This window comes from Megalops cyprinoides, chromosome 19 (assembly GCF_013368585.1).
Source record: "Megalops cyprinoides isolate fMegCyp1 chromosome 19, fMegCyp1.pri, whole genome shotgun sequence".
NCBI lineage: Eukaryota > Metazoa > Chordata > Actinopteri > Elopiformes > Megalopidae > Megalops > Megalops cyprinoides.
In genome coordinates, this window is record NC_050601.1 from 16,851,388 (window position 1) to 16,903,755 (window position 52,368).

Genomic DNA, 52,368 nt, shown 5'->3' on the forward strand with positions numbered 1-52,368 from the left:
TGATACAAGTCCACTTTGGGGCACACTTTTTAAACGCTAATTGAGAAATTACATCAAAAGAGGAACGTTTCAACTTGACATTTCACTTGTGTCCGTTTTATATCAGCGGTAGAAATGCTTTGATTGCTCGTGTATTCGTTGCAAAACACAAGGTGTAATGTGATTTAACGGAAAACCTTTTGTTGGCGACGCTGCAGTTTGAGACTCGGGTCGCTTTGTATCACGACCACTGCCCCTCGTCGCTAGTGAAAACAACTTCAAACTTCAATGTAGCTATCCAGCTAACTTAGCTAATAGACTTTTCCATTTAACGCCTCTCCGCAGTAAAAGACAGGCATGAATCTTAGCCAATGGACAGGCCAGCCGTACCGCACCGTCAAATCACACAGCTAGACAGGAGGGTGATTCCGGTTCAAGGCTGGTTGATCTGTGAAGGTAAGTGAACATGGGTTTTGCATTTTTACACTTAAAAACTGGTGTTCGTTTTGGGTAACGTTACAAGTGTAAAACGAACGAGCTTTCAAGAAACAACGGGCGGAGAATCAAAGAAAGACTTCGCTTGTCTGTTACAGCTTTAGCAAATAACATTACGTAGAACTGCAAACTGAATCGATAGCCTAGCTAGGTAGCTGGCTACTTTGCTGTGTCTGGTTGCAGTCAACAGGCCAAAATAGTGGTTCGATTTGGTTAGCTAACGTTAGCTACCTGACGTTTTAGTATGACAGATCAGGTACAGGTAATTGATTATTGTCACTAAATTAATGTTTAAATGTGGTTATTACATTACATGTAAAAATGTTAGGGACAATTGTGTACTGTCCAGCTACCGAACTGGTACATCATATCTCACGATGCAATGAGAGACAATTTTGCATGGTTAGCTAGCTGACTGTAACTCTCATTATTCTAGCTAAACGAACGAAACATTCTAGGAAAGGTTGTAAACTACCTAGCAAGCTAATAATGCAAAGGCCAACATGCTACGTATCCATATATTGCATAGCATAATTGAAGCTAGTTAGTTATATTGATCATTTACAGTAGATGGCTAGGCGGCTTGCTAACGTGAGTGCAGCTACTCAGCGCAAGCAAGAATTAGTCCTTTTCACTTTAGCATAGTTGCTAAATAGCTAGATAATGTTAGTCAATTTCGACGTAATTCATTTCGATGATAGTTCGGCTTTTGCATGATATAGCTCTTCACGATGTAACGTTAGCCAACATAAGTAAATATACAATTGTTTTAACGAGATAAGGTAAAGGGCCAACATTTTAGGTCTATTTATAAAATATACAACGTTATTTTGGTAGTTAGTTAGCTAGAGTAGATGTCTGGCTAGCAAGATAGTTAAATTGGCCGTGTTGCCTCTCTCAAAATGAACACCAAATTTACTGACTAGGTTTGCGTGAAAATGCAGCTAAAACTACAATATCAGGTCATTCTAGCTAATAACAAGTTTCCATTGGAGCAAAGTTTTAAAAACCCATATTCAAGCGAAGGAAAACAACGATAAAAACAGCAGGCAAAAATATTTTGTCATTTAGTTACTTTTTTTTAAAAAAATTGATAACCACATTCATTATTGTGCAATATTTTGATAGGCAGGGGTCGATATGTACCTTTATGTAAGGAAATACATTTCATTTCGAATATTTCATTTCACAGTATTACAATACGTGGGTATTGGTTTTAAGAGAAATCCCAGTGGTAGAAAATTTGGCATAGAATTAACTCGCACCTCACATCTAGATAAAATGACAATGAATAACTTGACCACATTTTTTAGGGAATGTCTGCAGTAGTATACAGTAACTGTGACACGACTGGGTCATTACAGTGTCTCGGTATGCATTTTGTAAGCAAATTTTATTCCGTTTTCTCAGGTGTGATGGAGTTAATTCCCCCGGATTAACCGAATTTCAGCGCGGGACATGGACACCCTATTTCACAGGTAACTGTCGTCTACACATACAGTATGTGCACGTACAGTAAATTACAATAGCTATTTTAAAAGATTATACCTAACAGCCGAATAAGAAAACTTGCAAATGTGTATATTTTGGAATGGAATGTGAGGGAATCGATATGATGTTTTGCCTAGTGTTTGATTTTCAATACGAAGTTTCAACTCTCATGAGAACTGACAAGTACTGACAAAAACACCAGATGGGGCTATTGCCCAAGTTAAAACGGACGTTTTACAGTAGCGCTAAATACGGAAGGCTTAAGTGCACTTGTCACCATCTTTTGTTTTTCATTGTAGTGGCGAATTGCATGCATGAATTCTTGCAGCCTACCAATCTTGTTAACTAAATCTAATGATAGCTGTGACCATCTTTCATAAATGTAACAGAAACCCCACACATCGTAGTCCAGTCTCCATCATAGAGAGATTAAAAGTAGCGTTAACTCATAACGGTGTATTTTCCAACTCGACATTGGTGTTCTCTGTGTGTGATGAAATAATTGTTTTAATCAGTTTTAAGCGTGTTCATATATTTCACCAGTGGTGTGAGGTGGATATCAAATGCAAGGACAGCGCCGTGTCACACAAAGCGGGAGATTGTGGGCGTGTTTTTGCAAGCGTCCCATCCGTTGGCACTGACAAAGTGGCTGTCGAAGAGACTCGAGGGTTTTTTTGCTAAGAGTGTTTCAAGTTATTTTTGGCTGCGATGTTTTCCAGCAAACCCTTTCCTGTTGTTCAAATACAAAAGACGCGACTGAACGATATATATATTTTTATAATTGGTGTGTTAATGGGAGAGGCTGGGCTTCCGTAGAAAAACCATCCCTTTGTGAGAGTGTGGGTTGATCTTGAGCCTTTAGCGACACCCAGACGGAGTCTGCCACTGCACCCTCCCCGCCCAAGAACTTCTTGGTCTTCATTGGTCTTCCTGTAATGGCAACAGTTTAGCACTGCGGTAATGGTGTCGAGCTCCCTCTACTGGCTGAGAGCTTAATTTGTTTCCACTGACACATCTTTTATTAGTTGGGCAGGAAGCGAACAGGGATATAGCTAGTGCTTTCCAAGCTAGAAAAAGATATCTCTTCGTTATAAATTGAGCAGTGGATACCATTCTCTGGTAATTCTTTCTTATATCCATTTAATTCGTGACTTCCATGACATGGTGTTGCTGGGAAATAAAGGGTAGCTGGTGCTGTTTGTATCATGTGTACTCTCCTATTAAAAATGGTTCTTTGTCCGGCATGAACGTAAAGGAAATGTGGGGAGATGGCTCGAGCGTACGTGTACAAAATGTTAAGATTCAGGTGGAGCCGCCATGGCGGTCTGTAATAACACAGTTGCATTGATTGCAATGGCTTGATGGTAGGCTCTCTCTTGCGCCGTCAAGCTTTCTCTCTGTGTCAGCCCTTCACTCTAGCGGCGAGTATGAGGAATGTCTCCCGCCGCGGCTCTACTACTCTCCGGTTCTATGTTTGTCAGACTTGAAATCCGAGGGAGAGGAGTGAGCCGCCATTTTCCGAACGTCGCTCTCCCAGAAACAACAAAAAAATAACCCAGATAAAACGGGAGAATATAGCCAGATCTGGTCAAGAGCGGGTTTTGGAAAAGGAGAAGACAAATATAATTCAAACTAGAGCTTACACGCAGATCGGAAAGGATAGTTTTTCGGTTTGTATATTTAACTCGGGTTTCTTGCTCGTTGTTTCGCCCATTTCGTGATTCCGGGAGCAACACGGGTTTGCAGAAACGAGAGGCTCTTCTGAAACGGGTGCGCGTCGGAAGGGGGATTGCCCATGTACTAGTTATTCTACCTATTTTTTGGTTTATTGCTTAAATTCCCATTTAAACTGTGGAGATTTGTTGTCTAAATTCCCCCGGACTCTGCTCCTCATCACGTGGTAGGTTCCTCCTTTTTCTTTGTTAACGTTACTTAAAAGTCTGCATTAAAAAGGAACTTTAAATTTAAAGTAAATAAATCGAATTAAAACTATGGAAGACTTTATTTTGTTGGCTTCACGCGCATTTGCAACTATAGTGGCACGAAGGTTTGTTTTCGCTTGGCTGATTTATTGTGGCTAAAATATTAGCTAGCTTGCACGCTAACGGGTTAGCTAACCTAGCCAAGTTCGCTAATGTTTCAAAATAACCAGCTAACAAGCCTTAGCTAGCTAACCCATCTAGGGGGGTGACAGTGCTTGGTCAGTGAAGTTTGTTAGGATTAAAAACGGTAGCTAGCGAGCTATATTATTTTGTTAAGAGGTTACTAGTTAGCTCGTAGCTATCTTGCTAACCCTGGTCAGTTCAGTGTCTAGAGCAAGCTAGCTAACGTAAACGTTAGTGTTCGAGTGGGCTTGCTTGCTGGCCAGCCATAGCAAGCATATTTTCAAAAACCATTGTCCTTGAAAATAGCTAGCTAGCTAGCCAGTCACCTAGATATTGAAAGGCAACGTTGAATGTATGTCACGGTCACATGTAGTTAGCAAGTGAACGGAGCAAGGAACCACATTACGTTTTCCTCAGTAGATACCTAGTGAAGATTATTGATTTAGCAAGATGGCTAGTTAATGTAGCTATCATTAGCCAGCTAGCTGTATGATTGCATCTTTGGATTTTAAAGTTGATACTAAGGCAGCGAGCAATGTATTTTATCACTGTATCTTGAGATATGGTTTCACTTGCAAAAGATATCGGAAAACAGTGTTTTTATATATTGCTCATTTGCACGGAACCCACATTTTAGCTAGCTAGCTAACCATATTCAGATATATCTAGCTAGCTACCAACCGTAGTTTTGGGAAACATCTATTGTGTATCAAGCTTGTTAGTAAATTTTGTCGAGGTCGACATAATGGCGCAGTCAGTTTCAGGCGCCACGTTTTCCCTAAAATTATTTAAACAAAAATAATTTTATCTTTTCAGCAAACCTGTGAATTCTGAGTTCTGTGTTGCAGCCTTTACGCTTAACATTCAAGAAGGGGGATCCTTGATCTCCACATATTCGTTTCGTCCGCCCCCGAAGAATTTTCTTTCTTTTTTCAGAGTACCTAACTGTATTTCGTTTACTTCACCCACAGTTGTTCCAGCATTGAAAGTTTTAAAATTTCAACTTTTTTTCAGAGGCAGCATTAAGCAAATCTGGTTTGCTTTATGACGAGGGAATGGAAAATTTCTATACCTAACTGGGTGAATTACATAACCACAGTTGAAGTTTTCACTTGGCGGCGTTCGCTGGGCCGCCCTCTACGAGGATGTTTAGATGCATGTTGATTTTCTGTTTGCTAATAGTGATCAAGACTCGCATTCGTTCGCGTGTGCTGCTTTTGAACGCCGCGCATCGTGATGGAAGTCTGCCAGCGTATCGAATATGTAGAAATGCGATCTGATTGTGAGGTAGGGGTAGTGCTTTTTGTCACGGATTGTTCAGGTGCACGTTCGCGTGTTAGTAATTGCGGAAAGTGCATTACGTTGCATATCCTTGCATCAGACATCTCTTGCAAATTGTCCTGGAGGTGGTTCAAAACGGTATTGTCACAGGAGAATCGAAGTCACCTCCCGCCCGTGCTCACGTAGTGGCCAAGTTATTGCAAAGCCTTTGACTGAATTTTAGGAGGGATCAGAATCTGGGCTGCATGTGGCAGGCTGAATACAAAATCACATGTAGAACATGTAAAATGTGACGGCAGGTCACACATTTGCCTCCCCAGTGTTGCCAAAGGGAAGCTTAGTAGTTAAGGCAAATTTGTGAATATAGTTAGTAGTGGGATTCTGATTATCTGCCAGTCCTGCTCTTATTGGTGTGTAGGCAAGGCAGTCATTTTCCCAGACTCCTGGATTTGACTGATTTTGGGTAATTGTGATGCCGTAGATGGTCTGGTCTGAGTGCCACAGGTGAGGCGTGATAAACCCCGGGAGGCGCTGCATAGCGACCAGCATTTGAATGCAGAGTGCTGTCCCTCAGACAGCTCCTCAGCCCAGATCACTTGTGTGGAAAAACGTTTGTCCCCAACCCCTACCTCTGTGGAATGTGTCTCGTTAATCCCAGGCCTTTGGCCATGCAGCGGAGCAAAAGGCAAGGTCAGCGGTCAGAAGAAAATGAGGATAATGTTATGCAGGTAGTTCACTCTGGCTCAGTGGAGATGTTTGTATTTGGTGACTGAAAATGTGTGTACACTGCAAAGCTCTGGGGGCGTTTGCTTTGATACTCTTTCCATTGATCAGCGTTGAGATTCTTTTTTTTGGGGGGGGGGGGGGGGGTGTTGGTAAATCCAGGAAGTCTGCATGACTGTTACATTGCATTTTTTATCAGTGGTGTACATGATGTTTATTTGCATTTGAGGTTTTATAGTTTCACTTTTGAGAGGTGTTTGTGCTTCTTTCACCACAGAGGGCCAGAGGTGGCCAGATTGCTGTCCTCACTGAAGCACATTTATGTTAAATTCTAGTTTGTTGTGCACGGTGCATGTTTTTTTATAAAAATAGGTTATCAGGCAAGTACATTAATCACACATATACAGGTCATAATGGTTTTCCACTACCTTAGCCTGCTTTCCGGTGACTAGCCATACATTTATGATTCCCATTCTGATTTTACTCAGTATTACAGTGTGGCTATCTGTTGATGTAGTCTCACTTGCAGTTCAACTGTTGCTGACCCCTGAGCATCTAGGGTTGAACTTTTCTGGTACTGCCTAGCTCTGCCCACGTTGAGTTTAACGAATAAGTGATCTTCAGCCAGTTTTGCACCTTTATCTGCTCGCTAATGATTGAGTTAGAAATCCTGATGTTTGTGCTTTTGTTGATCTTATTTTGGAGTGAGCTAGTGATTGCTTGTAAAGATGCTTATTGTATGTGAATCCAGGGTTTAGTAAAACATGTATTTTCTACAACAAACTATTGAGATTATGTGACAACAATGGCTTTAATTATGGTATTTTACATGGGATAAACATCTTCCCTTCTGCTTGACTCTCCAGCCTGTGTGGTGTCAGCCTGGCTTGGCTGTTTTAATAGCAGAGACCCCGCATGCCAAGCCTTAGTGAGTTTACACACGACTCTTACTTGTCCTCTTTCAGCTTCCTCTTCTCGCTGGCGCTGAAGCCTTCTTCTGGGGCTCCTGGGAAGGGTGTGTTCTCAGCAGGCCACCCCGTTGGGTACAGACAAATAAAGCTACCCAAAATGGGTTAAAAAATGGTACTGGGATGGGTACAGAAATGCATCCAGAATCTTCAGTGGATCAGAAAGGGGGCAAAGGATGCACACATTGTGAACTGGTCCTGGGTAGTTCAGGGCAGATTGGGGCAGCGCCCCTTGGCTGTTTGTCCCTCATGTGGGAGTGGCACGGAGGGCAGGGCGGCGGCTGCAGTTGTCAGGATGGGGCAGACGGTCACCTGTCAGCGCTGTCAGCATGAGTTGCTTGCTGCTGTAGCCATAATAAAGCTCTGTATTACAGCTTTGTATCCAGTCTCATTCAGAAAAGGGTTTTATTTCCCCGCCCTCTCCTCCCTCCCACACAGTTTGATCAATTTGTCCAACAGAAGTACAAATAAATTGGATGAGAGTAGTCAGACCGTGGATTATTGTGGCGTGTGTACGAGTCATTATTATGAAATCGGTTTGTTGCTTCTTTAAGGGGAAACTGAACAAATTGGCCCAGATGGGAATACCTTAGACAGCTGTGAGAAATCCTAGCCTTTGAGGTTTTGAAAGAAGAATGTCGAGCTTCCTTTATTTCTGTTAAGATCAGAATGGCTTATTTTTTTTCCCTACAGATTCCATGAAAAGAAATGTGTGATTAGACTTCAAAGATGGATTCGAAAGGCACGGTGTTTACAAAACCAGGTGCAGGGTGGCACATTAGCTCAGTGTGAGAGCAGCGAGCCTTGGGCTACGAGCTAACCCGATGTCTAAAGTCTAACATGTGCCTCGCTGGCCTAATGGCCCACAGGCCCAATTAAAAGTACACACACATACAGCAAGGTGTTATCTATTATCTGTGCCATGCGAGAACTTTGAGCCGCTCACGATAAGCGCTGTGCGTCAAAAATCCTCTCCGTATCGCATTTGGTGATGCATCTGACATGAGCGGGGCACGGGCCGCCCTCGCAGATGGCATCATCGCAGGCTGTGACTCTGAGCTGGCATCTGCGGTGTGGCAGAAGCAGAGCGCTGCGATTCAGTCAGCTCTCTGACGCTCTCCACAAATGCTCTGGCTTTTCATTCACCCCGGTGGGGGCTCGGCCCAGCTCCCCCGAGAGCGGTACGTTGGGGGACCTGTCTCGTGCCGTAATTTAGAACGGGCACCTTCCTCTGCATTGCAGCTGGATCCATTTCAGGCCTTAGGAGAGCGCCCTTTTTACACACATGTAGTGGTGAAGCCATTCAGAGAAGTGCATAGCTAGAAATGCAACCGGATGCCCGCGCCGCGTGGAAAGATAAGGTGACCCGTAAGGAGCAGCACCTGCAGGTGGGCTGTCCTCTCAGCCTGCAGCTGGGAAGACCGCAAGGGGCTCAGACTGCTTTGCAGCGAGGGTTTTATTTCCACCCCAGCTGGTTTTTGCGCGCAGTTCAGAGGCGTTAGAAGCTTCGCGCTCATGACAAGCGACTGTAGATCTTCTATTTTGGGCACTTTCTGCGCCGCGCACGCAGGTGGAGGAAGAGGCTAGAAAGGAGTCGTACGGAGAGAATCTGTTGTGCGGATGGAGGAATTTTATCTCGTGCCGTGTCTGGGAGCTGAGTGAAAATTTCATGATGCTAGTGGTGTAGCAGTGTATGGGGCTGCCCCACCTTACCCCATCTCGCAAACATGACCTCGCTTCTTCCTGAGGCTTCCTGGCTTAAGGGGGTTATGAAGGACTAGGCGACGTTCCAGTTTTAAGTGGAGGGCTCGAGTTTTAAAACGTTCATCTGTTAAGGGAATGTTGGCGAGAGGCTTGTGGATTTCTTTTCCTCCTTCCATCACCCTTGAAGTGTGTTTCCTCTGACTAATCCTTTGAAAGCTTGCAGGTTTAGCTTGTTCTTTCCCCCCCATAATATTAGCTTCGCGTTTCTCTGCCTTGTCCTCTGTTTTTGTTTGACAGTCTCTTAATTGCTCCTACCCTTGGCAGGTTGGTAGTAAATAGTGTATTAACACCAGACAGTCTGCAGGGGGCCAGTTTCAAACTCTTATCTAAGCAAGGGAACAGCAAAACCTGTGACTCCTCCCTGAGGAAGGATTGTGTGAATGTGCTTTTTTTTTCCCCCTTCTCCTGTTATCTGATGCATCATGTAAGCACTGGTGTAGCGCACATGTATTGGTTTTCCTGAGCCCGCCTCCACCTGTCCTCCCCGAGCAGCGGGGCAGGTAAAACATGCGCACTCAGTCGAGGAATTGAAAACGAAAGAGTCAGCGCCTGTTCCCTCCGCTTCCTGTGTGGTCAGAGATGAGGAGCCTATCTGAATTAGAATCTGTCTGAAAACGGGGCCGACAACGTGACGGCGTGAACGTGAGCGTCAGAGCTTTTACACAAGTCCTGCAGCCAGTAACGCGACTCGATAGCCTGCGAATGTTTCACGCTGCCTTGGTAAGGGCTCCGCTGGTTTTATCTGTCAGCGTTGCGTTGAAACCGAGGACTGAGATGATGGCTGCACAAGCCTCACGCTGACATTAGACCGCCAGACCTTTAAGCGCCGCCTTTATTTTTCTTGAGTTTTTTTATGACCAAGAATGGCGACGGTGAAAAATTTATATGCCATCTCACTAACTGGTCGTAATATAAGCAGGAACACACGCACGGTGGGTTGGGTTTTAAAGTGTGCGCTGCCTTTTTATGCATGCGCGCTGCAGTTGAACCAAAAGGTTTTGTCAGACCGCAGGCGGGTTTCCTTTGTAAACAGTTAGTTTCTGCTGCGTGAGTGGTGTGTCGGAGGAGGCAAAAGCAAACCTGTGCTGTGTTTTTCACACATCGTCTGTAAGAAAGCGGAAGTGGCGGCGTGAGTTTGTCTCAGTGTGCTGGCCTTGCGTGGCAACACTGATGGCGGGGTTTTTTTGTTTCTCCAGCGCTCAAGGTGTCAAGCTCTGATTGAGATGGCTTCACACACCCCTTTACATTCTATTATGTTACGTTACATTACATAACAGCATTTGCCAAATGACGGTGTAATCCACAGCGACTTACATAGGTTACAGTTTTACCCATTTATACAGCTGGATATTGTGGGTGAAGTGCATTGCCCAAGGGTACAACAGCAGTACCCCACAGGGGAATTGAACCAGCAACCTTTTGGTTACTAGCCCTGTCCCTTACCCCTACAGCACAATGCCGCCCCAGACCTGATGTAGTGGCTCTGGAGATGCTGGCAAGGTCAGGCACCATGTGTCCCCCTCTTCTGGTAGCAGACAAAAGTACTGTGCATTGTGCTGGGGATGAGAGTGGCTGTACTTACACCCCTCCCCCCTGCCCTGCACATGCACACACTTAGCACACCTGGATGAAGTGGTAGCAAGCGTATCCCTCCCCCGCTCTCACATGCTCTCACGCTACTGTGTAATGACCGAATGTAGTTTCCTCGAGCTGTTCAGAGGGACGCAGCATGGCAGCGGTGCGTTGGGGAAGGCCTGGCGGTGGCGGAGGTGGGTGGCAGGAGTGCAGGCCTCGCCTGACTGAACTGAGTTTGAACCCGCTGCCAGGCAGCGATGCAGGAGGCCCGCGCCTCCCACTCGCCCGGGCTTCCATGGGAAGACGCTGCAGCGTCTGCGCTGTGAAACGCTGAATGGCATCTGCTGCGCTTTGATGAAATCTCAATTTGGGAAAGTGCCACAGCACTAGAAAGGGAACCGGGTGAGCTTGGATGTTAAAAGTGGTAGGGGCGAATTCTCAGTCAAAGTTTCAAATTTTGTTTGAAACTTGTTGGTTGTTTTTAAGGGTCTAGTTCATAGTTTGTGTGGGAAAACATTGCTCATAGAGCAGATGTGCTCCTGGGATGCCTTTTGACATTTTTTTCCCCAGGCCTGTTCATGCCTCTTATTGTCTTAACTTTGATCAAGATGACGGTGCATCTCCTCTGAGCTTCAGACTCATGACAGTATGATCATGTGTCCTAATCAAACTCATAGACCTCAGTTGAGTGATAGCGTCTGTGGCCGTTCCATATTAATACGATCATCAGACTGTGTGTATTTGCACGTCGTCACAGTCTGACATGTCCCTCCTCTCGAGTGCTTTTCCCTTCCCGGAAGCGCAGGACTGAGCCTCGTAAAACAACAAACATGTTTTAGGAAACGCTTCCAGGAATAGTTAAAAACAGTCCCCAGGTTCTCTCTTTGTGTTGGTACAGTGCTGGCTATCTGCTTCCTCCCTTCCAAAAATGTGAATGGGCTGATTGATGACTTTGATTTGATATTGTGACAGAATGATGTCTCGTCCAGGGAGGGGATCGTTCATATGCTGTCCCACATCCTCAGTCTCCATTTTCATCCTCTCCTTGCCTAAGCAGTGATGTGAAATGTAGTTTGTGTCCTTTGGAAAACCTTTGGGGAGAGGGTGTGTCTTCCTATTCTCACAAATCACCATTCATGAAAGCTGCCTTTCAGGTTGCCTGTCAGGAATGAGAATTGGGAGAACGTATTTGTCCCTTTACTGGCACAGTTGAAGATTATGGCAGTGTGTAACTTTAGTCTTAATCTTGCATCCCTTACACCTAGTTCATTCGACAGTTTAATTCAGTAGAAGTGTGGCTTTGTTCATTTGGAGCTATACATGAAACCTCTGGCAGTGTTGTGATCAGGATTCGAACAATCACAGACAAACAACTAGACAAGGGATGCTTTTGGACTGTTTGGAGCTGAACTGGGCACGGCTGTGGCCTCAGTCTACCAAAAAAAGTGTGTTTTAGGAAAGTAAACACATACTGGATCTATTGGAAACAAACTAGCCCAAACAGAGGAAGTGACGTCTCTGTATTTGCTCTCGCTGCCCCCGCCTTGTGCGTTACAGATGTTGCTTTCCAAAAAGCAGAGCGTCTCGGCTGTGCGTCATTCCGTGCGGTCTCGTACTAGCGCTCTTAATTGGCGATGGCTCTTAACAGCACGCGGGGAAAGCAGGACCTTGACGAGTCGGCTGTTTACTTTCCACGGTGCCTGTGTGTTCTCCAGAGAACATCTGCTGCAGGTTAACGGCAAGCGCGGCGAGAGCGATTGGGGGGGGGGGGGGGGGGGGATGACCAGGAGTGAAACCAGGAGAATTCCGGTCTACATGTAGCTGCGAGTGAACTAAACAAATACTTCAATTTGCAAGTGAATTCAAGTTCAGTTTTCCAGTTTCTGGACCAAAGCAAACCTGAGCCAGAAATGTTTGTTTTGACACGTTTTCTATGCCAGGATGTGAATCATTTGCGAATGTGCCTGGTGGGAAAGTGCCCTTATGTTGGTCCTCAAAGGGCACTTTGTGTTGAATTTGTTCCTGTAGCTAAGAGATTCTGCTGCTATACAACTGTCTTTTGAAGTCCTTACTGTGCATTTAACAGTTCATAAAAAGAAAATGAGTTCTGTAATATTTTTGAGAAATATGTGGATGTCATATTCCAAATACACAAATTTGAATCACTAACTTATGAAAATGTCACAGTAGCCCATTTCCAGTCTGTGCAGCTACGCGGGTGCTGCTGACAAAAAACTACTTATGCTTACAATTTATGGTATGTTGGATGACTTTCATTTTAGCTAGTTTTCATTCCAGGGGATTGATATACAGTGGTGCTTTGGACCTGCAGTTTAATTAGCACATGCATTACTTGAGATTAAGATGGAGATTGTATATTTTCTTTCCTTTTAAAGCCAAAGTGAATTGTTGGTTGGTGAGAAACGGGTAGACCATAGAAATGCCTCCTAGTTGTTTCCTTCAGCACCACCTTCTGTAGCCCTCCCTCTCTGCCTCTGATGAGCTAAAGGCTCACAGTGAAGCTAAGGGCTTCGCTCCAGTGAGGTTCTGACCTACATTAGTGATGTCAGCTGTCATTTCCTCTCTCCTGTGGGTGTATACACAGGGAGACCCCAGTCGCCTCTCTGTAGTCTGCCTCCAACATCGGCACTCTATGAAACTGTTGGTCGGTCCCCATGTGTTTGATCGTTATTAGCCTGCATCCTAAACCATGCTCTCCATCACTCCCTGACTCCTTTACATGCTCCCAGATGGGGTTTATTGGCGTGGTTATCGGCTGTAGCTTAGCCACCTCTAAGACCAGGGCATAACGAGGTTTGGAACATTGCCCAAAAACCCTTAGCTGCCCTTCAGTCATCATTCAGTAGACCGCGATTCTTTAGATGTGTGGCTGGGTCAGCTAGTGCTGGCGTGACTGACATCGGGTCTGTTGCTTTTGAAGTGTGTTGTGTGTTGAAGTGGTGTAGCTGATAGCCGTGTCTGTGTCTCCCTGCAGGCTGTCCTCCTCTGGCGGGGCAGTAGGTGGGTGGTGTGGAGCAGGCCGCCGCGCCCGCCTCTCTGCACTGCATGGCTGCGATGGCGCCCGCTCTTACCGACGCGCCAGCCGAAGCTCACCACATCCGCTTCAAACTGGCTCCCCCGTCCTCCACCCTCTCCCCGGGCAGCGTGGAAAACAACAGCAACGCCAGCAACATCCTCATCTCCAACGGCACCGCCAAGCGCAAGGCCCTCGTCTCCGCCGGCGAAGAGTGCTCCCGGGACTGCCGGGCCGGCGGCAAGAAGAAAGAGGACGCCCCGCCCCTCCCGGAAGCGGCGCCCGCCCACCTGGGCAAGCTGCAGCCGCTAGTGGCCTCCTATCTGTGCTCTGATGTGACTTCGGTCGCCTCCACCAAGGAGACCCTCAAGCTGCAAGGCGTCCTGATTAAGCAGTCGGTCCTCAAGAGCCACGGCATCTTGCCCGGCTCTTACTTCAATAGCGGCGACTTCCTCCCCAGGAAGCACCAGTCTGTGGAGCTGTGCGAAGAGCAGCTCAAGAGCATCATGAGCGGCGGCGGTCAGCACGTCGCCCCGGCCCCCCAAGCCCCTGTGAACGGGCTGGCCAAGAAACTGGGCAAACCCGGCCCCGACAGGGACTGCGTGGCCTCGGTCAACGGAGACACCTTCGCCGTGAGCCAGGGCCCGCAGGAGGACAGTTCTTCTGCTCTCAGGGGGGACGCGCCTGGAAGCATTCTGCTCAGAGGGGGACCGGAGCACCAGGGACAGCAGCCGGCTGGGATTTCTCGTGACTCGACGGACCCTACCGAGCGGCCGGTTCCCCCCGCGTCCGCCGCGGTCCCGCCGCAGGAGTACCCGGAGGCGGAGTCCTCCGACCCCCTGCCCTCGCCCGCGGCCAGCAGGAACGGCCCCGGCTGGAGCGGGCGGGGCACCCCCTCCCTCTCCCCGGACGACGAGGTCCGCGAGCGCGCCCTGCTGAGCCAGAGCCGGCAGGGCGAGATCGAGGGCCGTCTGCGGCGTCTGCGCAAGCGGCTGCAGGTGGTGCAGGCCAAGCAGGTGGAGCGGCACGTGCAGCAGCAGCTGGGCAGCCTGCTGCAGACCACCCTCCGCAGGCTGCCCGGCCAGGCGGCGCTCTCCCGCAGGGCGGAGGGGGCCCCGCGGCGGTCCGAGCACGACGTGGGCCGCTTCCTGCGCAGCGGCTCGGTGCCCTCGGAGCTGGAGCGCCTGTCGCTCAGCGGCACCGCCAACCTGCGCGCCGCCGAGACGGCCTTCGACTCGGACGCCACCGAGAGCAGCTCCGGCGGCGAGACGGACGCGGAGGAGGAGGAGCTGGCCAGAGCCGACCTGGAGCAGCGCCACATCTCACTGTGAGTACCGCACCGCGCACGCGGCCTATCAGGGGCTGAGCTGATGAACCAGGCAGTGTGGCTATTGGTCAGGGGCGACCTCTGGTGTTTCAGGAGAACCGGCCTGCCAGCTTGTAGGTTCAAGTTGAGTATATTACAAGCTACTAAAGCTGAAGTTGAATCCGTTCTCTTTCATCCAGAGCAGTTTGGGGAAAGGCTGTGTGTACTGGGGCCTGCTGCGAGAATGAGGCTTGCCCCTTTCTTAGTTAGGCCATAGGCAACGCGGTAATTGTTTGATCATGAAAGTTGCGGTAGAAGAAAGCTGTGTGTACCCAGGTCTTCATCTTGAAATGCAGTGAGTCACGTCTTAAGGGATAAGCTTAGTCTAATGCACTTATCAGACAAACCACTGTTTACCCTCATGTGGGAGATGCATTTCGTAAACAAAACCATTTCTGAAGCAAAGCAATTTGTCCCTTTTTTTGAATTTATATTACGGGTTTATAATTCTGAATGGGATTTAAGATGAAACGTCTTCAGTTGCATGGATGTTCGTAAATGAAAATGGTCCCAAGGTCACGTGGTTTTCACGCTTCTGTATGATATCCAACTTCCTTGTTTGACTGTAAACATGAGGTCATACCATCCTAGTTGTGTAAAGTCTGTTGTCATGGTGATGAACCACATTGTGAGTGAAGAACGATTATTGGACCTTTAGCTGGATTGCATCCAGTATGATAACTGGGCTGATGCAAATTATTTTTTGCAGTTTTTATTTTGCTTGTGTGTTGGATTACACGCGAGGCTTGCATAAATCCACCGTTTTCCTAGGTACACGTTGATGTATAATGCTATTAGCAGCCATTTCATGCTTTGTCTTCGTTTATGATGCACAGCCGGTGAGGCTAACAGTGTGGTGCAAAACACTGCCCCGGCACATGGATCACCTTGATCCTGCAACACCTCCTTTGTATTTTATGGAATGAATTGTCTTATTGAAGTTGCTCTTAACTTTTTAACTTCATCACCCAGCTTGTCAAAAAATTCCTGCAATAAGAAACCCTGCAATGCATGGCTGACCTGGGAACTGCTGATGGAGATCTAAGTCAATTGCAGAATAAGAATTGTCAGTCTGGCTTGGTGTGAGAAGCCTCAGGTCACACCAGGACTCCTGAGAAATGTACCACCTGCAGCCCAATCTGCCAAGATGCCAAGCCATTTAGTGATGTGGTTTATGTAGCAGATGACCTGTAGCAGTTCGGAAGTTGACTGATTAATACCGACACTGGTCAACCAATCACATTTCTGGAAGCTTGTCAAAGAAAATGGCTGTCAGACAACCATTTAACCCTTTTGTAATCAATCAGTGAAACGAGCGAAACCTTTGTGCACCGATGGCTGTTTGGCTATTATCATTAGGTACCTCAAGATTCAAAATAAACACCCACCAGCCCACAAATGTGGGTACATTTTCTCTTTGGCAGGTCAAAGTTGCAGGAGTTGCAGGCAGGCCTACTGTGTTAGTCAAAAACCCCATGTAAAATGCAAGATTCCCCTTTCAGTCCAGTTCCTATGTTTTTTTTTTCCCACTTTGTCAATAGCAGGACCCAGTAGTGAAATCTTGTATTGGTCATCTCTGTACAATCTGGTTATCCAGTCATGAGGTACATTTGACAGTGTGTTGCAGATTTGTCTACTACGGGAAGATTTGGCTTGATTTAACAACTAACTAGCATTTGTCACATCACAGCAGCACATGCCATTGGAAAAAGGGGAGAATCCTTTCCAATTTTGAGTGGTTGTGTGAGTTGGCGAGTTTGGATTATTATATGGTTTAGATGTTGTCTGACTAGCTGGTCATAGTAGCAAACATTACTGTGGTTTTACTGTCAGCTTTACTTTTAACATTATCTTGCTGACTATCTCTTTTGTGTTTTAATGTGATGTTACTACCATATAGATGTGCACTTTGCAGGATTTAGTCAAAATGTATCTTGTTTGGGGGGAGACCACCAAATCTACCAGCCTCCTAAGCACAACTGCATGAACAGGAATCCATGGACCAGTAGTTTTTTTTTTTTATTTGTATGTTTGTTTTTTCTTTAAATAGGTAAACCCTAGTTATGCTTTGAGTATGTCATCCCCAGCTCTTTATGGCTAAAGAAAATATCTTGCTTTCCTGGTCATCAGTGACTGCTCCAATGCGCTGATAGCCAAGCAGATGCTGTTACCGTCGAATCCCAGTACATCCACAGGTCTGTGAGACCAGGGCCAAAGTTCTGAACACTGACAGCTCTTGAGTGAGCTCATCAATTAAGATGTTTGGACCCAGACAGCATATGCTGAGAAATGGACATGAAATGCATTAGAACCAAGCTTTAAAAACAGCAGTTGTGCCCATCTGGGGCGGTATTAAATGGGGCAGGAGCCTGTGGGTTTTTACCCGCTGGCAAAGCAGATTGTTTACCGCATCACGTAAGAGAAGTGTAAAGGACAACCCACAATCAGAATGAAGTCAGTCACATGGCAATTGCATAAGGAATAATAGGCTTAGTCCCAGATTATGACACATGGATGCAGTGATGTCATGCTTTTTTTTTTTGTTTGTTTTTTTTTTTATTATTAACTGATCTGTGTGGGCGATTCCAGACTCCTTGCCTGTTAAATTGCATGAGCGCTCCCTGTAGTGGGCTGGATGACTATGTGTGTAGTGGGGATGACCCGGCCTGCTGGTTGAAGGCCTGGCCTGGTTTTCAGCCCGATGACGTTGACACAGTGCTCCTCGGTCGTAGCGAGAGAGGCATGGCGGTGTCAAAAGTGCTGATTGTAATTAGGCCCCACCCACCCCGCAGGCAGGCGCGGTGAGACGGGCCAGACCAAGCGGCGAGGAACAAGACTTCTTTCGCTTCGTTAGCGCCGACACAGTTCTCAAACCCCCACCCAGAGCACTTGCATGAGGAGGCCTTTGCTGAATTTCCTGTTTAGCTTCTGCTCTGTAACCTTTAGCACAGAGCTGAGCGAAAGGCTTGTTTTTGGGTTCAGAGGCAAAGGCGATGACCCACAGGGCCTTCTTTTTTTTTTTTTTTTTTTTTTTGCAATGACAGTTGTCAGACCTCCAGTGCCAGGCTTCTCTCCGGCTGAAAGCCCTGTTTTTGACTAGTGGTGTGGATGGGAATTGTAGGTCTCTGTGCACCAGTAAGAGCAGTCATGCTGTTTCTAACAGCTTTAAGGTTTAAAGGGCCGCTTCGCCCAAGATTGTTTATGGGTATGGTAGTTTGAATGTAGCACTGCTAATAATTAACAGATCTGATAAGGGTTGGATTTGCACTGCTCTACTTCTGTCTCGTACCCTCACCCTTCTTAACATCCTAGTATCTCTGAAGAGAGCGGTGAAGGCATTTCACAGGCATGTTTGGAGTCTGAAAGTCTCAGCAGTGAAGGATATTTTAGAGTTTGTTGCTGGAATGCATCTGCTTGTGTCATTGTACCTTACTATAACACTGTTTACTGAAGCAGTGGGCATTTTGACATGACATTTTTTTCCATAGCTGTTAATATGAACTGAAAGTAGCAAAAAGCTCTCTGACTCATACACCAGACATCATTTATAGCTCAGCAGTTTCTTAACATGAAAGATAAAGAAGAAAGTAGCTGGGTAGCTGAGTTTTGTCATTGCTTGCAAATCAGCTTGGTTGCAGTGATTTTTGCATCATTGAAACGTGAATTGTTTTGATTTACTATAAGCGTACAGTGATTGTGCAATGTCCTGAAATGCTTGGATTTCATGCTGGTGGGTGCTGAAGCGTCTGCTGATGCAGAACCCCAGGCCTGCCAGCCACCTTGAAGGATGTGCGCAAAACAAGTACAGATTGGATCTCGAGTGAGTGGAGATGTGAGATGCGTCTCCAGGTGAATTTTGAAACGTTGCTCCTTGCTTTAATCCGGCATCTGGTAAGTGTTATTCAGCCCGGGGTAGATGAAAGCCGATCCAGTCTCCGTCTGTTGGGTAGGAGATGCGTCCATCTCCAATATTGAGGCAGCAGCTTACATCTTATGCAACCAGGCGATATGTGTGTGTCGTGTGTCCCGCAAAACAGGATGTTTGTGTTGTTTCTGTTCGGTGCGCGCAGCCTCTTCCTGCTTCATTGGTGAAATGGCAGCCGGGTCCTCTCTGTGAGCCGGGATTGAGTGTTTAAAGTACCTCTCCCCCTCGCCCAGTAGGGTGGGAACTTTAATGTAGTCTGAGAGGAGATTACATTAAGCTCTGAATTTACACTCTCCCTACTGTGTGTGTGTGTGTGTGTGTGGGGGACGGGGGGGGGGGGGGGACGGCAGAGCTTTGATTGGCCGCTGCTGATTTGTTTACAGTAATTGCTACAGCGTTCATTTCCTGTCTCACTCGCCTGCTCAGCTGTCTTTTTCTAAGGTCTGAAATGCACGGGTTATGTCGTCTCAGGCAGGCCGTGACGGGGACATGTTTCATGTTAATCATGAAACTTGATCCCTGCCCTTCTGATTTCAGTCTCCCAGAGTCCCTGCCACAAAAGCCTGTGGTGGGCTTTCAGCTGGAACCCCAACACCGTTCGGGTTTGGGGAACAGGCCGGTTTGATCAAAAGTGGCCTTAGCACTGCTGACCCCCCCGGTTTTTATTTAATCCGGTTTTCCTGCTGGTTCTGTGAAGTGGATGAGCTGTTTTTCTATTGGACGGAGTGTTCCCCGTGCCCCCTTTTTTGTCACTAGGTGTTTGTGTGCCTGTGCTGCTCTTGTGTCGCATAGGCTGTTGTATATGCATTAGGCTGAAAAGGGCTTTATTGTAACGTGCATTAGAATCCGGGGTCATCCTCTCCAGCAGGGTTTCTGCAGCAGACTTGTGGAGTGGGAAAGGAGTGAGTGTGTGAGCTGCGTGGCATGTTGACCAGGTGGTGGTGTGCTGTGCAGTCCTCCGACCTTGATGTACAGACTGATCTCCTGCCAGCGAGACCAAACATACTGTCATTTATCTGCTTGGCTGGGTTGACTTTATGCAGCTTACATTTTACTGTCTGTTAATTTGCCCAGTTGGATGTTTACTGAAGCAGCACTGGTTAAGTGCCCTGCTCAGTAGCTGTGCCCCACCTGGGGCTCAAACCTGCAACCTTTTGGTATGTCTGAAAGCTTTGTGAGATTGTTTGCTTTTATGTGTTCACAATTGTGTTGCCAAAATGATATTTTCTTAAAGTGGACAGTTTCAGATAGAATGAGGCAGCAGGGAATTGCACTTTGGAATTAGAAAGATGTGTCTTTAATTAGTCTGAGAGATTATGATTACATGGGATTACCTTAAAACTGCAAGCGCAGAAAGAATGAACAGGGATTAAAGCTGCTGGCAAACATTTTGGGTCTGTTTTTTGTAGTCACCCCCTGCAGAAATTGGCTTCCGCAAGCTGGTCAGCCTTGAAAGTGCAGCGGCTTCCTCAGCGGTGAATTTCCACAGGTTGAAAAGAGCAGCACTGAGATGCAGAAGTGTGTGAGGACGGGGCAGCACCGAGCCCGTGATGCACCTTAGGGGCACTTTAAGCGCAGCTGAAACATACACACACACACACACACACACACACACACACACACACGCCAGGGGCCCATTTCAACAAGGAAGCTTCATTGGAGAAAGCTGTAGAGTGTGGCTTAGTATGAAGTCTGCCCTTCTTGGTTTCAGAGGACAGATTTATCAGAAGACGGGTTCATTTCCCTGTAAGCTTACTGCAGTTCTTCAAACATGAGTGACATAAAACACGTCCCCCTCCGTGATGATAAAGATCAGTAGCCTTCGATTTACTCTTCACTCAAAGCTAACGGTTTCCAGTGTAACAGCCTCCATGCCCTCTGATCTGTTGGAGTCATGGTTACCATGTTCAGCATGTTGTAATGTTCAGCCACTGAAGACAGGAGCATTCATGCTCAGCCAGTGCACTATGGGTAGAACAGTCGGTGGAAATATTCTCGTCGAAGAGCACTTTAAAAGAAGCTGAACAAATGTTTGTAGATTGTACTGGTTCTGAGGCCCAAAGTGTGGTTGCTCACCAGGGGCAACTGAGCACACGGAGGGCACCTAAAAGCGGACGGCATGACCACTGAGACAAATTAAAGGCCGGGACAGCATTGGCATTTTCTTGAGGCAGTGTATAGGTAGGGATGTGTTCTTTCACCATTTCAGCAGGTAAAAGCTGAAGCTTATTTTTCAGCAGAACTGTCATATTTGTCTCGCTCCTTTATTGACATTTTATTTTTCCTTACCCAAGTCATAGACTAAAATTTGTTCTCAATGTAGTAGTCAGTCAAAAATAAAGCCTTTCAGGGCTGTTATTGTGAAATCTGTGACACAGCAAAGTGCATTAACCGTCCTAATTATTTCAGTTGCAGTGTGAGCTTTTACTACAGCCGTATTGTAGAGCAGATGCATCCTTGATACAGTCCTAGTGACACTGTGCTTGCATGTCTTTGTTTACCATACATTTGTTTGGCCAAAATTCCAATGGCCGTAAAACTTTGACTGTGAAAAGTCGTCATGGTAGCTGTGTTTGTCATCTTTGTCTCTGTGCCTGAATGATGGGTGAAAAATGTTGCACAAAACCGATTAGTTCCTGATTGCACGTGTGTGTGCTGGTTAGAGACCATTCTCAGTTTGAATTCATACAGCCTAGCTCTCCAGGTTGAGAGTCAGGACTGCAGGTGCCAGCATTTACGCACATTTTCCCGGCACCCGGTCTTATCGAACTTGGCTACCCCCTGAACCACTCTGACGCATTACCTCATATATTGCATTCTTTTAAGGTTTATTAAATAATCCAGCCTCCAGCTTCCTCGGCCGCAGCGGAGCGCGGCTCTAATCCTGCGCTCAGTGTGGCACACTTCCTGTCCCCCTTCCATCTGAATGCTGTTGATTGGATGACGCAAGTGTGCTGGGGGGGGGGGGGGGGGCGCTCTGCATTCACGCGGTCAGAGCGGCGTCCAGCCGGGAGCCGGCAGCCACGTTTGAGCCGCAGCGCCGTGTCTCCGGCGGCTCTCCCGCTCCCATCCCGGCCTGTCCTTTCAGCGCCGCAGGAAGCCCACGCAGGGCGGCTGCCGCTCTGAAATCGCCGCATCCTTCCAGGTCTGCTGTTGAGTCACAGCACAGCTGCACGCTGATATTTAGCAGGTTGTGTTTTCTGTGCACTTGTCTCACAGCAAATGGATACCAAGTATGTATCATTCAGCAGGGTGGCAGGGCGCGGTGGAGAGGCGCTGTGGCCCAGCTGCAGAGCCCAAGCTTCCTCTCAAGGTGAGACGGTGGCCAGTGCTGAAGGCACAGGAATACCAAACACTTCTTTTTCCATTGTCTCTTTATTTGTGCCTTGCCTAGAGTTTGTATCTCACTGATTTTTTTTTTTAGGGATCTCAAGGGAAGAGGGAAGAAAGTCACTTTATTTCTGGAAGGGGAAGTGAAAACTAATAAAGTTGTTGCAGTGTGCTGAGAAGACGTGAACGGAAATATTTTACGGTGTCATTTTATAGCCTGAGGGGTGGGGGTGGGGATTAGGGGAAAAGAGTCCGTTGTGGAGCTTCATTCAGGCATATGTAGATTGACAGTCTCTTTTTTTTTTTTTTTTGCTTGTGAACAGTTGGGTGAGCTGGTCAGATTTCTCCTGCTGAAGTACTTAAAGCCTGACGAATGGTAGCGTGTCCCCTTGTCTTACTCCGTGCTGCCTAATTCCAGATGCTCTCACAGGTTAATGGAAAAGCAGGGCCAGCTCCCGGAGTGATCCTGGCCCGTATGCTCTTAGCATGTAGACCTGCTGTGAGAGGAGAGCTTTTAGATGATTTCATTAACGGGAAAGTGTAGCAGGTGGATGAGCGAGCAGCTCTGCTTCACTCCTTTCCCGGTGCGTCGGGTTGAAAATGCCTGAGTAATTTCAGCAAATTCTGCAGCCTTTCATAACCACATCTCAAGCATTTAAAAAAAAAAAGCCACTCCTTGCTCATCTGGTTTCTCTTCCACAACCATAACCAGAAACCAGGACTGTGTTTACAAGCTGACCAGAGGTCAGGAGGACAGGATGGAATCAGGAGCTAAAATAACTTTAAAAACAAGATGAAGAAAGGTAGGTCTAAAATGCAGCAGTCATCAGGTTATGGTCGTGAATGCGTCTGGGTGGCTTTCAGGAAGTGTGCAGAAGTGGCAGTTGACCTGCGGATCCTGTAAACCTGGCACTTTCCAGACCGGTTATTCCACCCATAGGCCACCCTGCCATGTGGGAGATAATGTGTTCTGTCTCCGCCCCGCCTCTGAGGAAGTCTTTTTGTGCAGAGGCCGAAGCGAACCATATTCAGCCCAAGGTTGTTGTAAAACATCTGTTTGGAAGGAGTTTATTCTGGGAGTTGGGTAGCTGTAGTTCCTTTCATTGACAGCTACAGATGAAATCTAATTACACAGGATACGTCATTCAGTCTATTTTCCAAGCCGTAGCTGTCATCTGGGCCTCCTCTGTGAACGAGAGACCTTTAAGATGCACAGTAAAGTCAAGATGAATAGCCTGTGTCCCAGTGATTACTGTTAACTGGTTTGGGTTGTGCACTGCGCATGTGCTCTGGCTGTTCTCACTGAGGGATCAGGGACTTGTGTACGCTCCACGCCAACAGTCAGTTTTCATAAGGCAGCGTTTCTCAAACCTCTCCCTGAGGACCCCTTGTCCTGCATGTTTTATATCTCTCCCTGCTCCAACACAGCTGATTCAAACGATCAACTCGTTATGAACTCCTGAAGCTGCTGAATAACAAACTGATCATTTGAATCAGCTGTGTTGGAGCAGGGAGAGATCTAAAACATGCAGCACAAGGGGCCCTCCAGGAGAGGTTTTGAGAAACGCTGTCGTAGGGTATCCAAAGTCCCGTTCCATTTTGACAACGGTGTGTGTTACGCAAGCGCACTGTTGCCAGCCTCGCCAGACCTGCCTCCAAGTCACATGCACTACATGGCTGCAGTGTGGAGAGACTGTGTGACAATCGCAGCCACCATAAATTGATTATCGCAGGCAAACTTTGCTTTGGGAGGAGCTGAACGGAGCATTGCAACAAGGAAGTCGTCCTCATAATCAAGGAAATGTTCCTATGAGCTGTTCTCAAATTTCATACCCCATCAGCGCAATTACTAGATTACACAGATATGCCTTTTAGAGATGTGATCCACGTAAAGTACTGGGAGAAACCATTTTATTTATCCCAGTGAGCACTTTGGGGTAAATGGAAAACGACATGAAGCCTTGTACAACAAGAAGGTTTTACTAAATAGGTTTCCAGATCTGGTGTTGTGACGTGCATAATTTAATTAATGTTTATCTGGATTTATATTTTCCTGTATCGACAATAACGTAGCCTGTATTTATTTTCTACATATCCGTCCATCCATATGTTGTTTACGTATACATGCATCTATTCTCACACAATTTGACATGGTCTTGGGTGTGACACTGTATATCCAGATATGTCATTTTAGTGGGTTAGTTCTGCAGTACATCTGCATTGTGGCTAAATATGTATGATAGATTTAAAGAGAGAGACAGAAAACCTGAATGTGTCACATGCCGGCATGTTCACATTTCCTTTCATTAGCATACCAATGTAACTGATTTTAAAATGGTATGATGACACGATGCATTCAGCTCAGCAGGCTGTGGCTTTGTTTGGTTCATCTGTCACGGAATGGAGCTGGCAGTGAGCGTGGTTGTTCATTTCTGTCTTCGTCTAGCAGTAGACCAGCATTCACCTGCAGGTACACCTGCAAGACCTTTAAAAACCCTAACCCAACAGGAAAAGTCTTTCTTTCCTTTCATTATTCCTTTAAGCCATGCTACTCTCTTGAACTCTGACAGGAGAGCCCCCAGTCTTTGGGTTTGTTTTATCTCAAAGTTCGAGTGACAAACAAGTTTGCTTTCTAGTGTTTGTTCATGTTGTGCACAGCTGGTGTAGCCTTGATCACAAGCACTGTGCACCATGGCTAAAATGGAACACTGACTCATGCTTTAATGCCAAGCTCCTTATTTTGTTTTGCCCGTTTGGTACGATTTAGTATTTTTCATGATGCACACTACTAGGTTTTTGAATTGCCTGTGTGTGAACGTTTATCCTCTGGTGCGTTTTTGCATTAACAATTATGCAAATTTTGTGACTAAAAAAAGCCAGGTAACCAGTTATGGTGTGGGTTTAGTACAGCATAACTCCAAACTCCTGTCCCTGGTGTCAGACTGTAGCCCATCCTGTGTGATTGAAGCTGTGTGGTTGCATCATACCTGCTGGTCCCAATGATTTAGCCCCTCTTAGACGGAGGCCCTGCTGTACGCCAGGGCAAGGACTCGGCAGCGGCCTCCACTCCAGCCTTGCAGAATGGCGAATAACACACAGCTCTGCAGTAAAAGCTATGGTGCCTTGGTGGCAGTTAAACAGCAAAACCATAACTTTGGTGATTGCGTCGTCCACAACATAAAGAGCCCAGTGCTGTTTCCTGCCAGTGATATTTGTGACGCACAGGAAGAGTGTAGAACAAGTAGTGTTCAGGGCTGCTGGTGAAACTGGCTGATTGATGTTAGTGTTACAGAGCAGCCCTCAGCTGCGTGCAGCCAATAAGAGGATGCACCGCCTGTGTGTGTGTGTGTGTGTGTGTGCGCGCCATGAAGACCAAAGTGTCATACAGCCTCCTTCCCTCTCCTCTTTCTGCCCACTCCCTCTTTCCCCATCTCCCCGCCCTGCAGTACAGATTCAGGAAGAGAGTGTTTGTGTAGGGGGTGACAGTCCTGGAAATACTGCACGCTGTGATGGAGGGTAACATGGAAAGAGGGAGAGGGGAGATGTGAGCAGTAGGAAAAAATGCATGTCCTCTAACAGCGTTTTCAGTCTTCCAGCTGTACATTTTGCCTTGCATTGCAGCTCCTGGCTTGACCAGACTTTTTTGCAGGTAACTTTGCAGCTTTGTCTCAGTGGTTTGCCATTCACTCTGTCCTGCATAGTGATATGTTGTAGGCTTTTCCAGGGATTTGTGAGGAACTGGTAAGTCAGAGGGCAACGGTCGATTGCCGACTTATTGTAAACAGAAACCAATACGAACTTGTGAAGTGGTGTAAGACACCAGTAGGAACTTGTGAAGTGGTGTAATATGCCTATTTATGTACCTTATATGGACAAAGGTCAATTGGAAAGATTGGAGTAGCCTAATAAGAAAACAAGCACTGTGCAGTTGTTGAAATGGGGCCAAAAATGATACACTCTTCTCCTTTAAAGGGCACCCATTCTTCACGTATAATAAGTTTAAAATATATGGGATGTGACAGTGATTACATGTAAAATAATTTCTGGGGCCTTTATTATTTTAAAAAAATAACATGTAGCATTGAACTGTCTGGCATTGAGCTACCAAGGCTGTCTTCTGGCAGTGTTGATAAATGTCCTTGACTCAGTCCATTGTCTGTGTCAGTCTCCAAATTGCTTCCTAACCCCTGCAGCACTACCAGTTCAAACCAAGACAAAGCACTTATTTGACATGATACACAATAATATATTTACAGTACAAAACATATGCAGGCACAACAGGTACATTTGTAAAAAATAATGCTACTTTGAACTAGGTAGCTGTCACAGCTAATTCCTTTAATCATAATTAAGGCTAATAATTCATTTCATAGTGTCTGTATTCAAGTGGCATTTAGCAGCTCTGCTGGTCCATTCTCATTTGTCCAATTTAAGGACAATACTGCTAAACTCGACTCGCAGTACTCCTGAGGTCCAGGTGCCATTTGGGGCTAGCGTGCAGAGAGCAGTCAACAGTCTTTCTCAGTGTCGGCCCTGTACCTACAGCAGCGGACCACCCTCAAGCTCCTCGGCTTACTGCGCAACAGCATGTGTCCCTGGCAGCTCCCACGCTGTTTGCCCCATAATTAAGACTTCTATGTGTGCGGTAGGGGTGGGGTCTGTCGAATCTCAGCGCTCCCAGTGGCAGGGGCTGGGTCCCGTCTGGCACAGGTCTGATGGGTAATGAGATTACAAGAGGGAGAGGGTGGGGCCGGTCCAGAAAGGTAGGGCTGTTTGGCTCACCCGATTTAAGCAGCACGAATGTGGCTGCGGTTGGTGTTTGTGAGATGCAAGCTTCAGTGATGGTTCTGTGAGCCTTGATGGCGTAGCCTGGTGAAAAGGAAAGCTGTTTTTGCACCATCCCCCCTCCACCCCTGATTTAGGAATTTCCAGTTGTCTCACCATGACTTCCTGTGCAGGAGTGCCTCTCCACAGCAAATGAAGTCCTTTGATACCAACTGCCACTATTCTTGACACTATTAGTCCCACGTTGCACAGGGACGCCCCCAAGCAGAGGATAGGCATGGCATATGACCGATGCATGATGAGTTCCAGGGTGCCAAGAACAGTGTGACCAAATAGGAAAGCTGTTCTGTAAATCTGGACACACCCATCTCTGCTCATCAGACCCTTTTCCCCTGTCATTTTCCAGGATGCCTCTCTGATCTCAGTGGATCCTTTAGTCTTGTCTCAGCAGTGAGATTCTTACTCACCTGAGCACAAATCAGCTAAGCTGTCAAATTTTGCTTAGTATAGCACCTTCTGCGATGTATTTGCTGTGTAATTTGCCCAGCAACAGAAAAAAAACATAAAAGAAATGGGAAGTACCCAACATCCAGCCCTGCCCTCTAGCTTTGACTCAGAAAGCAGAGGTGCACCTTTTGCCCCACAGTCCAACCAGCTGGATCCGCTTGTCAGCTGAGCTGTACAGATTTCATGTCTGATTTGCACACTTTTTGCATGCATCCTCTCTATGGCGGAGGGGGGAACTGCAGCTGTCTGGATAGTCTGCTTAGTCCTCTGGAGCCTGCCGGAGAAGTCGTTACCTGCCTCCACTCGGTTTGATCGGTTGGCTTGACTTTGGGTGGACTCAATGTGAAGAGTGCAAGTGTAGAGTAGCTGGCATGCAGTCATACACACAGGTTTAGCATCTTAATGTTTACACAATCGTTGGCTCAAATTCCCAGTTTTCTTTCGGAGGTACTGTTTGGTTTTTAGGTGCACCAAACATGACACTGAACCCACCTCCTCAGGTAAACATTAAGTCATTGCAGTGGGTAACAATACAGATTCCTGAGCCTTTGAAGAAGGCAGCTGCAGGAGCTGTTGTAGAGCAGAATCAGGCAGTGAGAGTCCATGCACAATTAGGACTCTGGGTAGGGTTTGTTTGTAGAGAGGAGGCCTGGGTGTTTTGTAGGATGTGATGTTGGAGGCACTGAAATAGACAGGTACCTGGGTGCTCTGGGTTCCTGGTGCAGTGCTGTGTAAATACGCTGGTGACCTTAGCTGCAGACCCTACAGAGCAAGTGAAGGGGGGCGCGCACACACACACACACACACACAGAAAGCTGTTTATGCCCCACTCCTGAGGCATGACTCACTGCTCTCTCAGATCTTTGTCTGTGTCTCATTTTCCAGTTTGATGGGTCTTTTTGGAGCACCTGATTGTGATTGATGTTCTTTTTACAGGGTTTCAAATGTAAGAGATCCTTAAAAAAAACAATAAGGTGTTAAAGGGTTCAACAGAAAATGGCATTTTAAATGACCGCGTCATGTTTTCCTATCCCGAGGCACACAACAAATTTCAGCCACAACAAGGCTGTGTCTTGGGAGGCCATTTCCCCACCGCCCCTGGTAATGTTTCTAATTTGAATTCCCTCTATGAGAGTTCAGTAGCGTGAGAGCCCTGGCTGCCATGTGCACCGGTCCCTCCCCTGTTAAATAATGTATGGCGGAGTGCGGATAACTGTGTGTCAGATGGCGCAGACTGCAGGTGAAATGGAGTACTCTAATGTGCTGTTTGGCCTCAGTGCAGCCCCGGTGTCTTTGACACATTGCCTGAGGGAAACCATCTTGTCCGGTGCCCATAGCACACCAATCATCTATTTATGTGCTTTTCTTATGTAAATTTGTCACGCGTCTGGTATGGTATGTTCCAAATACATACCGGATTGGACGTGTTTTTGACTTGGTTTTGTCTGAATTTGGGCGAAAACGATTTACATCAAGCGTTGCTCACGTGCTCGTTCCCTGATTACAAGGCCCGTTTATCTGCCTGACGTTTTGTAGGCAGTAATTCCAGAATGCTTCTCAAGTCCTCTCCTGTTTCGGCTCTATGTGTGTGGCTGTGAGGGAAGGCTGCGGCTGCCAATCTTTGATGTTGTCTCTTTGATCCCTCTCCCATCTGTTGTGCAGAAGCCCAGTCACCTCCCCGCGCTGAAGTCGCCGGGCTGCAAGTGGCTCGCCGCCAAGTGACATCACTGCTGTCTCCTGGCTAATAAGACGCATTCAGACGTAACGTGGGCTGGAGTTTGTTTTCTGGCGGAATATTAATCTTTTGTTATTTGTGCCTTTGCTTAGGCAAGACACTGGAATGGGTTTTGCACTGCTTATGTGTGATTTGCCATGACACCTACAAGACAAGCGTGTTAAAGATAGAATGTGGGAAACAGTCCCAATTTTAGGTTGTGCAGAAAAAAAAAACACCTTTCAGGGGTTGCAAGAGATGAGAATATTACAGGTGTAGGTGAAATCAGCATTTGACTGGTCCATTGCTGCTCTGTGCAAATTGTTAGCACTCAGAGGCAGGTCATCAGACTGTGCAGTGATTAGGCTGAATTTTGTCTGCAGATAGAGTACAAGAAAGGACGGGAATTTATTATAATCAAGTTACTGTGGTGAGGGAAATTCACCCGTCTTTGAAAGTATGAAAGCCGTGACTATTTGAATACAGAGTACAATTTGAGTAATCAGACACTTTTGTGTATATTGGAACAATGATCTACTGAAGGTGAAATCCTGTTTTATTCATATTTAAGAGGGATCTCTATTTCCTTCAGCTGTTTTTAAAGGTGGTTTTAGTTTTAGTTTTGGTGTGAATTTCACCTTCTGTGAAGCAGTTGGGGAATTTTTGTAATATGTGTTGGGAACACATACTAATGTAAATGTTCAGTGCTGGTTGTGCTGACACTTCTGCCTTTTAAAACCTTCTGCAAAGGTGACAGCTGGAGCAAGTGTATTTACAGGGCTGGACGCTTGCTTTGAAATGGGGTTGCCCAGTTGGAGAGCCAGTCAGTAGGTTTTGGTTGCCAGAATGGACGATGGTTGCCGTGTTTTTTACATTGTGTTTTGACCCCCACTATGCTGTATTGCTTATGAATGCAGCAGTTAGCGGGTTTTTGGGGGGGTTTAAGGAGAACAGGAGGAGATGATATTTTACCGTTGGTTTTTTCTGAAATGGTGAGGGAGGCTAATGTCATAAAAGCTGCCTTTGAAAGGCAATGAGAGGAGAAATAGTTTAATTTAAAGAGGACTTTTTTTAAACATACACGTGTTCATTTAATATGTATTTGTAACAGCTCTTATAGTGAACAGAGCGTCTTACGACTGGGAAAGGTTTGGACAGCGCTGCAGTTGTGCACTCAAACTCAGCTGTGTGGGCTGTGAAGTAAAGGAGTGTTTTGAAATTTGCTTTTAAATCGGTTGATTCTTTTGTGGAATTTATGTTTTGCAGAGAAATCAGATTAAAATCATTTTAAAACGGATGCTGTCATAATTCATTGCTTATCAGCTGGTTTCAGAATTCTATTAAAAACTCAAAGCAGCTCATTCCAGGTTCTCTGAGGCACTGAAGGGTCACTTGTTTGACATCCACATCAAAAAGCCGGCCTGTTGTTTCGGAGGTGGGTGGGCCGAAGACCCCTCACATTGCAAGGTAGACTGTGCATAGCAGTATTATGGGTGGGGTATATGCATGGTATCGGCTTTCATCCTTTTCAAGCCAAATAGCTGGCCTGCTTGTTGCTGCATTGGTAAGCAGCACTGATACTAGCATTGTGCCTAATTGGTATTTTAACGATTAGTTTGCTAGCAAATAAAGCGCCTTGCCTTGAGCTGCTCTTCCTTTCCTCCACCCATGTTTTGGTGGTACAAAACATAAACACTGTGATTTCATCAGAGTGAGCAGCTTGCTTTCATCAGCCGAGCTGCACTTCACATCTGAGGCATCGTCACACTTATTGCAAGTCGTATAGTACGCCTTCAGATACAACAGAATGTGCTATAGGATAGGCCAACTCTTACAGATAAAATCTTTTGCCCTAACAGTTTCCGGCATGGTGTGCAGTAGCAGGGCTTTGAGTGCAGGAATCAACATCCTCTTAATAGACCTTCAGTCATAATCTCCTCATTACATTTATTCCACTATTGGTTTAATATCAATGTTACATAACCTACCAGATGAAAGCTGTCAAAATCCCAGTATAATTTTGTTCTCAATCGGCTGCCTTTCACATTTGCATGCAAATTAAAAACTGGGTTTACGGACCCCCTACTAAATGCCAGGTTAATTCCAAATTAAGCACCAGGAAAATTTGGCAGCCGTGAACGCGGGGTGGCGATACCAGTTTCCTGCCCTAACATTCCCGGTAGAGTCCCTAAGAGCTCTCTTCCCCCATGGGAGGAGCGTAGCCCGCTGTGTCTCCGCCCCTTTTGGCCGTTTCCAGGTGCTGCGTGCCAGGTGTCACACGCTGAGACCCACGGCACTCTGACTGGACTCTCTCATGGCCTGTGAAAGCTGTGTGTCTGTGAGCGTGTTCTTTTTTCAGTGAGGGAAATGCAGAAACAAGAGCCTTTAGATGGTACATGAAGGAGGCCACTGTCAGCCAGTGCTGTCTCATCTGCATTTGCCCTGTGCCAGGTTAGTCTGTCTCTGCTGAAAGACACTGAAGCCGTGATATTTCTCAAAATCCCCATCTTGACTAACTCTGGAGGCAGACTGATTTGTCAGCCATTGGGAATATGCACATGGGTGGAGCGCAGTCTGAATGCAGTAGCATGTTGGGGCTGTTAGCAGCCCCGGTGTTCTTGCTTGACCCAGTGTATTGTGCAATCTCCAGCACGGGATGTTTATAGTACGTAATTTCCCCTGCTCCCCACCCCCCCGCCCCACATCTGGATTTGTTTAATAGCGCTGCGTCCCTCCTCCGAATTCTGCACCCACACCCGTTGCATAACCTCCATTTTTTTTACGTAATGTCTCCACATTCCAGCCTTACTTAACCCCATTCACTCGCAGCAAGGAGCAGGCCTTGCCCCTCTGGCCTGGCCCCTTGTCTGGTGCAGTGCCTGGCCTCCCAGCAAACCGCCTGGCAGCATCATTCTGCCTCTGTTCACTTTGCTTGGAAATATCAACATATCCCAGAAGAGGTGGCCACAAGGCTTTTTACCCTGCCTACTACACCCGTGTTGTCTTGGCCCAGGTACGGCCCCCACGGAACCTGAATAAATACAGTCCCTCATGTCTTTTCTCAGTGACTTGACATTCATTTTGGAAAGCGAGTTCTCTAAAGCTGCTGAGACTCTTGAAGGACCAAAGCATTTTAGGCCCAAAATGAGAGAATCTTTCAAGGCAGCAGATAGGAAGACTGGAAGATAGAACTTGTTGAACTGTTCACGAAACAACACCTGTTATTTGTTAGCCGATAGGCATCAATCTTTTAAGTTTTGTATCAGAAGAAGAAATTGACATATCAAGCTGTGCTGATGTGTGTTGATGGCTACCTTTGTTTTTTCTAAAAAGGAAAAAAATCCACTTTTCAGAATGCCTAATTTCAAATTTTGTATTTTTCACCGCATTTTTCAAACCACTTTTTGACCATACTTAAATTCATAATAATGCGCAAAGATTCCATAGGGAGACATTGTCCACTATCACCTCAAAATTAAAACAAGGAACTCTAGTCAAACAGTAGCTGACAGTCTCATAATTGCCTTCTCAACACTGATGGGGGCAGGGTTTTTAAGGAAGTGGAGGCACTACATTGCGATTGCACTGTCACATCTTTTTGGTGTGGTCAGCCCATCAGCCATTCAGGAAATTAAAGCGAATCTCATTTTGCATGCATTCTTAACCTCCTGTGAAACATGGTAATGGCATCAGTGATGGCTGAGCATTGAGGTTGCATGCCAAGCCAGTAACAGACCGCATGAGTTAATTTGCGCTTCCTCTGTAGTGTAGCTAAATAAGAACCAATATGCTCACCCCCGCCATTATTGCTTAAAGTTACAGAACGGTGTTCACTATTGAATTCACATCGTTGTAGTTGTTTTGGTGCACTTGAATTTTAAAGGGCAGTATGTTTCTGAAACCCTTAATCCCACTCAAGTGGAAATTGTGTTTCCGAAGGTCAGTTTGCTCAATGATGCCTTGGTCACAGTTCACTAGGCGCCCTATATTTGTGTGCTACCCATTTCAGAACCCCTCATAGCGCAAAGTAAAGAGTTTGCCTCATTTTATGTATCCTGTTTTTCCCTCAGCAGAAAAAAAACTTGTAAATATAGTGTAAGAAAAAGTACTGAAGACACATTAATGCTTTTAAAGCAATGGCAATACAAAGGAGTATTGTCACTGGAGTTTTGGCTGTACAATATTATTTTGGAATGGAAAAGTTAACTCAGTAACTTTGTAATCAGGATTTATATATATATATATATATATATATATATATGTGTGTGTATATATATATATATATATATATATATATGTGTAAATATATATATATATATATATGTGTGTGTATATATATATATATATATATATATATATATATATATATATATATATATATAATCTGTATAAATGTATGTATATATATATATATATATATATATATATATATATATATATATATATAAACTACTTTATAGGCCATGTGTTGTGGAGCTAAGACGTAGCTTTTGAACTGTTCAGAGGCTTTGTCTGGAGTTGCAGACCTAACCAGCTATGCTACAGTTTCAGTAATACTGCATTCGTTTTCCATGAAGACTTCGGTGGGTCTAATTGTGTTTCTGTGCTGCTCAGATCTTTTTGTTGGCTGACATTTGAGAATGTTCTTGAATAGAGTAGTAACTCGTGTTAAGAGCCACGTGGATGCGTATGTTTAACTGTTGAGATGCAGTGTCAGTTTCCTTATCGCCCGCCCCCTCTGCTCAGGCACGATGGCACTTTGTTCCCCTCTTGGGCGTGCCATGGTGTCGGCCAACCCGCACAGACCTGTGGGGATGTGGGGATGTGTTGATGAAAAGAAGGGGGGATGGGCCCTCTCTGCCCCTGAGAGGAATGTCCCGGGCCTGTTTTGGCGGGTGCCAAAACGGCGGCGGCCGCGGCTGAGTGTCCCGGGAGGGAATCGGGCCCGTTATCAGGGGGCCCAGCCTGACCCTATCTGGCTGCGCACCCCATCCAGCCCCTCGATAAGGGTCCTCTCCAGCACATGGCGGGGGCTATCTCCCAGGCCAGGGCCCGCCGCTGCTCATTGGTTCATGTGGCGCTTGAAGAGGAGTGACACTGTGGAAATGTGCTGACAGAGAGAAATGTGGCGGGAGTAGTAGTGCTTTGTGCTCAGGAGGGGGGTGGGGTGCAGGCCTTTGTGTGCGTGGGTCTGTGTGTGTGTGTGTGTGTGTGTTGTGTGTAAGGGGCTTCAGTGCATGCCAGCTGAATTTGCAGTCGCCGTTTAACCGGCTCGACTTCGCGTCTTAGTTTAGCGTGCGTAATTGAGTGCGGTGGCGTTGAATGCACTGTTTGAGGAGAAGCCGTGTTGAAAACGTCGGAAAATTACCAGCTACTCCGCTGAAAGCAGACAAAGCTCTCAGCCACAGTGCAAGCTGTTAATTTTTCAGCATGAAATGGCAAAAGTTGAAAGCTACCTTTTGAAAGAGGTTGACTGTACAGTTTGCTGTATTTATTTAGTCAGTTCCCCAGAGGGGCCTGCTCTCTTGAAGTAATAGGCTATAATACGTGAATGCTTCAGACAGTTACAGGGCATAGTTTTGGCCAAACTATCAGCTGGTGGGTGTGTGGGGCTGTTAAAGACTGAGCGCCTGCTCCCTTTGTGTATGGCTGTTTTGTTTTCCGACTGCTGAAATCAAATGAATATCATCCTTCGCATGTTTGTAAACTTTGTCGTGGTTAAAGAATTAGACACGACTGGCCTTGGACAATGCTACCGCCAGCTTTCTAAGATAATGCCACGATAGACAGATGTATGTAAATAAACGGTGTTGAGAAAATTGACTGCCACATAAACCGGGGTATCGAAGTAGAAGCTTTAAAAATCCATTTTCCCTGCCCACTCATGCGATGACTGAGATTTCTTCTTGGCATTACTGTTGTAGTAAGGCATTATTACTCCATGTTTGACCAGCCCTGAAGTAGTCTGACATTGTCTGTCTTCATTTTAGAGGGAGAGATGTCCTGATGAGGGACAAGGAGAACTGGGCTCAGAAATGAGTGGTGGATTGCCATTTATTCCTTTTATTTCACAACAGTAGTAAGGCCTATACCAAATCTCAGGCACAAGAAGTCTCCCACTATGGCTGGACACTGGAACTGGCAACATTTGATTGAATCGTAGGCACCAGTGGTACGGCTTTGCTGCTCTACAGATGGGTATGAATCTGATCTTGAATACTCAGGGTGACAGTTGATGTTTTTGTCTGTACATTTGAGTAACAGAAGTCATAAGTGCAAAACTAGTTGTAGTTGTAAAGATGCCTTTGTGTCGCTACAGAAGTGCTTCAGCTCAGTACAGCAGTCAATTCAGAGAATGTTGTCAAGCGTGGGAGCAGCAAGTGTTTGGGCACATTTTTTAGCAAAGTAATCCCCAGCACTGCATTCGCAGGGAAGGTGTGCACCTGTGTGCGAGGGTGAAATGGAGTTGTCTCCTCGGTTATGAAAGGATTCTGTTGCAAAAGGGAGGGTCTGGGTGCACTTCATAAGGAAGCGCAGGCCACAGGGCTGGGCTTTGGGGCGGCTGTGGGCTTTTTTTTTTCCCGTTTTCCGTACAGCAGAATCTGTCTTTGTCTCCCTTTGTTTCTAAGAGGAAGTGGGTGAAGGCTCTGCCCACAGTTCCTCTCTCTCCCTCCCACCCCCCCCTCCCCCCCTCCTCCTTTCACCCACACTCAACTTCTCACACTCTCTCACTCGCTCTACTTTTCTGCGTCTCTCCCTCTCCTCCCTCCCTCTCTCTCTCTGTTTCTCTCACGCTCTCACTCGCTCCACTTCTCGCTCCCGCTCTCTCACACTTTCTCTCTCCAGCTGGGCTCTGCTCTACATGGGGGTCATGTGACACAGGGGGGCGGGGTGTCGGTTCTCATGACATTAAATTCTTTGTTCTCCAGACCAAGCCCATTGAGGGCCTGTGTTTGTAAGAGAGCAGGATGGAGAGAGCGGCTGTCTTGACGCCTTCCACCGTAATGCATGTCACATATTCTCTGCTGATGTACAGATTTGTACATTTTAAAAATATAGGTTTTTAAATCCACACTTTTATATTATTCATCTGATTGTTTTCATCTTGCTGGGCTAAATGTGACTTTTCTTCACTAAAGATTCTTAAAGCAATGTTGGTTTCATTTGTCAGTTTGTGTATGTATAATTTATGTATGTTTTATGCATGTATATTTTTTCTGGCTCTCGGTCCATGCATTTTACCTCATGGGAGATGATCTTTAGTGGGTGTGTGTGGCAGTGTGTCTAAAAAATACATCCCGGTTGTTTTGATTAATTACGTGTTGAACCAAAGCAGCTGGTTTAAATCAAGTTAACATAAAGTAAAGCCTCCTTTATTACGGTGATCCACACGGTGGAGGGAGCAGAGGTTCCCACAGAGGGCAGCACGGTGCAGGGCCCTGCTGCTCCCACAGGCTTTCCCACCTCCAGCCCCTCCTCCTCTTCCTCCCCCCGCTCCGAGCGGAGGTGCGTGAGAGTGACTCATTCCCAGGTGGGCGGACCGGAGCGCTCCCGTCAAGGTTAACCCGCGCTCTCCGCTCTCCCCTGCAGCAGCCCCCAAGGGGAGCCGGCAGGGCCTCGCCGCAGAGAGTCCCGCATACTCCGCCTCTAGCGCCGCGTCCCTCCCTGCTAAGCTCGGGTCGGGACTCCGGTGTGCCGGAAGGGTTTTGGCGCTCGGCGCGGGTGAGGTGAGCTAGCGTGCCAGTGTTCACTAGCTCTGCGTGGGACAGAGCGAAGCGCTAACAATACAAAGCTGAGGCTCTCCGTGGCAGCGCTGGTATGCGAGGGCCAGCAGTGTAGCATAGCGGTTAAGGAGCAGGACTCATAACCGAAAGGTTGCTGGTTCGATTCCCCGCTGGGACACTGCTGCTGTACCCTTGGGCAAGGTACTTAACCCACGATTGCCTTAGTAAATATCCAGCTGTATAAATGGATAATATTGTAAAAAAAAAAAAAAAAAAAAACTGTAACCGAGGTAAGTTGCTCTGGATAAGAGCATCTGCTAAATGATGTACAATAATGTATTGTGATAATGTAATGTAAAAGGAGAGCCCGGCCCTCTGTGTGAGCGAGTCTCAGCTGGCACTCGGAGCCGGGGAGGTGAAGAGCTGGAAACAGCCCTGTGGAAATTAACCCACGACTCCTCCTCTGAGTGTCAAAGCAAATACCTCACAGCCACAGCACGTCGTCTTCCTGAATCACATTTCACTTCCCTGCAAGGTGCGAGCAGGGCGAGGTAGCCTTTTGTACCGTCTGCCTTTCTGCGTACGCTAGCTCTGAGCTGTAAGCAAATAACCAGATTTTTTTTTTTAACCTGCATTGTTCTGAAAGAAACTGAGCTCAGTGTTACCTGGCTCTTGTTTGCAGGGCAGCCTCCTTTGTTCAGATGGCTGCCCTCTGTTCCTGTGTGAGAGGGGGTGCTGAACAGCGGGGAGAGCAGGGCTTGTTTCACAGTTGTCTTGGTTTCGACGCTGTAGCCTACAAATCTCTGTGCAGCGCCATTCTCTCCCCCCCAGCTTGCCTGGATGAATGAGGTATTGCAACGCAGACTCATCCTCCCACCTCCCCACCCCCCCCTCTCCCTTGTTGAAATAAAGGCCTCCTACTTTCCCTGCCCTGGTGGAGCGTTTTTTAATTGAGAAGGGAGGGGGGGAAATAGGTTGCAAAACGTGATTCTGGAGTAAAGGGAGGGACCTCTGTCCTGGTTTGTGTGCTGTAGTTGGAGAGGCAGGGTTCACATTATTAGGTCTGCACCGCGCTGCTCATGTTTTTTGTCTTCGGAGAGCACCCCCTGTGGGTGCAGATGTCTATGGAGAACGCACTGTGTGTGTGTGAGATCCCCTAGCTTGTGTGAAAGTTGGTTTTATATTAAATACCAGATATTTGAGAAAGGTGTATAAATATGAACTGGCTATGCAGCTGTGCTCAGTGTTGTGGCTGTGTTCACTTAGTTCAGCTGGGAGGAAGATTTGTTTAAGTCATTCACAGTGAATTTGTAACAAGCTACAACATCACTGTGTAACTTATGTGTAAAAATAAGAAGTACCTTTAATCCACCAGAGCAGTTTTAAACATCATTGTGAGAATTTGTGCCCAACTCCCTTTCTGTGTAGTGGTATGCTAAGAAATATGTATTGAAGATGGAAAATGAATAATATTTATGACTTGTGCACTGTTTTTGGCTCTCTGTCATGAATATTGATGAGACTACTAGTGTACCTCTTTCTTGCTTACAAACATTTAATGAATTTCTATCAAAGTGATCTATGTTTGAACTCATGGTCGAATATTTGGATTCATCCCTACCTTGTATAGGGAAGTAGTCTCAACTCCTTGTGCTGAATTTCCAGAAACCTCTGGATTTCAAGCAGCTTTCACTCAGCATCTGACTGACACCAGGAACAGCAGGTGATTGACAAGCTCATCTGATCAGTGGCCGCAGTTCTTTAAGACCCGGATAGGGATGAGAATCAGAAGCAGTCGGGTCTTCGCTGGATGTTATGGGTTATAGAGCGCTGAGAGGCGGCATATTGTGTGCACGTGTGGCACTGTAATTGTGCTTAAACATGTCACTGCGAGGGGGAAGGCTTGTTTACGTGTGTGTGTGTTTTTGTCTGCCCCCGCATCGTTGGGTCTGTATGTGATTGTTCACCGCTGTTTTTGTCTGCGGGCGGATGTGTTCAGTTGTGTCCAGTGTCTGCCCGCTCGACCAGACGCCTACCCCCACTTCCACAGCGTTGGCGTGACGTGAGCCAGTCGGATGCGATTTCTCTGTTTTCGGCGCTGCTGGCGGCCAGAGGTGCCGCTGGGGCACATTGAAAGAGCCCCTGCTGTTTGGTTCCAGGATCAAGGGCCTCTGCTTTAGAGCGTACGGGACTGTGTTTCTGATCATGCGTCACAGCTCATAAACACTGGCCTTAGGCATGCGTTGATCATGCTGTTCTCTGAATGAGCTCTTTGGGCAGGTGTCTGGTGGGGCTTCAGACCTGTTTAAGTCAATGAAACACACCTCTTGTCTCACGTACACGTTTGCTTTTTATTGGGATTAATACAGCTTTTCTTGCCTTTTTGCACCTTAATACAGTGTTAAACAAACTCATTATGATACCCAAGACCTGTCCAAGTCTGCTAAGGTTATTCCTGCACTGGACAAACATGCAATACAGCTGTTAATGTGACTTAATTTTGTAATCCACCTTAGTTGTGAGTTTGCTTGTATACAGGTAAGCAACACATCTGAAGATGCATGCAGTAGAACTGAACTTGCAGGTAAAATAAAATAACACTACAAAGGGGACTTCCAGTGTTTATGACCAGCAAAAACGGTGTGCGTGTGTTGTGGTCCATTCCTACCAGTAGCCTTAAGCATCTTTTGCGACAATTTGCAGGTGTGTTAAAATGGCACGCATATTGTGTTCAGTTTTCTGGGGCGTCAGTCAGTAACCTGCACATAGTTTCAACTCCAGGCTCAACATGCACTTTGAGCGGCGGCCCAGCAGTCTAACGAGATGCACATTGGAGGCCTGAGCATGCGTGTTCAGTCAGGGAGCCAGTGAATAAGCGCATGAGTCTCGCTCCATTGCCGCAGTTCAGGGAAATGGAGTCACTTCGGTACAGCCCCTTTCACAGGGCTCTCAACCAAACCAAAGGGGAAAAAAACTTCTCTTTTATACAAATCTCAAAGGGCCTTGGCAAGCTCTGTCTGTGACATGAACTGACTAAGCCTTGTGTAGCTGGGGGCAGGGCGCACAGAAGAGAGGTCGTTGTTGATGTCGTTTCTTGTGCAAGAGCTGACTATGATGATAGAATGTGAGGATAAGGCATAATCAGACAAAAGCCAAGTAGTTCACAAGCCAGCCTGCTACATAGTGCTACTAAGCATGGCTCAGTGCCATGTGTTAATTGGCTAAAGGTGAGGGTCAGCTATAGGAATGGACAGTGCTGTGTGTGTGTGTGTGTGTGTGTGTGTGAGTGTGTGTGTGTGTGTGTGTGGGTGTGTGTGAGTGTGTGAGTGTGTGAGTGTGTGAGTGTGTGAGAGAGAGAGAGGTTCCAGCTCAGCCCCTTTCCTCAGACCATCACATTAGCCCAGTCAGGGCGGGATTTCTCTGGGTCAGCTGTTGTGAATGTTGCAATGTCTCAGCAACCTTGTTTGTCACTGACCAGCGTAATATCTCTTGTGGGGTTGGGGGGGCAATGTGGTTTGCTGTTAATCAAATGTTCACTTCTGTTATGTCTTCATAATCTCAGTCTGTTGTGAACATGTTCATATTAGTATATCTTTAGAAATGATTGCCATGACTGTGTTCACCAGTGATCTTTCACGGAAATGACTCGCTCCATCATACTGACGACTTATATTACTGGCCTCCTGAAACAGAAACATTAGCTGGTAATATTGTAGTAGAAGCTGTAGGTCAGTTTGCCAGCTGCATTGAAATCCTTTGGTAGTATTTAGTCAGCCAGATGAGGTGTGGCAGAGATGGATGTAGCAGTCGGCCAGTGAGCATCACAAGCTTGCACACCCACACGTTTGGATACACACTCCAGACCCTTCCATGCTGCCACAGACGCACACACTGCTGTTCTCCGATGCACATGGACTCTTGGTACGAACACGCACGTACATACAGGGTTACTTTTACACAGTGACAGCCCCTCAGTCGCACAAGTGTGAGCGCACACAACACACCTTTAGGTAGTTTCTACCTGTGCAGTACTTTATATTGCACCAAATATGTGAACTGTGGATGTTCTTGAGTGTGGGAAACAGGGACTTCAAATATTTATAAGCAAAAAAAAAAAAAATCATTTTGAGATTTGAGCTTTTGCCTCAGTTGATTTGGCTAATCCAATTAGCATTCCAGTGAATTTCACAGATAAGATTTTCATTAATGTAGTATTTATCATGGTGGTTTAAAGTTGTTACTATTAGTAATTGTTAAATGACTCTTAAGATCATTTAAACTGATTCATGGTCTTCCAATGAGCAGACAGAAGTAGGCAACCGGAGAGGTCAGGTGAGCTGTAAAGGACAGTGTTCTACTTCTGAACTTGGTGCTGCTGTCTATTTATTGTCTTGTGTATTAATTCACTTGTATTGGATGCAGCGCCATGGGTCCCAGGGAAAAGTTATTTCAATCCTACTGTATACTGCATATGGATGGGCTGACAATAAAACCTCTCTGGCTCTGACTCTGACTCTGCTGCCAGCTCAAATTGTACTGCCCCTCATGAAATACACAGCACTCCAGATCATCCTGGACAGTATGCAGATCTGTGTCAGAGGCATAACGGCAGTCATAGCCTGGGACTGTAAGAAACGATAGCTTGTTCTCTTAGCAATGTGCTAATTTCAAACAGTAGTCACAAATCTGAGATTAGATGTAGTAATGTTACACAGACGAATACAACAAAATTGCATTATTAGAAAAGGCACCGTTTTGATATGACACAACAAGCATACTAAGAGCTGCTATGGTGTCAGCTGGTCTTGTTTCAGTCTGTGATCTAATTCATGAATTTGCTTATTAAATATGGCAGGTTGTTTTGGTAAAGGTATCTCTGGAATTACGCCGTCATGTAATCATGGTATCAGTTATAACTGTTGGCCCATCTGTTGTGAAATTTGTGGGAAAAGCTTTGCATGGACTCCATTGCACAGAGAGCAGCGCTGTTGCATGTTTGTGATTAGGCTGAGGTTAACCCATGCACAGGGACATAGTGGTGATGTGCCATTATTATTACTGTTTATTTTTTTCAATACTCAGGGAGATCCCAGATAACACACTTGTCCTTTTACATACATGGAGACTCTTTGTCTGAGACCGTGTCCTTCTCACTGACACGCACACACACACACACACACAGATGCATACAGGAGCGTGCTCAGAGGGTTCCTGGAAGAGTGACGCTGAGGGCCTCGCCTCCTGTTTCTGTCTCTGCAGATGGAGAAGGGCGGAAGGTCGATACGCCTTGGAGAGGGCCTCCATCATCAGCCACTGGAACTGGCTCCAGGCCCACATCTCCGACCTGGAGTACCGCATCCGGCAGCAGACCGACATCTTCCGGCAGATCCGCTCCAACAAGGTCAGAACTGGGGCACAGGTCAGCGGTGTGGCGGAGGGAGGAGGTGGAGCACGAGAGCGACTTGACATCACACCACACATTACTCTGACACCTTAAAAAAAAAGTGGGGGAAAAACAGGCTATTCAAGTTCTTCAGCCTATTCTAGCCAAGCGATTATCATCCAGCTCTCTATCTTTCCGTGCTCCTCAACTCCCAGCAGAGTTGCGTCAGACACGGTTCATTTCATTTACTGGGTGAAAAGATGAATTAGATTCCAATTTGTGGTGTTATCTGCAGCACTCTAACATCCTGATCGTATCCCCCTGATGTCAGTGCAGGTCTAACAAAAGAACAGTGATTGATTGCTCATGTCTTATTCACCTCTGCAGGGCTTGATAGTACTGGGAGACTCCGCCCCCTGTGAGGTGTCCTTGGAGGATGGGGCAGAGGTGAAGGCGGAGCCCGTCATCTGTCAGGTCTCACAGGTAGGGAGCGGCAGCCTACTGGTGGAAGCACCTTGTGCAGGAGCTTAAAAAGATAAATTTCAACAATCTACTTTGAGCTGTTGTGGCGAGGCCAGTGAAGGTGTTCCTGCAGTGAAAGCTCTGAACACAAGCTCGCTTCTATGTAACACAGTAGTGCTTTCTTTACTTAAACCTTTATGAGAGTTTCTCTGGCAACCAGTTACAGCCTCTTGTAAGCTGACATCCTCACCTCTTGTGTAAAAGGACAGAACAGGTTTGGCGGTGGTGGTGGTTGGATCAAGGCGTTTGCCAGTTTAAACCTTGAGCTGAATGAACGGGAGGGTATGATTGATGTGAAGGTCAGTCTTGATAATGTGATGAACATTAGGCCGTCAGCATTCACCTTCATTTACCTCCTGGAGATGAGAGATCAGCAGGACATTTGCAGGGACTGCAGAAACCGCCCTGTGGGTCTGAGTGACCTCTTAGAAGAAAAGCTGACCTTTTTGCTTTCTTAGTTGACTCCATGCCGTTGTGATTAGCAAGTTGCAATGTGTCATTTAAAAATGAATCACTGTTGAATAACAGACCTCCAAGAACTCCTTTGAGTACAGTTTTAAGGCTTGAGGTTTTTAGAGGTAGGTGGGAAATGCGTTTGAAAGAGTCTGACAAACACATCTGCCAATGTCACTCGCTGGATGACACCCAGGCACTGTGCCCGTGGCAGAAGGGGGGGGGGGAGCCGACAGACCTGCCCACAGAATCAAACAGTCAGTGAGGAGGCGGGGTGTCCAGCAGACACTGGAACAGTGGTGGCCTTTGTCTGCCTTGCCAAGCGGCGTTGACCTTTTTATCCGTCCAGCGCAGTGGAGGAATTCACTGCGCCGTTGGACCGTTGTGCCTGGCCCCGCTCTGTGAACGGTGCGGTGAAGGGCGTGGCCCGCTCTGACCCTCCGCTGTCTTTTCGCAGGAGCGCGGCTCAGACGGGGCGGAGGGTTCGGGGGTCGCCCGTAACCCCTCCGCCGACCCGGGCCTGTGGAAAGGCTGGGCGCCAGGGAGGCCGCTGAATGGGGTCCTAAACAGGTACGGCTTCGCTTCTGTCTCTGAGCGAGTGACCTTCGTCCCGTTCAGGAAGTGCACTATCAAAGACCTTTGCTTCACGGTTTGAGTGACGACTAGCGGATGGTAAATAATTAGAAGGGAGGCCGCCGGGGTGGTGCCTCAGGGGACACAGCGGCACGTTCACTGAGAATGCTGGAGGTGCTTTTGCCTGGGTTTGCCTGCGTCGTGACTGCTGGCTCCTCCTCAGCCTACGTCCGGGCCGCGCTGACGGGGGTTCGCCGGAGAGCTCGGACATGGAGGAACAGCTCGGCAGGAAGCAGCAGCAGCAGCAGCGGCCGCCGCTCGCCCCCTCGCCGCCGGACGGCACCTGCGTGGCAGCCCGCACGCGCCCCATCCTCAGCTGCAAGAAGCGCAGACTCGTCCGGCCCAGCACGGTGGCGCACCTCAACCGCAAGGTAAGCCACACCCTGAGTGCACTGAGTGCTGCTATTACTGTGTTAAGGAAACTTAAAAGTAAAACTTCCCTCTTAAAGTGTTGTTTCTTTCCATGTGTTAAAATAGGAGACAGAGTCCTAAGAGTATATCAAGATTAGATTTTGAGAACAGTATCTCCCAGTATTATTTGCAGATTATATATAGTATGTGCAGGTTGGGACTGGTATTTTTGTGTATACAAATAAGCATGTTCAGAAGGGAGAACCAGTGTCCTCAGTCAGAATTTTCAGGTGATCCCAGGTGACCGCCAGGCAGCAGTGTTGCATAGTGGTAAGGAGCAGGCCTCGTAACGGAAAGGTTGGCTGGTTCAGTTCTCCACTGGTGCACTGCTCTTGGGCAAGGTCCTTAACCCACAGTTGTCTCAGTAAATATTCTGCTGTGTTAAATGGATAATATGTTAAAAAAAATGGAACCGATGTACGTCACTCTAGCTGAGAGCATCTGTTAAATGCCAGTAATGTAATGTGTTCCCAATCTCTTCTGTCTCTAGGTGCAGAGAATGGCTGGACCTCGCTGTAGCTGCGATGTCAACCCCATGTGTTTCACGTGCAGTAGTCGCACCGCGCCCTGCGGAGAGTTTCAGTTTGAGCGCCCCCTACTGGAACGGCTCTCTCAGTTTGATCCCTGTGTCCATCCCATCCTCTCCTTTACTGATGGTAAGCTCTTCCAAGGACATGTTACACTAGCCCTTAGACTAGTGCTCTGCGACCTGTCATGTTTTAGAAGAAATGTTTTTTAGGGGCTGGCCCTCTCTTTATCTAGAAAACTGTTTTAATGTAAAGAGGAAAGCATAAATAACCAGGAAAGTTTTGTGTGTGTGTGTGTGTGTGTGTGTGTGTGTGTGTGTGTACACATACCAGTTTGAAGGCTCCAATAATGTAAACTGTTCCTCAGGCTGGTTTTGTATTTGCTGATCTTTAGTTTACTTTTGGCTGGTGTTTAATACTTTACACCAATATGCCAAATAGAATACAACATAGAAAGATTATCCTGACAAGGAACTGGAAGATGGTGTCATCTGAAGCGAGTCTTCTACTCCCAAAGGATTTTTGCCTTTTTATGAACTGTGAAAAGAACACCATCTGGTGGACAGAAAGGGAAGTTCACTGCAATGTGTGAAGCCTGCAGGTTCACAGGCACCGCTGCGAGCAGCCCTAGGAAAAGCATTTCAATAACAGAAGTGGCCAGTTGGCTGACTCTGCGCTCCCTCTTTCCACAGATGTGTCCATGACCCTGCATTTCCAGCGGCTGTTGAAGTCTCACTGGCAGAACCGACCCCTGGAGAGGATCAAACCTATCAAGAAGCTCTCCCTTAAACACAAGATCCCCCTCAGCGGCCGGCTCCCAGACTCCTCGTCCTCCTCCAAAGACAAACACAAGCTGACCAACTCACTCATCACAGCAGTCAGTGAGTAGCGCACACACACACACTTAAATCCTGTGAGAGCCAGTATTGCAAATGCGCGCAGCCTCTCAAGATTGGTCAGTATCATAGCATCAGGAACAGCTTTCTGCAAAGTCCATATTGTAACACTTCTGACCATTCTTGGCTCCTCAAAACACCAGAATTCACAGCTCTAACCTTAATTCTGCTTCAGTGATTATTGAGCTTGAAGTAGCAGTAGGATATTATTGACAGCTTTGTTCACCCCCAAAACCTGTTCAGAAGAACATATGGTAAGACAAGACACTCACCCAATCGGGGAAGGAAATGGCACTTTAATGATGGGAACAATGGCACTGCAAAAGAGGAAGAGTAGGAGGAGGAGGGTCTCACCAGCTTTGGGCTGCCCCCGCGTCTCTGCTCATGTACGGCTGTCTTATCCAGCCAAGTCGCTCGCTTTGATTGCAGCTGTGTAGCCGCTCGTAACAGCCACAACACGCCGATGTTTCGATTCGCCGCAACGGTTGCTCAACGTTGGCACCTCTGCTGCGACGTGCCGCACAGCAGTGACAAACATAAGGTGACCGTCGCTCTGTCTCCCCCCGCAGGACTCTCGCACCAAAAGATGCGCCCGGACAAGCTGCACCGGCAGCAGCAGCTGGACAGCCTGCTGAGCGCGTCCAAGCTGGAGGCCCGTCCCCTCTGCAAGGAGCGCAGCCGCACCCTCTCGCACGGGGGCTACGACAAGGGCCACGGCCGCAAGAGGCCCCGGGAGCACTCCCTGGAGAGGAGCGACTGTGAGTACCGCGGGGACGCCCTGCCGTTCACTCCGGCAGCTCCACGCTGACCGCGACCGTAGAATGTAGGCTTAGGGTGCATCGCTGTTCAGGTACCTGAATTTGTGGCATGCAGCTTGGGAAACCTTGGGAGTAATGAGTGGTAGTGGAGCATAGTGGTAAGGTGTTAAGGGCTTGTAACCAAAAGGCTGCCAATTCGATTTCCAGCTGGGGCAGTGCTGACGTACCCTTGGGTAAGGTACTTAACCCACAATTGTAAATATCCAGCTGTATAAATGGATAGCATGTAAAGATTGTAACACATGTCACCCTGGATACTACCATCTGCTAAATGACAGTGTCATGGAAAAAAAGAGGCTTCTGGTGTTAGTTGTCGTTAATTTGACTGCTGACCCCTCTCCCCCTCTGCAGCCGCCCCTAAGCTGTACCCGGACGCCTGCAGCCCCTGCTCATCCTCCGCCAGCCTGCACACCCCCACCCACAGCCCCCTGATGAGGCAGCTGTCCACGTCATCAGAGAGCTCCACCCCCTATGCCCTCAACAGCCAAAGCTCCACCAGCACCCCGGTGCGTAGCCGCCCGTCACCCAGGGAGGGGCACACTGCCGTCCCTCACCGCCAGGTCCTCCGTACAGGAACACTGCCTCTCACGTCCCACAGGCATTAAACAGAACACATCCATGCTGTAGAGCTCTGTGTGTGTGCTGTTTGAAGCTGTAGCTATGTGAGTGGGCTGGCATCAATGGTGCTGCATGATGGGGAAGGTTTTGATCATAAAATGTTTGGGTGAAGCTGGTTAGAATTTGTCACATGTGTGCATGTATAATTTGGTATGGGTAGCTGAATATATATATATATATGTTCACGTATATTTGTGGTGTGTGTGTATATATATATATATATATATATATATATATATATGTATATATATATATATATAATCATTTTATCATAAAACTACATAGAGTTTTGCACTAACATGAATGGAATAAGTGACTATAGAATAAGTGACTAACCCTCTGGTAGCTCATATGTGCTACACTGACTTTGGCTTTATCACCAAAAGTATGTGAGGGTATGCCTCATTGTGGGTTTTGTAATTAGTCAGATATATAGATATATAGCCAGATATATAGTGACCAAGTCTCCTTGCCCCCCACCCCCAGCAGCCCATTCGGAGGCGAAGAGGGGAAAGCTCCTTTGACATCAACAACATTGTGATCCCCATGTCGGTGGCCGCCACCACGCGCGTGGAGAAGCTGCAGTACAAAGAGATCCTGACGCCCAGGTAACGGATCCGGGGTTCACGGCCCTCTGCTGCGTCGCACCGCACTGCGCGCGTCCACTGATGAAGCATGCTAGCTGGTCTGTTGGATTTAAACATTTCACCACCAGTGCAGTTTGCACCGTGCGTTTTGAGAGTATGCTCGAGAAATACTGACAAATACAAAATGCCATTCTGGTAAAACGCGTGGCTGTTAAAACACCAAGGACAAGTTTTATTGTATGTATTGAAATATTTAAAACTTTCATCTGTTTAATCCAAACCATTTAAAATGGATCAGTTCCTCAGCAGTAATGCGTATTTCATCTGATGCCTTTACCTACCTGAGCATTATATCCCCAAATTGGATCTGTTTGAACCATATAATTAAACCCACGAGGCTGCCAGAATTCACCTACTCAAAGCAAAGTCCACTTGGCCTAAATTGCAGTGGGTGAGAAGGTTAGCCAACCTAAATTTTGCATACAAGTTTTCAAATGTGAAATTTATGTGTTTTATAAAGTGGTGATTTGTATGTACAGTTATATTTATATGCCTAATAGATAGGCAGTTGGTGTGTGAACGTTTGTACTCATTGACGTGCTGTAATGAAGCTGTTGGAATGCTGTGGGAAGCCCTGCAGTACGTCCCCAACTGACCTGACAGCAGAGGTCTAAACACAGCGTGTCTCTTGTGCTTTTGCCCTCAGTTGGCGGGAGGTTGACATTTGTGCAGAGCCAATCACTGAGGAGGATAACAATGTGGAGGTACGTCCCCCCCCCCTCTCTCCCCGAGGCAGTGTTCGACTAATTTAAATTTCGTCTTATTCAAGTAACACTGAATTGTTTCCCCAGTGACCCCATTTCATGTGTCATAACTCTTCGAGCTGTGAAGTTTAGTAATACTCCATCCCAGTATGTCAGTTGCTCTCAACACACCAGTGTAATGGCAGGGTGTCACATTGTGCTTCCCACGAAGAGCCAGTCGTGGTAGGAGGCTGAAGCGCGGTCTCTGTGTATGGCCTCGTAAAGCTGTCTGCGCCGCGCGTTTAGTGACGGTGCTGATCGCTGGCTGTTCGTCTGTCTGTACACGCAGATCGAGGACCTGTCGGACGCGGCCTTCTCCCAGCTGCACCTGCCCTACGAGGAGCAGGAGCGCTCGCGGTGGAGCTGGACCGCCAGCGCCATGGCCAAGAGGAGGGGCAGCCGGTGAGTAGCGGCACAGTGCGCTGAGCACTGTCCCTAAACGATGCTTACAGGTCGCCGAGATTCCTTTTGGGAATCATTTGGAGATTAAGCCCTTTGCCCCCCACCCCGCGCCCAACCCAACCCATTTTACCAGACTGAGCGTTCATCCTCCCGCAGGTCGTACAAGTCTCTGGACGGGCGGACCACCCCCCTGATGGGGGGCACCAACCCGTCCACGCCCCAGCCGTCGTCCCCGGACACGGTGCACTTCCACCTGCTGCAGGACTACGGCCCCGTGGCCTCGCCCTGCAGCCCCGCCAGCCCCGACCTGTCCAACCCCCACACGCCCCACCGGCTGCAGCCCAGCGAGGACACCCGCTGCTCCACGCCTGACTTCACCTTCGAGGAGCTGGTACGCTCTCGCCGCCAAAAGCCCACACATCCACTCTCATTCACTCCATGCCTGCCTTCAGAGTTCAGTCACTGCATGCCAGCTCATACATTACACAAAGGCAAATGCTCAATGCAGAATGTTGCCGCCTTCAGACAGCCTACAAACATGCAACCTCATTGGGTGTGGCCCAGATAGCAAGGACATGCCAGACACTTCCATGCCAGTAAACATCCCAGGTGTGGCTTAGTGCCAAGCATTCGGTGTAAGCGGATGTGTCCATAGCACTGAAAGAAACTGCATTACTTTGGGAACCACATCACATTCTTCAAAAAAATGGAAGCACGGGTTCAGAGTTGGACCTGAAGCCCGATTCATATTCATATCATTGTAACTGCAAACGGGCAGGGTGTCTGTGGAGCCAGCACTATAAATCAAAAGAACCTCCTTCTGTTTAACCTGCTTTCTTTGTGAAATGTGTGTAATGCTGACAACTGCTTTTAAAATACCGTTCTTCTCGCGTCTGTACCTTCCGTACCGTTCAAATAAATTGTAAGCAAGAAGCTGTGTCTACTCCAGGCGCACACAGTGTGCTGTCACTGTCCCGGGTTCATCGAGTTCAGCAGGTGCTCCGTTTAAGGTGTACACAGTCAGTGCGCCGTCACTGTCCCGGGTTCAGCAGGGTGTTCACATCGTGCTTCTCTCTTTCGCCCCTACGGGTTCCCCAGCCGGTGCAGCCGTGGGAGCGCAGGACCTTCCCGCTGGAGTGCGACCCGGCGCCGGAGCCCGACAGCCAGGCCAGCCCCGCGGGAGAGCGGGGTGCCCGGGCGCCGCGCCGCGTGTCCGTCAGCAAGCCGGACAACGGACCACCCTCGCCCGCCCCGGACGACTGCTGCAAGCAGAAAGCCTGCACGCCGCTCAGACCCGCGCACCGGTGAACAACGCAGACGGACTCCAACCCCTCCCCCCCTCCCCCCACCCTGACATTAAAGAAACAAAACTTAATGAAAACAAAAAGATTAAAAAAAAAAGTCCTGTTGTTTGATATTCAAACATCAGTCAGTTTTTTCACAGTTTTTAGTGAACATACAGAATATAGAAACCCTTTTTAACTTGTTTTTGTCACAAGAAAAACAAACCTTAAAAGAACGAAAAAAAGGAAAAAAAAAAAGCAAACCATTACATGATTAGTTTGAAGGCTAAACAATGACCATTTTACTCAGTGTCTTTGTTATGTTAGAAGTACACTTATAGCGCACTATGTAGGGGGATTTGGCTTACTGGCTGGGAAAGGGCCGTTTTCTACTGAACAGCTGCATTTTGGCCCCGTGCGAGTTTAGAGTGGAGTGACAAAATGCGAAAACCAAAAAAGAGTGAACCTCCCCTTTCCCTTGGTCCCATACCTGTGCTGCTGTTTCCTTTTTAAGAGAACCCGTTCACCCGTCCTGCTCTACCACACATCGTGTAGTGCAGGGTCCTGCATGGCAACCCATTCCTCTGTGCAGATGCCACGTCAGCAGCCCCTCATGCGCATCATTTCCTGTAGCACTCGGCCGTCTCCCCTCTCAGCATTTTCTGATTACCCCCATGTAGAATATGCCGGGGTGTGGTCACGCCACTGTTTGAGTCACTGCGTGGGAGAGCGGTGGCTACCGAGCACTTGCCATGCAGGGAAAGCCTTCATGCATAAGCGTGTCACTGTGAGAAGTCAGAGAGTCGTCTGCGTGTATTGCTTTTGAACTGGAAGGCAGTAAAGTCCGCAAAGCACTGTCTCCAACAGATGAGTCATGTTTGCCCAATCCATGAAAAAAGGAAGTGGCCGAGATTGTTACCTCCTCTGGTAGGATGTAGCTCGCTCATCACAGTGAAGAAGAAAGATGCAAAAGTGCAGGCGATGAATCAGACGGTCAGCAGCGCTGCAGATCGGTCGCGCTGCTCGTCGGCGAGGGGGCTTTTAATCCTTTCCCTCAGAAGGAGCATGGAGCTTTCTCATGACATCGCTGTCTTTTTTTCCCTTTTTGTTGCAGCGTTTTGCTTCATTCCTGGTTAGATTAGATAACAGATAAAAACTCGAGTGTTCTCTTCAAAAGGAAGCCAGCATTTCATGTTTAGCACTTCAGTACTGACTGGCACCCAGACATCAGGGTAGTTTTAAGGGAAGTTTTCCTTCACTGAGTGTTCTTTGACTCCAGCTTCAATGGTGGTATTTTTTGCGGTCCATTGCAATTGCAAGTCTGCGTAGCTGTGCAGCTTGTCTGGTTGTCAGCTTACATCGTGTTCTCAATCCAGCAAGGCCTATTCACATATTCAAATAGCACTATTTCCATCTTCATTTGCAAATCACTATGCAATCCGGATTTTGTTTAATATATATGAACATAATAAGTCGTTGGCAATATTTACACCTTAGTTGTGATTTTCATGCAATCCTGTATCACTGTATTGTTTCCTGGAGCTACACAACACAATTTACAGCATACCCCGTTTGATTGTGGCAGCAATTACAACAGAACCAGGTTGCGAAATTGTTTTGTAAATAGCATCATTAAAACCATTGTCATGTCAAAAACGAGTTCTGGGGTTACGTTTTTGAAAACCATTGTATGTTTAAAAAAAAAAAAAAAAAATGAAATCACTCCACTGTAAACTGAAGAAAAGCCAGAAGAGGGAAGAGGCGGCGCTTGTAAAGCCGTTTTCAGACGAGGGAGGGAGACCTGCAGAGAGCAATGAGGCTCTGCTTCCCCTTTCCCAGCACTTGCCTTTGTCCTACACATGAAACCACGCGATTGTATATAAATCTCATATTGTACTCATTAACCATGTCTGTGGGGTAGGGGGGCTTTTTCTTTCCTACTTGGGTTATAATCAACAGTGGCAATGGAAGAGGCTTTTAACTCGTCAGGGGTTTTTTTTTTTAACCCCTCCCTCCTTCTGAATCCACATCCCCTCTTCACCTGTCCCTCCAACCTGTGTCTCCCGGTCAGCTTGCTCAACGCAGTGGCAGCCAAGGGAACCTGCTTGGACGCGCTAAAGGCAAGCAGTCATGGCCTCACGTCCTGCTGAGCTTTGAGTTACTGTTAAGCCATTGGTCTGCTGCGTGGCTGCCTCATCCAAGTCATGTGTGAACACAAGTCCACTGGGTCTGGTTGACTTTCAGGCCCCACATCCCATAATTCAGA

At 47.1% G+C, this 52,368-nt stretch overlaps 1 protein-coding gene across 6 annotated transcripts; it reads left to right on the top strand.

Moving 5' to 3' along the window:
* The first annotated feature begins 413 nt into the window (after nucleotides 1-413).
* On the top strand, nucleotides 414-50,163 carry kansl1b (KAT8 regulatory NSL complex subunit 1b). 6 transcript variants are annotated; one of them, XM_036553256.1, is made up of 16 exons: nucleotides 414-435; nucleotides 1,885-1,952; nucleotides 13,377-14,742; nucleotides 42,026-42,167; nucleotides 42,537-42,632; nucleotides 43,582-43,694; nucleotides 43,921-44,128; nucleotides 44,659-44,824; nucleotides 45,388-45,576; nucleotides 46,161-46,349; nucleotides 46,761-46,915; nucleotides 47,514-47,635; nucleotides 48,321-48,378; nucleotides 48,707-48,819; nucleotides 48,976-49,210; nucleotides 49,909-50,163. In XM_036553256.1, exons 3-16 carry the CDS (start codon nucleotides 13,448-13,450, stop codon nucleotides 50,125-50,127), a joined length of 3,300 nt encoding a protein of 1,099 aa, XP_036409149.1. In that variant the 5' UTR covers nucleotides 414-435; nucleotides 1,885-1,952; nucleotides 13,377-13,447; the 3' UTR covers nucleotides 50,128-50,163. The 6 variants fall into 6 exon arrangements, with proteins under 6 accessions (XP_036409149.1, XP_036409150.1, XP_036409148.1 ...); XM_036553257.1 differs by lacking the exons at nucleotides 414-435; nucleotides 1,885-1,952 and adding an exon at nucleotides 3,004-3,084; XM_036553255.1 differs by lacking the exons at nucleotides 414-435; nucleotides 1,885-1,952 and adding an exon at nucleotides 3,468-3,865.
* The last annotated feature ends 2,205 nt before the right edge of the window (nucleotides 50,164-52,368 follow it).

Coding starts and splice junctions, on each gene's coding strand:
- kansl1b (XM_036553256.1), top strand. CDS start 13,448: ATGGCTGCGATGGCGCCCGCTCTTACCGACGCGCCAGCCGAAGCTCAC. Junction 43,695..43,920: donor CTGAATGGGGTCCTAAACAG/GTACGGCTTCGC, acceptor GCTCCTCCTCAG/CCTACGTCCGGGCCGCGCTG. Junction 44,129..44,658: donor TGGCGCACCTCAACCGCAAG/GTAAGCCACACC, acceptor TTCTGTCTCTAG/GTGCAGAGAATGGCTGGACC.